A 72089-nucleotide genomic window follows, 5' to 3' on the forward strand; every position below is an offset into this window, starting at 1 on the left:
AGTCCTATTAAACAATAATATAATAATAGCTTAAAAATAAGAAAAGAATAAATCAAAAAGGAATAAAAGCAGTTAATGACAAAGGAGAAAAGAAAAAGTAAGACAATAAAAAATTCTTTGTCCATGAGGTGCTTGAATTAGAGTATTTTTTTCCCAGTATGCATCAAAATATTCAACATCACATAGTCTATATGGCCAGTGTCATGGTCTATGTCTGCTAAGCAGCAAGCACTCATGAGAAGACTTTTGAAGTTTCAAGGCCAGCATGGACTTAAGACCTCCAGACCTCACTATGTTAGCTCCATCCCCTGCATTAACCGAGTGTGTGTGTGTGTGTGTGTGTGTGTGTGTGTGTGTGTGTGTAGCAGTCAAAACTCTGAGATCTGTCCTGGAGTTAGAAGGAATAATGTGAAACTAGCAATTTGCCACCCTTCTGACTCTCACTTCTGCCTCCCGCAAATATTTCATGCAATTCCTACTGTTTCTCTCACCACTGACTGCTGTGTCCCATCAAAGCTGCCATCCTAGCTGTACTTTCTTTTGATAGATTCATATCAGTTACTCCCTCTAGATAGTACTGTAAAGCTATCTCTCCTGAAGTTAAAGTATTGCCATGTCCACCAGATCAAGGATTTGGGACACTTCTTAGATTTCTTCTCCCCACAGAATTTCAGTCCTGAATGATAGGAGCCACTGAAAATGGCTGTTCAGGGGAGTACATGTGGTACATTCTTTATGGTAATCCTCTAGTTTTATCAATCATGTGCTGTCTGTAAGGGTATAGGAGTAATCCTATTTGAGGATCCTAATTGCCATGGTATCTATGAAAGTTCTGTTATTTCTCTCAGCTGCTGTTGGTTGTTGAGGGGTGGTGAATATCTAGGATTTCAGGCCCATCCTAGACATGTTTATATGGACAAGGTCTCTTGTTCTGTAAGTTGTAGCATTGAGTATAACAAGGTTGTGGTTGGTATTTGGTTCCATTTTTCTAAATTTTACTGTGGTTGAAGCTCAACATTGATATGCCATGCAGCTGTGTTTGATGATCTGGCTTGATCTCCAGATCCAGTTAAATAGATGGAAACAAATAGCTGTAAAACTACAATATAACACAAACCAGATATACAAATTCAGTAACAATCCACTAAAAATAATGACATTAACAACACCCATAAGCAAACACAAAAGGGAGCCAATGTATTTATGAATAAACTAAAATGATAAAAATTAATAAATATAAAATTCATAATTTGAAAGGGAATAATGAGACATTAGAAAAGAAGACAGAGAGAAAAATGTCTTATTAAAGTATATCAAAATAATAGTATAAAACAAGAAAAGAGTAAATTAAACATGAATAAAAGTAATTAATGTTAAGTAGACAAAGCACACTATCATAAAATGAAATATTATATGTGTGATTTATACTGAGCAGACCTGAAAGCACACAAAACTTACATAAAGAAATAGGTAACATGTGTACAGTTCCTAATTTTGCCACAATACCTCCTTATGGTCTCATGAGTATTTCTCTACAATCATTGACAGTGAAAGAAAACATTTGGGTTTAAAGAAAGATGGTTCTCCACAGTATTAGGGGATGACCCAGAAATAAACAGAAAGCTACAGCACTACAACCCATTTCTGGAACAAACTTGGAAGATATAGGTAAAGTTTTTCAATCACTCAAAACTGTATGAGGTTGGGCCCTTTTCCCTAAAAGAAAAATATCTAGACATAGGTTTATATGCAGATTCAAGTCTGAAGGATCATAGACATGAAGGCGTATAATTGTAAAGATGATTAGAAAGAACATTGGGGAAATGATCCATTGATATATATGCCTTAATAAGCAAAAAATATGAAGACAGATATAGATCATGAGAATGATTTCCAAAGGGTGACCTTAGGGTGGTAAGATTGTAATAATCAAAGGGATAGACTAACATATGCTACACACAATTAGATGTTCTCAGTAGAAACAGAACTAATATAATATTAAAAACATAGCTATATGAAAGTGATTTATTATGAAAATCTGATCAATAAATACAGAGAGTGAGAAATCTGACCATAATCTGTACATAAACTGAATAACTACATAGGCCAAATAACATGTACACTTAAGAACCCTGAGTAACAAATGAGTGCTTATCCATGTTCCATGAGGTTACCAGGCAAAACGAACTTCCAATCTTTACTTAGGTGTTAGTTGACTCACTATGCTATAAATCTGGGCATGCAGAGCAGCAAACTATCATCAAATGAAATGTTATACATGTCATTTATGCTAAGCAGACCCAGAAAGCACACAAAAATTACATGAACAAATAGATAAGATGTCCATATTTCCTAATCTTGCATCAATGCCTCCTGTGTCATAATCGCCACTTATAGTCTCATGAGGATTTGCCTACAGTCATTGACAGTGAAAGAAAACATTTAGACTTAAAGACAAGTAGTTCTCCACTCTACAGTACTACAAGTCATTTCTGAAACAACTTTTGAAGATATTGGTAAAGATAAGCAAAAGTGAAGTGGTGTATGAGTTTGAACTGTTACTTCAAAAGGAGAAATAGCCAGTTGTATGGTTATATGCAGATTCAAGTCTGGAGGGTCAAAGACATGGAAGGAGCATTAATGCAAAAATTGTCAGAAAGAACATTGAGGGAAATTACACATTGATATGTACGTCTTAATTGGTAAAAATTCTGAAGATATTTGTAGATCATAAGATTGTGTTCCAAGGGGTTCCTTCAAGGGGGAAGAAGTTTAACAAACAATGGGATAGACTAACACATTCTATACACAATTATATGTTATCAAGTGAAACAGAACTAATAGTATATAGAGAAAACATAGCTATATAAAAGTGATTTATTATGAGAACCTGATCAATCAAACACAGAGATCAAGAAATTCCACCATAATCTACCTGCAAGCTGATTAACTAGGGGGCCTGAAGATGGAACTGTCTACCCCTGTTTAATAGCCTGAGGACCGAGGGATCCACTAATGCAAACCCAGAGTACAAAGGCCATTGCACTGATATTCTGATGTCTACGATCAGGAAAAAATAAAATAATGCTGTTGCAGATCTAGAAGAGAGAGAGAATTCATCTTCCCTTGCCTCTTTGTTCTACTTGGGCTTCAACCAATTGAATGGTGCTCGACCATTTTTCAAGAGAGTTACCTCCTTTTGATTTGAATATCTCTGGATTTGAATTATCCACCGATTCAAGTTCTAATCACTGCCATAATTTCCCTTGTAGATTTAGCCAGAAATAATAGTTTACTAGCTTTCTGGGTATCTTTTAATCTAGTTCCAAGTTTTAGCTATGCGTGTTCAATGTTATTTTTTAGTATGTCTGCTAATACTCAACTGAAGATGGATAGCAAAGGTCACACAGTTACATGATAGCCTATAGTTGCATTCTTAGGCTGTACTAAGGCCCAGTAGCAGAAGAGATGTTTCTATAAAGGAAAATATGTCTACAGAGGACTTCAGGGACTTCTTCAAATATTCTAACGGCATAGAGTATGATTCATCTATTGAGCCCACCCAATACCCCAAGTAGTGTCCTTTTCAGCCAGTGCCTTTTCAAGTACCGATGAATCTGCTGAACTACATGGCCCAAACAGCTTGCACAGAAGCCTAATCCTGCTTTAGAGCTTATGCTTTGTTGAGCCTATTCAAAATTATCAGGGCTTTTTTTGTCACTTGGAAAATGGTCTAGAGTAATCTGAAATAATGAGGAAAATGTTGTCTCCGTAATCCAGTGTACACTTAGGGTTTTGCTTGTTCTTGGTTTGGCTGGATGCACCATGTTATCCTTCACTTTTGAAAAGGTAATATGTTCTACACTACTGCATCTATTTTATTAAAGTAGAAGATTGCTGAATTGAAAAGTCTACACTGGAGGCAGAACTTTTCAATCAAAGAGAGAACTCAGTGAATCAGGAAATAGCTACTAAAAATTCAAATGGTTAATTTAAGTCAAAGGTTCTCCATGTTTATTGCTACTTATGCATATCACACTGCTTACTTTATTCTTATGCAGTGTTCACAGTGACTCCTCATTTGCATGTAATTTATCTGTACTTATTTCATTTTTGCTCACAAATTCTACAAATGTAGATTAATTAGTGAGTACCTTAAAATGAGCTCGTTGTGACCATCCTATCTTGCCAGTCATGAGTCACATCAGATTTTATTGTTTTCTTTTAAAAAATTATTGACAGAATATTTGTATATATTTGTGATGCACAATACCTTTTTAGTCAGATATACATCAAGCAGTGATTAACTCATTTTAATTAACATATCATTCACCTTAAATATTATTGTTCCCTTATGATGAGTAAATCAAATTCTTCTCTTCTCATTTAACCCCCATTTCATTACAGTAAATTATAGTCACCCGCTGTTCCATAGAACAAAACCTGTTCTTCCTATCAAACTATAACATTGTACCTCTTGAGAGTCAATAAACATCAACCTTGGTAACATTTCATGATGAATAGCTAGATATTACTCCCTTATGTACATATACATTTTCTTTGTCTATTAATCCACTGATTGGCATATAGGTTTATTCTATATCCAGGATATTTTGAATAGTGCCACCATAAACATGGGCAAGCCACTGTCTTTTTGACATGTTGGATTTCATTTCCTTTTAGTATATACCCAGAAGTGAAACTGTTGGATCATATGCTAGTTCTACTTTTAATTCCTTGACAAACTTCCATACAGTTCTGCATAATGCCTATACTAATTGAAATTGAAACCAACAACATGTAAGGGTTCCACTTTAGCAACATATTCAATGATGTTTGATGAATTTTTATTGTTATTTTTGTTTGAAAAAAGCCAAGTTCACAGGACTGAGGTGATATCAAACTGAGGCTTTTAAATTTCTGTTCTCTAATGATTAGTGATATCAAGAAAATTTTTAGGTATACCAGTTGCCATTTGTAGATGATATTTTAGGAAATGTCTATTCAGAGTTTATCCCATTTTAGTTGGATTATTTGATTTATTAAAGCACAATATTTTAGAAAACTTTATGTTAGCTAAATGCTTTATTAATAGAATATTTTTCATAGTAAAGGGATTTTATTCCATGTTAAAAATAAATATATTTGAACTGAGACATAAATCTGAAAGTAATATATATCAGTAAGAAAACATGTGATGTTTTCAATGCATATATACATCAGAACTGATTAAACAGAATCTGCATCTTAACAAAATCTGTAGGAAATCATAGAATTCTGTGTGCTGGTTGGCCAGCACAGATCTGAGCAATGTCCCTTAAAGCTTCTTTGTCTTGATTTTGCCTTTGCTTTTCCGCAATGACATATGCCTAATAAAAATTTTCATTACATTTCAGCTTAAACTGGGTGAACTAGTTTGTGTCTGAAATTTAGCTGCACTTTGCATGAGAAGGACATTATTTTAGATTATCTCCAGAGGAGAACCTAAGTAGCTGGCTTAATTAAAATCATGTTTTGATTAACAATAAAGAACTCACATCATCAAATTTTATATCTGAATTAAAATTTCATAAACTGACAGAAGCAGATTATTATTATCATGTTAATCATCTATAATGATTTTAAAGTTCTCGTGAGCTGGAATATAAAAGGCTTCAAGCAGTTTTAATATTGGAGTCATAATGATTCCAACAGAAAATATTTATGATGTTCATAATAATAGAGATCTATTCTTTGTGGTTACACTTGCTAATTAAACTTTAATGTCTATCAAGTAAATATTAATTCCTTTAGCACAATTACTCTGCCAATTTCATTTGTTATATCTATATCTTGCATATAGATATCAACTATATAGAATGAAAAATTTTTTTCATAACAACACTATATAGAAAAGTCCATACCAAGTATATGAACTTGAATATTTTTAAACATTAATACATGTAATATGGTATTTTAATACAGTAATACTTATTATATATTTTGTTTTCATCAGGCTTTTCTCATACTTATTCTCTTCTCTTCCTACATTTTTCCATGTGTGTTTCCATTACCATTGTCTATTTCTCTTCTTCCTTCTGATTTTCTTCTCACCCACCAATTTCTTTTTCCAATTTAACTGCCTATTTCTCCATTGATTTTCTTGCTATACTTTCTTCTTATTCATTGCTTTTGGAAAATCTTCTCAAAAGCTTATACATAGAATTAGTTTGCCATAGGTGAATGCAAATGACTTTTTGCATTTCATGGAACATCTTGTATCATTTTACTCTTTCCTGTATTCTTATTTCCAATTCACATTTTGTTCGTCACCAATCCTAATTTCAGTCCATGAAAGAAAGTGCTTTTAAAGAACTCACCCAAATTCTCTTAATTTCCATACCCAGTAAACTCTCTTCATTCTTACTCTACTTGCAACATTTCTTTGTATATGTGATTTCACATTTCGCTTTGCCATTATTAGTATCTTCCCTTCTTGTGTATAGCACTCAGCTTTCAACTTTTCATTTCTCCCAAATATTATCCACACACTATATTAGATGGAATAAAATTAAAAAGCTGTTCTCGTAGGGTTATGGATTATATCCACTCCCCCAATACTCACTTCATAAATCCTATTGAGTGTTCCTTTACATTTACTTCATTTCATTTTAGGGAATGTCCTATAAGGAGATGGAAAAGGAAAATTCCTCATTGCTGACAGAGTTTGTCCTCACAGGACTTATAGAACATTGAGTTCCCACTGTTACTGGTGATTTTGGTGATCTACCTCATCACCATTGTGGAGAACCTGGGTCTGATTACTCACATCTGGAATGACCCTCACCTTCACATCACCATATACTTTTTCCTTTTGAGTTTGGCTTTTGTAGATGATTTGATCTCACTCCACAGGAACTCCCAATATGCTGGTCAACTCTTTAGCAAAGAGTAAGATGATATCTCTTTCTAAATTCATGACACAGTTTTTCGCCTTAGCATTTGGTGGAATCACTGAATGCTTTCTCATAAGAACAATGGTTTATGATTGCTTTGTAGCCATATGTAAACCTTTTCTTTATCCAGTGATTATGACCAATAGACTATTCATGTGACTATTAGTTTTGTCATTTGTAGATGGCTTTCTTCATCCCTTGTTTCCTGAAGAATTTTTATTCACATTAACTTTGTCAAAAGACATCAATTTTATTGTGACATTATTTATTTGTATAATATTTCCTGTATAAAATTAACTTTATTAATTTTATGCTGGTATTTATGTCCAGTACAATTCAATTATTCACCATTATATGTGTTGTTTCTTATACACTAGTGCTCTTCACAATCAAGACAAAATAAAGCCTTTTCCACCTGTGGAGTCCATCTCTTATCTATGTCTTTGTACTACAGTCCCCTTATTTACATGTATGGGTTCCTTGTATCTCAATAAGCAGATGATCACAGTATGATGAATTCCTTTATTTTTTTGTTTATTGTAGTGCTGAGTGGGGGTACATTGTGGCATTTACAAAAGTTCTTACAATATATCAAATATATCACATTGCAATTTTATCTGCTCCCACCCAATCCCCATTCCTGGAACAGTTTCAATAGGTATCAATTTGCATTTACAGATCTATGTTTGCAGTATTTGCACCATATTCACCTTCCAACACCATTTCTCAACACCTCCCTCTCCCACTGATCTCACCCTCCCCACCCAAGCAGAACCTGTTCCACCCTCCTGTTCTCTTATTTTGTAGAAGAAAAGAAGAACAGGAATTAAAGGACATTTTTGGTTGTTAAAGATAGCTACGCAGGGAGTTTCCTTGTGGCACTTCCATATTTATATGTATTGTAGACTAATTAGGTTCTATTCCTCTATTTTTCTTCTTTCTACCTTATGGTAGTTTCAACCAGTTTTAAAACTCTATATTCATTCTTGTATAGACAGCATACCAACTATGTTCATCTTCTTATCTTCCCTTTTTTACCTTCCTCTTCTTGCATGTGACATCCCTTAGCATGACCTATTTTTCAAAGAATTACTGCATTTGTATTAGGTCTATATTCCACATATGAGAGAAAAAAATATAACTTTTGGCCTTCTGCACCTGGTTAACTTCACCAAGGGGATGTTCCACAGTTCCATCCATTTACCTGTAAATGACAAAACTTCATTCTTCATTGTGACTGAACAAAATTCCATTGAATACCAATACCACATTTTCTTGATCCAGTGGGGCATCTTGACTGCATCCATAGCTTAGCTATTGTGTATAATGTTGCAATAAACATAAGTATGCAGGTGCCTTTGTTGTAACCTGACTTACATTCCTTCGGGTACATCCCTAGGAGTGGTATTGCTGGATCACATGACAGTTCTATTTGTAATTTTTTGAGGAGCATTTAAACTGTTTTCCATAGTGGTTGTACTAGCTTACATTCCCACTAGCAGAGTATGAGGGTTCCTTTTCCCCCACATCCTTGCCAAAATTTGTTGTTGTTTATGTTCCTTATGGTAGCCATTCTAAAAGTACTAGGAGGAGTCTTAGTGTGGTTTTGATTTGCATTTCCCTTATGGCCAGAAATGTTGAGCATTACTTTAAGTGTTTTTAGAAATTTGGACTTCTTCCTTTAAAAAAGATCTGTTCAGTTCTTTTGCCCATTTCTTCATTGGGTCATTGATTTTTTTGGAGTTTAGATTGAACTCCTTGTATATTCTGGTTATCAGTCTTTTGTCTGATGTAAAACTGGAAAAGATTTTCTCCCATTCTGTGATCAGCCTCTTCAATTTAGAGACCATTTCTTTTGTTGTGCCGAAGATTTTTAATTTCATGCAGTACTATTTATTAATTCTTTCTCTTAATTGTAGGGCCTTTTGAGTTCTATTGAGTAAGTCATTGCCTATGTCTATTAATTCCAGTGTGTTTCCTGTACTAGCATCAAAGTTGCAGGTTTAATATTAAATATCTTGATCCATTTTGAGTTGATATATGTATAGGGTTACAGACATGGATCTGGATCTAGTTTCAGTTTCCTGAATGCAGACATCCAGTTTTCCTAGCAACATTTGTTGAAGAGACTGTCTTCTCCATTATGTATCTTTGGTGACTTTGTCAACATGTGGGCATAACTGCATGGATTTATATCTGGGTCTTCCATTCTGTTCTACTGGCCTTCATATCTTCTTTTGTGCGAGTAGGATGCTGTTTTTATTGCTATGGCTCTGTTGTATAGATTTAAGTCATGAATTGTAATACCACTAGCATTGCTCTTTTTGGTCAGTATTGCCTTTTGCAGTCTTTTGCATTTCCAAATGAAATTTAAAGTTGATTTTTCAATCTCTGTGAAGATTAGAGATTTTCACATGTAGATTGCTTTTGGTAATTTATTCATCTTCACTATTGATTCTACTGATACATGAGCATGGAAAATTTTTCCATCTTCTGTTCCCCCTTGATTTCTTTCTTCAATGGTTTATAGTTTTCCTTATGGAGGCTTTTCATATTCTTTGTTAGCTTTATTCCTAGAAATATTGGGTTTTATTTGAGGCTATTGTACATGTAATTGTTTTCCTATATTCTTTCTCAATCTGTTCATTGTTGGTGTATAGAAAGGCTATTATTGAATTTTGCAAAACAACTTTATATTGTGATAATTTGCTGAAGTTGTTTATAGTGTCTAGGAGTGTTTTTGGTCTTTTAGGTATAGGATCATGTCATCTGCGAATAGGGATAGTGTTACTACTTGCTTTCCAATTCCTTTTATTTCTTCTTCCTGTCTTATTACTCTGGCTAAGAATTACAAGAGTATGTTGAATAAGAGTGGAGAGAGAGGACACTTTTGTCTTTTTTACTGACTTTAAAGGAAATGGTTTCAGTTTTTCCCCATTATGTATCATGTTGGCTATATGCTTGTCATATATAGCCTTTATTATGTTGAGGTATATTACTTTTATTCCTAGTTCATCAGAGTTTTGTCATAAAGGGATGTTGAATATTATTGAAGGCTTTTTCCCTATCTACTAAGATGACCATGTGGTTCATGTCTTTGCCTCTAATAATAAATTGTATTACATTCAGTGATTTGTGTATGTTGAACCATCTCTGCATTCCTGGCATGAAACTGGCATGCGATCTTTTTGATATGTTATTGAATTCAGTTTGCCAATATTTTATTGAGGATTTTTGTATCCAAGTTCATTAAATAGATTGGCCTGTCATTCTCTTTTTTGTTGTTTCCCTATATGGTTTTGGAGTTAGTATAATACTAGCTTCATAGAATGAATTTGGCATGTGTTCCTTCCATTTCTATTTTGTGGAAAAATTTGAGTTTAGGTATTAGTTTTTCTTTAAAGGTCTAATAGAATTGAATGAAGAATCTGTCAGGTCCTGGACTTTTATTTTTTGGGAGACTCTACTGCTGCATCAATTTCCTTGGGTGTTATAGATGTTTAAGTGATTCATATCCTCTTGGTGCAATTTTGGATGGTCATATATATCTAGAAATTTGTCTATTTCTTCTAGATTTTCCTATTTATTTGAATATTGGTTTTCAAAGTAGTCCTAGATGATTTCCTGTATTTCATTGGTATTTGTTTTTATGTCCCCCTTTTCATTCCTGTTTTTATTAATTTGGGTTTTTTCCTTCCTCATTTTAATCAGATTTACCAGGGCTTGTCAATCTTGTTTATTTTTTCAAAGAACCAGCTTTTTGCTTCATTGAGTCCTAGTATGATATTTTTTGGTCTCTATTTCATTGATTTCAGCTCTTATTTTTATTATTCTCTCTGCCTGTGTTGGGTTAAATTTGATCTTGTTTGAGATGCAGCATTAGGTTTTTTATTTGAGATCTGCCTGAGCTTTTAATATATGCATTCATGGCTATAAACTTTCCTCTTAGGACTACCTTTGCTGTGTCCCATAGGTTCTGATAGGTGTGTTTTCATTTTCATTAATTTCCAGGAACTTTTTGGTTTCCTCCCTTATTTCTACTATGACCCAGTGATCATTGAGCAATGTGTTGGTCAACCTCCAGTTGTTTAAGTATTTTCTATTGCTTCTTTTGTTGTTGAGTTCTAGTTTTATTGTGTTGTTACACAGTATGCAGAGTGTCATTTAATTTTTTTATATTTGTTGATATTTGCATTGTGACCTATCATATGTTCTATTTTTGAAAGAGAAGAATGTACATTGTGTTGTTGCAGAATGGAATACTCTGTAAATGCCTATCAGGTTCATTAAAACTATGCTGTCATTACTTTATTGATTGTTTTGTCTGTATGATCTATCTACTGGTGATAACAGAGTATTAAAGTTGCACACTCCCACTATGTGTGGTCCTATTTATGGTTTGAAGTCCATTCATGTATGTTTAATGAAGTTGGTTGCACCAACAATATGCACCTATAAGTGTATAATTATTTCCTTTTGATTTATTGCTCCTTTTATTACTAAGAAGTGACCTTCTTTGTTTCTTTTGACTAATGTAGTTTTGAAGTCTACTTCAAAACTATTGAATTTTCAGGTATTGAAATTCCTGGCTGTTTTCCAGGGGTCATTACCTTGGTAAATCTTCTTCCACCCTTTCACAGTGAGTGAGGCTTTGTTTCCATCCGTGTTCTGTTTATCATGGTTAACTTTTATTCCTTCATTAATTTTGAATGACAGCTTTGCTGGATAGAGTGTCTTAGGATTGAAATTGTTTTCTTTAGTTGCTCAAAATACCTCACTCCATGCCTTTCTTGCATTTAAGGTTTCTGTTCAGAATTTGCTTTATATAACATATAAAGGTATCTTTATATGTTATTTGATTTTTCTCTCTTGCAGTCCTCAATAGTCTTTCCTTGGTCTCTGTTGTAATTGTTGTAAATATAATATGCCATGGAGGAGTTCTATTTGATCTATTTGGTCATGTCTGTTTGGAGTCCTACAGGCTTCCTGTCCCTGAATGGGCATCTCTTTCTTGAGATTTTGGAAATTTTCTTCCATTATTTTGTCAAATACATTTTGTATACCTTTGGCTCACACCTCTACTCCTTCCTTAAGGCCCATAAGTCACAGGTTTGATGTTTTGTTTGAATTTCTGAGTTATTGCAGATTCTCTTGCAGTTCTTGAGTTTTTTGTCTAAGAATTCTTCTATTTTTTTCTTTAATATCTATTTCATCTTTGAGCCCTGAAATTCTGTCTTCCATCTGTTTGAGTCTGCTGGAGTGGCTTTCAACTATATTTTTTATTAGATTTAAGGAAATTTTTATTTCCAGGATTTCTGTTTGATTCTTTTCTTCTGAGATTTTCTATATCTTTGTTAAACTTTTTCTTTCATATTGTATGCTGTGTTCTTTATTTCATACACCTTTTTTTAAATAATATTCTTAGTTTCGTTTTGGAGTTTGTTGAATTCCTTTCTGAGTTCATTTAATTGTTTCTGTCTCTTCTCAAGGTTTTTTTTATCTGTGTCCTCTTGACATTCTTTGAGGTTTATTTTGTCTGTTCCCTTTAAGCAATTTCTAAGAGGAAATTATGGATTTCCCCTTTGAGTTCTTTTTTTGAGCTCCTCTTTGAGCACCTCTTTTATATTGATATACTTATCATCATTTTACTGAGGTCAGAAACTGGGGATTAATTTCATTCATTTTCCACTAAATCCTCTATTGAATTATTGTTCATCTTTTGAGTGGTTGTATTCCCCTGCCTTCTTCTTCTCTGCATGTTTCTATTTTGTGCATTGTTTCTGTGTTCTTTATTGGCTATTTGGGATTTTTAATCACTTGTATCTTTCCCTTGACTTAGTTACTATGCTGTTACTGGCTTAGTTGTCTGATAGGTTTTTGTGCTATTTCTGTTCTCTGACTTGGAGGTATAATTTAGCAATAACAAATTCACAGACAATGCCAGACCAGTTGTTTATGTACATAACATATAGAGAATGAATTGTTGATATTATCTGTAAAGAATGTGTATTGGGGGGGTAACAGTTGTTTGGATAGAGATACTTAGGTAATTAAATAGGTGGCACTAGACGTGTGGACAGAAAGGGGGAATGGGGGAGAGAAAGAGGGATATGAGGTGTGGGAGCTATGGGTAATAAGTTCCTAATGTGTGTTAATGGATAGTTCAGTTTTTGTTGGGGCACGTGCTTTTTCTGGGATTATAGAGGGATAGGAAGAATGGAGGTTGTATATTTGGTATAGTAGACTATTTGGTGAGTGGTGAATGTAGAGGAGGTAGGGGCAGTGAGGTATAAGGCATTGGGAGTCAATGACAGGAAGGTGGAGAAAGGAGGGGTGAATGGAAGAAAAGGGAAGAAAATATTACTTGGGTAGACAAAGGAAAGTGGGACAAGAGAAGGCTAAGCAGTTGATACTTGTACAGAATGGAAGAGGGAGATACATAGCAATGGTTATAGCACCAAAAAAAAAAGGAGATTAAATGAAGAGCGTGAAAATAAGGAAAATAACAGTAATAAAAATAAAACTACTAAATAAAAAAGGGAAATATCAGCTCACTGAAAGTTTTGTACCTTTTCCTCTGATTTCAAATCCAGGTGCTGGCACTTTTGACAGAGGCTTTTTCAGTGTCTCTGTTTCTCCTCAAGATTGGTATATTGGGCTGTGTGATGATGGATGTTGCATCTCCTTATTGGACAGCTTTGTGGGGAGACAGCTGAGGGTGTTTGAGCCCCATGTTTTCTTGGTGTGATAGGCCACCTGGTACAGGTGGGATCTCTGAAGTGTTCCTGCCACAAGGCTGGTTTGTGAGCAGTTGCTGGTTCCCTTTGCCGACAGAGACAGTTGCAATTGAGCTTTATGTTTGCTCACTTTCAGCTCACTACTAGATTCTCCATGGTGGCCAAATATGCTTCTGATTTTGCCAGAGGCACCTGTTTTGCTCCAGCATAGCTTAGGCTCTGGCAGGTCATCCCTTTCCCTAACAAGGTAGGGTGTCTCAGAATTGTGCTCCACCGCCACTCCTGTGAATTAAGCTCTGAGTTCTGCCCTGTCCCTGCCCCAGGAAGTCAGCTCAGTGTTTCATCCCACCCTCTCCAGGCAGAAGTGAATTATGCTTGCATCACTAGTGACCACTTTTGTTTAGGAGGGATACAATCTGCCCAGCAGCTCTACTGAACTGTGTGGTTCTCTCAAGGGCAGGTGATCTGTGATGCTCATCTGACAGTGTTGCAGATTCGCTCCAGGGGAGTTGGGTCAGGTTCGGTGGGGAGCAGGTAGGCTGTGTCCACATGATACAGGTCCAGGACATCACAGAATCTAGCTCTATTTGTTCCACAGTCGTCTGCTTTTTTCAAAAAGAAGTTGGGGGGGGGGATACTGGCAGGTTTCTTCCAGGCAGACCTACAGCTGTGTTGGTCTCAGCCCTTGCAGGAGGTTGTACCAGTAGATGCTTGGGCTTCCTTGGCTATTATGTGCAATTAAAAGCTGTGTTAAGGATCAATTGTTGAACTTTATGTGCCCTAAGTATTGACAATACTTTAGTTGGATAAAAATTCAGAATTACCCAAGTCTAGCTACCATGACTCTGAAGTATTTTTCTGATTTCATAGAGTTTAGGGTTTTGTGTCCCTCAGCTATCTGCCATCTTGGGTCTGTGACATAATTCCTTTGTAAATCCAGTTATGTACCATCTAAGAAATAAACAAATCATAAATTCACTGGCCAAAATATTAAAGAGAAATTCCTAAATCTCAAAACACTATGTATTTTCCTTTTGATAAGAAACAGTTATAGAATTTTCCAGTTAGATTAGTCTGTTTGGAGAACTTTCAAATTCTTTTGTGATTATAGTTTTCCTATCCTTCTTTAACTCTAAATAAACAAAAATTAAATTATTTTAGTGTTTTAATTTGATATATCCAAATAACATCCTTAAAATATTGGTGTGTTTAATTTCAAAACATCCTAAGAATTTAATCCAAGTATTCGTATTAAAAAGCAGAAAACCTAATAAGAAATGAATTTTCTACCCTGCCTGTTATTTAATGCAATTTAATTAACACACTATGTGTTAATATAGTGTTGTTCTTTTCATAATGTCCTAAGTAGGGTCTGTCAAACAGCTGGCAATGAGTATGGATTGGTGAATCCTCTTATACTTGTGTTGGCAATTTTTTATTTGGGCAGAAGACAATCTGCCAGACCTCTATCCCTTTATTTCCCTTTTTCTCATTTACTTAGATATGGTAAATTTTACCTTTTTGGAATTCAACTCAAATATCTTATGAAGAAGTAAAAATACAGTAGGACTGTAGTCATAAAAATAAACGATGCAGTGAAGACAGGGCCAAACATAAAAGGATGCTGTTAGCTCAGTCTGTTTCTATGGAGAATGAGAAAATGTGAGTTTCTTTTCTTTGTTGATAATGTATTGAAAGACCATGTACAGCATTATTTGTATGATACTAGACAATGTAAAAAACTTCATTAATTCAGAAATACTTGAGAATGGAAAATTAACTTAGGGTGGATGTTTGGATGAAAAGTGTTAGAATAGTATGGAAATGATCTCTATCTTGTGATAGTTATAAAATGAATTGGATATGGAAAGAACATTAGTAATATCTCAATATTGATTGCAATGTTTTACTGAAAACAAGTGTCAATTGATGTATAAACCTCAGATCAAATAATGTTAGGAAGGTATGATGTCACAGTGCCCCAAAATGGTGAGTAATAACATAAAAATCAGCAAGTCTGTGGGAAAAATCTCTGAATTTTTGTTTTCCTCACATCCCTTACTTGTTAAATCCAATTAATGAGCCATTATGATTCCCCTGCCTTTTAAGTCAATACTAACCTTTTATACATATTCTTAATGATAATGAGACTCACTCAAAATTATTCACTTTGAAAAAGTCTACTCCCTTCTCTCCTCCATTTGCCTACACTGTCTTACTTCCCACAGACTGCTTCCAGATATTACTTCACATACAATGCTCTCATGAAATCTTATTCTCATTTGATCACTGTAAATAAATTGCCACTGCTACCAGATTATATGTGTAGTGTATACATAGAGATGTCAGTATATAAATATATATGTGAATGTGTGGATTTATTTATGGCTTCATGTGTACATAGAGTATGCATAACCTATATATATTCTGCTGAGTGCCAGTGGTTGATTTCTGTAATCTAAGTTTTTTAGAAGGCAGAGATCATTCAGACCAGTTTGGGTGCAAATTGGACTAGAGGTTTGGCTTAAGCCGTAGAACACCTGCTTTGCAAGCATGAAGCCATGATTTTAAATTCCGGTCCCACTCACAACAAAAATTAAAAAAAATTTTGATTTAAACCTGGAGTCTCTTTCTTTACAACTCCAGTGGAATCTGTGTTATAGAAACATCTTTGTCTCAGAATTCTCCCTTACTGGAACACAACTCCATTTATATTTTAGTGTTACTCAGTATCAAGGTTTATCTCAACTGTTATGCCTTCCATGTAAATAGGTTAGTTTTCTTAAAATGAAGTAATACATCCAGTTGATAGCAAAAAATCACTTATCAACCTTATCTCAATGAAGGCTGCCATTACTGCTGCTGAACTCTTGAATTTCATAGCCCCCATTATCAGTTCCATTAAGTGTGTGTCACATTTGAGGAGTCTTGATATTTTTGCCTGGGATGCAATTCTCTTTGTTCCCTGCATCTTTGTTTCTCCCTCTTCAAATGTCATATATATGGTTTGTGAGTGCTGTTGAGTTGGGAATTGAATTTCTAGCTCTATAGGATGTAAATCTCTGTTATCATCAAAATGTGTATTAGAACAAGGAGAACAGCTGGAGTCCATCTAATATGTGACTAGAAAAAAACTTTTTGATTTATTTGAAAATTTTTTTAGACAGAATCTCATAAAGTCTAGAATTTCTGAACATTCAGCCTCAACCTCCTGCATTATAGGTTACTATATTTAATATAATTCATTTCTTTTCTCTTCATTCCTCTTTAGTTTTGGCATACTTCAGTGCATATGACATCTATAACAAGCTTTATTAATGGCAGGCCTGTCAGTCAGGTATTAATAGGTACTGATGATAGTACTTACACCTGGACTTTCAGAGAGGTTTCTTCTACATATCTGCTGAAGATCCTGAGTATCAATCTCATTTAAAGTCATGATATCACTTTACTGTCTTTCACTGACCTCTCTTTTCACATCTAGCATGTCATGGATCCCTATTGACATTGTACAGTGAATTGTTTTGAGTTAATTTCTTTGTCCACATCACTATAGGTGTTATACCTTACATATATTTATATAGATTTATCGACATAATTTCCAAAGAAAATTGTACGGATAAAAATGTTTGTAAATAATTTAAATGGATAATTTTTAAAGAGCTCAATGATATCTAAGAGAATACAGATAAGTAATTAAATGAAATTCAAAAGACAAGGCAGTGGATGAATTCACTACTAATCATTACAAATTTAATGACAATTCTTCTCAAACTATTCCAAAGAGTAAAGGGAGGGGACCTTTCCAAAAATCACTCTGAGAAGCCAGCATTACCCTGCTACCAAAGCAATCATTGTTCAATACAGTACTGGATGATTTAGCCAAAACTACTAGAAAAGGAAAAGAAATAAAAGGAATGGAGAGAGGAAATAGCAAGTTCAAATTATTTCTGTTTGTAGATGATATGATTCTATTTGTAGAAAACACTGAAGAGTCTGTCAAAAGAGTGTTACAACTGATAAAAGAATTCAGTAAAGTAGCAAGATATAAAAATTATCATGCATATTTAGGAGCTATTTTAATAAACCAATAATGATTTTGCTGAGAAAGTTTCAGTGAAACATTCATATTCAAAATTTTTACAAATAGATCTACTAACTTTTCATTTTCCCAATTATCCACAAGATAATATGCACAAGATATAAAGTCAGTATACTAAAGAAATCCCTGCATGACCCTGTTTGTTGTGAAATAATGCACAAAAGCTGAGATACAGAATCAACATACACGTCCATAAACAGTAGAATGGCTTAAAATTGTGGTATGTATGCACAGTAGAGAATACAGCTATGAACAGAATGGGATCCTGTCATCAGAAGCAAAATGAATGGAATTGAAGCAAACCATGTTAATTGAAATATGCCAGACAAAGAAATACAAGTGCACCATGTTCTCTCTCATTTGTGGAAGCTAAAATATATTGATCTGAAACAAAGTAGGGATTGCAAGAGATTGGAAAGGATGTGTGGTGAGATGTTGGAAAAAGGGATATAGGATTTGATTACCGATTGTTCTGTGCATGTATAGAAATATCATACTTAACCCATTAATATGTATGATAAATACATGTAAATAAAAAAGAAAAAAATTGTCAATAATAATATTAATAACTTAACTTGAATATTGGCAAAAGATTTCAATGGTCCTTTCACCAAATAAAATATGCAGATTTAAATAATGGTATTAGGTAGGTGAAATAAGGTAGCAGAACAGAATTAAGTGATTTCCCATTGCTTTAGAACAAATTTTCACCATGATAATATTTTCAGAAGAGGTAAGGAATGCTATGAGAGATCATAGTATCTGGTTGTAGCATAATAGTAATCAGAGACACTCTGAAGTGGGTACAAGCCAATTTCAAACACCACATCATGGAAGGAGATAATATCCCCTTGTGAGAAGAAAAGTAATGGAAGCATAGAACTTTGTATTTTATGCCACATTGAAACTGTAGTGGAACAACCCTCATAGTCCCAGACTCTAAGAAAATACCTGTGGCATGAGCTCTAGACACACCCAGGCACTAGACGGGAACCAACAACTCCTGCTGAATGGATTTGGTTCAGAAATATATCACTAAAGATGAAATGTAGTGGCCAAGGTTTCCAAAACACCTCAGTGTCAGGCTGGAATGAGTGATCACCTAATGGCCTCAGTAATCATCACTTTACTTAACACTGAAATTCCATACATATTCTTCCTGCTTCAACTAAGTGACTTGCCATAAAGCCTGCTCATCTGTGTATTTGCAAATCTCTAGATACTTTCATTCTGTATCCTGCTAATTCAGATTGTTATCTATTTATAGAACTCTGATTATTTGTCTCTTCAATACTTTTCCTGGCTGGTCATTAATATCAGATTATATGCAAATCTGGCATATGCATCTAGATATTATGCATACATATGCAAACCCTTACAATAATGTGTGTGTGTGTGTGTGTGTGAGAGAGAGAGAGAGAGAGAGAGAGAGCTCTTCTTCATTCTGCTAATTCACCATAGCATTATTTGAAATCTTTTCTAATAAAACTATGGTTTAACTCTGAGATTATTCCCAGTTATGTGCAGGTAGCTAAATGAGATCTTTCAAGTCTTCTGGGCACACTTTACCCTCTCAAATATGTGATTTTGCTCATTTAGATACCTCCATAGAGAAAAACATTGCTCTGCACCAATTTCACCTTCTTTTATTTACAACATAAATGGTGTTCCTATGCAATGTAAACAGAAATGTTACAGATGTCATATTGCACTTTCAGATTACCCCAATGAAAATGGAAGTTTCACTCATTTGAAGTATATATTTGTGCTTCTTTGAAAACACTTGGCCACGTATACTATTTTTTTGACCTATGAACTCTTACATTACAAATGAAAATTCTGACACTTTTTCATATTGCAAATCATATGGCTTATGTGTATTGGGCCCTAGATAATTATTTAAGAAATACTTATGAATTGAAATGAATGAGATTGCACAGATACATTAAAAGTGCGCCATTCAATTTCAATTTGTAAATGAGAGCAGAGAAATTACTGATCATGGGAAGGCTACCAGTTTTCAATTCATTTTCAATTTCATTCATGATAATCGAAAGGATCACATACCTGTACAGAAGTCTCAGAGCAGGGGATGAACACGTCATAGTCCAGTTGCTGTTAAACTTCCTCTCCAGAAAATTCATGCCATTGCATATGTGTATAAGTGATTTTTTTATATTGCTGAAATTTCCTGTTGCACTGATAGTTTTCTCTCAGTTACTCAGAGTTTTGCTTACTGGCTCATTGTATTCACTCAAAGTCTAGGTGGATAATATAAATGACTCTTATAGAAAAATGATCTGTTTTCCCACTATCAAAGAATGTATTCAGAAAATGTGGTATTTATATGCAGTGGAATTTTATTCAGCCATCAAGAATGACTTTTTGTCATTTGCAGGTAAATGGATGGAACTGGAGAACATCATCTTAAGTGAAATTAGTCAGGTTCAGAAAACCAACGGCCACCTTTCTTCTCATATGTGGAATATAGATTTAATACAAATACAAGCAATGCAATGAAAAATAGGCCATGCTACAGGAAGATCACATATTAGAGAGGTAGAATAAAGGAAGGAAATTAAAAGGTGAATATGGTTGGTGTACTTTCTATATAAGAATGAATATAGAATTTTTAAACCTGTTGAAATCAACATAAGAAGGGAAATAAAGTAGAAAGGAGAAAAATAGAGGATATGAACCAATTCAAGTCATATATATTTATGAAAATGTCACACAAGGATATCAATGTATAGCTAGCTTAAACAAGGAAAAATCTCTGTCTTTTTTCTTTTTTTAAAAAAAAATCAGGGAACATAAGGGCAGAACAGGTCCTGTCTGGGGGTTTGGTACCAATGGGAGGGAGGAAGATGTGGGTATGTGGGAGACTGAATATGATTCAAATGTGTGTACACATGTATGTAAATGGAAAAATAAGACCTGTCGAAACTATCCCAATAATGAGGGGAGAGGGCATAAAGAATGATGGAGGGGTTGAATTCAACTGTGATATAGTGTAAGAACTTTTGTCAATGTCACAATGTACTTCAGCAAAACAACAATAATAATTTTAAGAACATATTTCTTTCCTAACTGGCCTTTTCTCTGAATGAGGAAATGTGTGACAAACTACGAATATAGAGCAAAGTTGTGTAATTTATCAAGACCGTTGATTAAACGGGTATTGAACAAAAATTGGGACCCTTTAACCTTTCATTTGAACTCTTCTTTTGGCTTATGGATATTACATAACTTGCTCCTTTCCCCCCCAGTACTTTATACCTTCCACTAACTAACTAAAGTGTCCATACAATGATATTATCCCAATTTCAATTGTGTTATAAATTCATTTCTTATTTCATATCATCAGTCATTCAGTGGCATATTAGTTTACAGGTAAAACAGATACATGTGTAAAGTTCACAATTTTGATAAGATATTCTGCTTATTCCATTAATAAGAAAATATGAAAATATACATATATTAATTCGTTAGTCAAATTTCCATCACTTTGAAAAACACCTGAGATAGTTCAACATTAACAGATGCAAGGATAATTTTGGCTCAACTTTTAGAGGTTTTATCCTATGAACAAATGGCCTTATTATTTACAGCATGGTGCCTCATGGTGCTAGTAAGGTACAGAGGGAGTCTCTTTAACTGTAGATGGTGTTTAAGAAGAAGAAGAGAAAAAAACACTATGATCCCACAAAGTCCTGTAATGGTATACCTCCAATGACCTAAACCTCCCAGTAGGCCATAAACCTTTGTAAAGCACCGTGGGATGGTGAACAAGATTTTAACATGTGGGCTTTTGATTTCAAATCCAAAGAGTATTATTCCACTCCTAACCCACATAAACTCATGTCTCTCTCTCAAGGCAAAATGCAAATAGCAGAACTCCAAGAGTCCCCAAATATTAACTGCTCTTGCACTTCTCAAAAGTCCAAGTTGAAGTCTTCTTCGAGGTTCAAGACTATGAATTCCTATAAAAATAAAAACATAAATTGTATGCGTTCAGGATACAATGACAATGTACAATTTACAGGGAAACAATGAGGGTTCAGATCAAAAGAAAAAAACCTAGGGTGATAACTATTAAATCCTGTGTCTTCATGTAAAGAGGACAGAGCACACTATGGCAGGATGTAGGTTCTCAGGGTATTGGAAAGTCTATCTCCTATAGCTTTGCTGCTTGTATTGTGCATGATTTTCTTTTCTTGGGCATGTTTTGTATGATGCCTTTACCTTTCTTTAACAAATGTTCCACATTTTAAGCACCCCTAGCATCCCTAAATTTCAAGGTTCTCCACTGTTGCTTTGGTTTCACTTTCACAGTTCCATGTAATGTCCTCTTGAGTGCTGCTTGAGGGACTTCATACCAATTGCAAAATGTCTGGCCTCCCAGACTTTCATTAATGAAAACCTCTATGGACTCACAAATTTTGCATTCTGCATGTCTAAAAAAAACAGCAACACTAGATAATATCAAGGCCTGCTTTTACCAGAACCCACTTGAACCATGACTCCAATGGCCTCTGTGTGAATATCTGGCTGAAGAGGTCTTGGGTAGGCAGAAATCCCCTGTGCTCTCTACTCCAGTCTCTTCCCTGGAATGTCCATGAACCAATTGCTGTTCAACCATAGAATATGTTTGTTTCATGAAGATTTCTACATCTTTGAATTTGTGATGGCTGTCTTTGTCAATCTCTGAGGTGTCCTGCAGACATCTTTCCTATAATCATGGTGAAAATCTCTTAGATTAACTTCTCTTAGTATGCAAAAAAACTGAATATTTTATGTCTCATGTGAATGGTCATGTAAATGTGACTTCAGAAGTGGAATATTTTAATAATCAAGTGGATAGGATGACTCATTTTTTGGCCACCAGCCACCTTCTTTCTTTGCCCAAATCAGTCATGAGACAATGAACTCATGAAATGTATGTCTTGTTGGTAGTGATGTGGTTTAGCCAAAAGCTCAGCAATATAAACTTCCAGTCAACAAGACTTAGATGTATTTTATTATCTGTCCTATCCTCCAGCATTAAAGACCAAACTGGGTTCCCTCTGCATGGTGCTTGAGCATTGAGCTACATCCCAAGCACCACACTAAGTTTTCCTCTATGTCACAATTTTCCAAGTCGATAACTGAGTGCATTGAATACACTGGATTACTTCTGTCATGGAAAGAGAGTGGTTTTGTTTTTAGTGGAGTGCCTAATTACTCCAGATACTCATAAGCCTTCCCTGCTTTCAGTTCCTCTGCTAACACCCATCAATTTAGAGAATTCTTTTTCTGCTCTAATAGTATTCCACACATTATTCTTTCTGATATAAGCACACATTCTATAACAAAAAGCAGTAATGAGGAAATGCTCATGGAATTTACTGGTTTGCCTCAGTTCCCCAAATCCTAAAGTTTGAGAGAAATGTATAATCACATTTTTGGGGTTGTTAATATATCAACTATATGGCCATATTTGCAGGATTTTCACAGGGTTCTCTAGGAAACTGCATATGCTATGAAAGTGCATCTAACATAGGGAGCTGTTTTAGTTAGTCACCTGGATTTATGAATCTAGATATCAAGGAATAGAAATAAAAGTGAAAAATCTCTGACTTTCTTCTAGCTCCCCAATTCTGTGTTCCACTTGAATAAATCTAAAGCTAGTCTTGACAAGCTGCCTAAACTGCCTTAATACTCAGAGCTTTATGTGTACTGTTTCATCCAAGTAAAGACAAATTATAAAAATAGACCCAGTTGATTACATTATTAGTTTTGTCTTTGTGTTATTACAATGAATGCACAAACAAATATCAATGAAATTGGCAAGAAAACAGTACAATGGTAACACTATATTGAATAAAAATTAAAAAAACACACATTGGAATAATATGGGCTTATTGGGGTGAATGAGTAACAGTGGTTGGGTTCTGAACCATTTACTGCATTTCCAGTGGATCCATAGGGATCCACTGAACTAATGTGCACTAATCCATTGAACTGGACCTCCACAAATATAGACTATGATATATGGCCTTAATATAACTTATATGTATTTATACTTTAAGAAAAAAATAACTATGAAGCTTCCCAGTGATATTCTGCCATAGCCTATCCCAGGACTCACTCTTAGGGATGAGAACATATATACTTCATTAACATTGCATTTTTCTTTAAGAAACTTAAAGTGAGTCGATATACAGTAGCTGTTACAGGCCTAGAAATGTCCATGCAATGATTTCAGGATTGAAAAAGGGTTATTCATTCTTTCTGAATTCTATGCATTTGTGATATAAGATTCAATTGAACCTAAAAATAATCTATAATTACTTAGGAAGGACATGAAGTATGTAAGCCACTATACTATGCATTCAAGAGACAGGATGAAAAGGAAGACTTCTTTTTTTTTCTTTTTCTTTTATTATTCATATGTGCATACAAGGCTTGGTTCATTTCTCCCCCCTGCCCCCACCCCCTCCCTTACCACCCACTCCACCCCCTCCCTCTCCCCCCACCCCCTCAATACCCAGCAGAAACTATCTTGCCCTTATCTCTAATTTTGTTGAAGAGAGACTATAAGCAATAATAGGAAGGAACAAGTGTTTTTGCTGGTTGAGATAAGGATAGCCAAACAGGGAGTTGGCTCACATTAATTTCCTGTGCATGTGAGTTATTAACCTGATAACTTTCTGTGATGGATCATCTGGTATAAATGTTTGTAGAGGAAGAGAGTGTCTGCAGAATGGAAGAGAGAAGCAGCTAAAGTTTTGAAACATGCAGATGAATAGAGTACAGAGTCAGAGTCTCAGTGGTATTGGGAAGAAAATATATAGAATACAGTATTATGAAATATATGGCAATGAAAGACATTGAGAGGAATCGCTCATTAAGTTTGAAGTGTATGGAGAGTGATATAATCTAATAGTCCAGGACCTATTCTTTCCCAATCATCAATTAATGGCCATAACATCATATCTTCTTAACAGCGAATTTTTGATAATATTCATTTAAAGTCCCTCATGTAAATAATATATTTCAATAATAATTACATTTAACTTATTTTTGTATCTTTTAGTTTATCTTTCTGTTTTCTATTTGTTCTTTTGATTTTGTTCCATTTCAGAATGATTGAAAAGAACATTTCCCTCTTATTCTGCCACATTTCTTGTTTTTTCCTATATCAATGCATACTCTTTTCTATAATATATTATGAATTAGTAAAACTCTTTAGATTTCCCAAAAGAAATAACCTCACCACTTCTCTTTACTGAAAGAAGTTCATAACTGGGAAAATTTTTCACTCTTCAATCCAGTTTCAGTGTATTAAATTGCTTCTCTTTTGTTTTCCTGATCATGTTTCAATTTTTGTTTATTTTTCTGTTAGATATGTCATTTAAATTACTCCAAGAAGTTAAATTCACTATTCAACAAGGAGGTGGAATGACAGACCATTCAATGGCTATTTTTGTTCCTGGAATTTTCTTCTACTCAGTCAAGTAGAAACCTAACATTACTATGGAGATAATGTGTAATTGTTAGACTGAACAATTTTCTGTGTAAAGTATCAGAGGAACTATGATATTTCAATATGTGGTATGGGGATGATACAATGATACAGAAAAATTTAAGATGCTTCACTTGCTTTCTGTTTTAAATATTTTTGAAATGTATGTTGAAATTCCTTCATGTTAGTAAATAATGGATACAAATTTCTATCAAAACTTAGTCTATTAATGTTCTAGAAAAATTATACCTGCAAAATATCTTACAAATTTTCCAAAATTCCACATTCACTCCTCCAATTTTTAATGAAATGGTACAAATTGTTATAAGAATTAAATATTTCTTTTCAAATTTTTTAAAAAGAATCTATGACTTGCTTATTCCTCAGGCTATAGATCAGTGGATTTAGAAAGGGAATTATGACTGCATAAAAAAGAAAGAAGAACATATCTTGATTATTTTCTTGTGAAGATCTATGATGCACATATATGAAAAGGAGGGGGGCATAGTATAAACACACTGATAAGAGATGGGCCCCACAGGTGGACAAGGCTTTTCTCATCCCTTTTTCAGACTTCTTTGTTAAAATTGTAAAGAGAACAAATGTATAAGAGATAAGAATAGTCACAATGGAGAACACTTGTATTGAACCAGAGAAAATAAAAAGCATTAGATAATTAATGGAAGGATCGTTACAGGAAATTTTTAACAGTGGTATAATATCACAATAAAAGTGATATATTATGTTGGAATTACAGAATTTTAGTCTCAGTAAAAAACTTTCACGAATTACAGCATGAATAATGCCTCCAGTAAATGATAAAACTAATAGCTGAATGCATAGTCTAGTGGTCATAATCACTTGATAAAGTAAAGGTTTGCAGATAGCCACATAACGGTCATAAGCCATTACTGCCAAGATAAAACATTCTGTAGTTATACCAATTGCAAAAAAACCCCACTGTGTCATACATTCAGTGTAAGATATGGTCTTGCCCTTGTCTATTAAGTTGAGCAGCATTTTTGGTGTCACTGTGGATGATGCCCATGTGTCCACAAAAGCTAAATTTCCAGGGAGAAAATACATGGGAATGTGTAGATGAGGGTCATTCCAGACGAGAGCAATCAGACCAAAGTTCCCCACAATGGTGATGAGATATATCCCCCAAAACACCACGAACAGGAGGACTTTCCATTGTGGTTGACATGTAAGTCCTGTGAGAACAAATGCTGTCAGCAAAGTTGTATTTTCTTTCTCATGTCCTCACTGATGTGTTCTGTAATTAAATATAATAAATGTAAAAGGCCATTTGCCATGATTTATAAACTGAAAATGGGAGGAGTAGAGTTGGCACAAAATCATATGCATTTCAGAATACTCTCAATTTCACTAATATTCTAATTGAAGAAAATATATTTGGGGAACAAAGGATGGAAAAACTTTCAAATACTCAACTCAATTAATGTGTGGGAAATAACATATTTAGAAGAAATGAGAGGCCTTCTAAGCTTATGACAAATTTACTTAGAACCTCTGAGTGCGGTTGAGAATTTTGTGTCACAAGCATGGTTCCAGTACTATAGAAGTGCTATTTTCATTCTATGGATATAAACTGAATTGAATGCCATGTTAATTAATGTTCACTTCAATCTTTAGAGAATAGGTTAATACTAAGGTGTTTCAAGATCCATAATTATGCAATAAATCCTTTAAACATTGGATGTCTTACAAAATGATTTTGGGGAGAGCACAGTGGTGTCAGGATGTTGCTATTATATAGGGATCGCCAAAGCGGATTACATTTAACCATGATCTAGTAGAGTTTTGCACACAACATGAGATATTCATATAGGTTTTCAGTGAATAGTTCAGAAGTGAATTAGGAATCTGGACATTAAACACCCTCCTCTGAATGTGCAAACATAAGATCAGTCCATATATCATATGACATTTGTAGCAAGGAGAAGAAAGAAGGGATAAATTCAAAATAATTTAATGTGTAGAGATACTAGGAATGAGCTACATATTAAGCATTTCAGAATGGTCTAGGAAGGAGAGAAAAATAAGTTGGTGACTTGATAGGCACTCACCAAAAATAAAAGTTAAAACTTCAGATCATTGTACAATTTGTAGAAAGACAAGCTCTCAACACCCATGTGAATGGGAGTTAGGAGTTAGTAGTATGGGTCTACTAGACTCTAGAATAAGTAGAAAAATGGATGCCATAGATGAGTTGGAGTCATAGATATGCATAACTTACACAAAAGAGAGTATAAGGACAGAAGAAAATATTTTCGAAGTTATATTAAAGAAACTATAATATTGATAGAAAATTCTTATTTGATGTCTACACTTGAACCCTTTTCTAAATCATGAGGATTTTTCCTGCCTAGAGAGTATCATAAACTCAAGAAGCCCAAAGGGCTAGAACCTCACTTCCCCCTGTCATTTGCACCTAGATTGAGTGTGAGGCAACTTAATCTAGGTTTCCCCACTCAAGCTGACATATGAGTACTTGAAATATGGAGAGAGGGAAAATGGAGTACAGGGACAGTAGATATTTGGGGTGTAAGAGAAACCAAGGAAACAATATCAAAACTACAGCAAGTGTATCTTGTCTGTGTGAGTTGTAACATTTAGGACAACAATGGGAATAGTAGCTCTTACTGAGATAGTGTTGTGACATGTTTCTTGCTGTTGGTTCATTGCCTGGCCTCCTTCTGTTCACAAGCATTTCTAGCTGACTTCTCTAAACTCACTAGCATTTCTTGCACTGAGCCTATTATATTCAGAAAGAACAGATTTCATAGAGTAACTCAAGAGTATGAGTTTGAACAAATGTGAGACAAAAAGAGATACTAGAAAAAAATACTGAGCAGAGTGATCCTATAAGGAAAGGAGAAACTAGAGAGAGAGATTGTGGATCTAAAAAGAGGAAAGTTACTTGATAAGAACAAAGGAAACAATAGTGCCAAGTACCCAAGTAATTATCTAGTAGGACAAGGAATTAATGGAGATATTTGATTGTAGATACTAAGAAAATTTCAATGACTTTAGTGAGAGCAGTTTATGTCTTGTAATGGAATTAAGAGCAGAAAATAATTCTCAGTACAGGAAAAACACAAAGCATATTATTAAAGAGAAAAAAGTTTATTCTAAGTAACAGAGAATGATTGGTATTTGCATATGGCACTTTCATACTGTGTGAAGTCAATCTGATATATTTTTTGCTGTAGGTAATTTTAATAAAAGTCACAAAAATAAAAATAATGGAGGAAGGAAAAGAGATAACCTGGGATGAAAGAAGTTGAAAGGGAAGGTGGGGGTATATGAAATCAACAGAAGAGGAGGGAGGAAAACTAGACAGAGAATAGCAATATATGTGGATAATTGCAGAAAAGTCAGTGCAGAGAAGAAGAAACAAAAATGCCGAACAGGAAATAAAAGGAATGCCTCAGACATTTAAATGCACTTGTTTGTGTTTTTAGTAAATGTACTAGAATTTCCTAAATGATCTTATCATATTTACAAGTTGTTTTATCTGTAAATATATGGAAAACATGAGAACTTTATCTTTAATAATGAATAACAACATATTGTATACTGGTAATTTACAAAAGAATAGATTTTAAGTACTCCCAGCTCACCAAGGGAAATTTGATTATATGAAAAAATGAATGTTAATTTGATTGACTGTATGAATCATTCTTCTATTCACAAGTATTTTAAAATATCATTTGACAAATCCCAAATTTATACAGTAAGCTACAATTATTGAAGCAGACTTTCTTTAAAAATGTCCTTGTTTTGCTAGACAGCACTTTCTTCCCACCAAAATGGTTAGCAAAGTACCATGCCACCAATGTTAGGAACTGGTAAAGACAATGTCAATAACCAATAATTCCAGTTTGAATATTTTTTATTCGCAGTGGGATTTCATTCATATAATTACAGATTAGTTCATAAATAAAAATGACCAAATTAAATATATGTAGGTACTTATTAAATTACAAATATTAGAAAGACCATTGGAAGACTGCTTTCATCCTATTTCCTGATTATAGATCCTTAGATGATAAAAAGAAAGATATATATTATTCAACAAAATATTGTCAAGAGTGGGTGAAAGTGTAGAGCAATATTTAATTAACATGATAAAAATTGGAATGTATAGTTAATTAAATAAAACGTGTCATTTTATCAGAGTCATCAGCAATGTTTTTTGTGTAAGAATCATGACTCAAATATATAAACTAGTTTTAAATTGTTTAAAGTTCTGTATCACCAGAATAAAAAGCCATTATAGTAAGATTACAAAGATCATACACACATCACTAAAGGGACTACATCTGTTTTAGAGGACTTTCATTGATTGTGATTATAGCCCAAAAGAAAAATATAAAGATAATGCAGTTTTTCATCTTGACATTTCGATATGTTAAATCTAAATTGCTACAACTTGCATAATAATTTTTACATTTCACATAAAGAATTCAAAACATTGCAATAATTTCTATGTTACCCATACATTGAAAGAGATTGTGGAGAACCTTTAGAAGTGTAATGCTTTTTAAAAAAATAGAGTAGCACAGGGTCTATGGTAAGAAAAGAATCAATCCTTTGCACACTGTCTCATTTTGGAGGTTTTAATCCCCAGTCTCAGTAAAATGTTGCTTATATAAGGTTTGGTTTGAACATAGGAGTTAACCAGAAGTGAAAGCAGTGGAGATACAAAATTCCTTGAAGAGTACCAGAGTGTTCCCTGCAGGACAAAATGAAGCTTTTCTACCGGGCACTGTGAATTTGGACATGTATGAGAAGTGAGATGGTCCCATAAGCATCACAGACGTCTGAAATAAAGTCATTACAGACATTTCTATGTTTGACAACTAAATTTGTACTTTAATTTAATGTTTAATTCAATATTTCCCATCATAGATGACACTTCTAACATGTTTATGCACACTTCAGTTCATATATAAAATGTCCTATTCTAACTTCTTTGTCTAGTATATTTCTGTCTCAGCTCATTATAATTTTAGAATCCAAGGAAATCTAGATTTCCTTGAAGACCAAACTCCAGTATACTTTCCTCTCAAGAAAACTGTAACACAATTCAAAACTTATACATAGGTCTTCCACTTTAAGCTGAAGAAATTGCGTGAGAAATCCCATTAGGAAAACGTGAGGGAGTAGCTAAATTCCAAGGACAAATTCTTCATTAGGAAGTGACCCATATTAGTGCTTCCAAAACAGTAATGTCTATAAATTTCCCAAATATCTTGTGAAAATGCAAATTTGTTTCAGTGGTTGTGGGTTGTGGCTCTGGAGTCTTTATTTCTAGTAAGGTGATGTCTATGGAAACTTGCTACCCATAGAGTGTTCATAATTACAGTATTTAAATTATGAAAGAGCCATGATGATCTTGATCATAGAGAACCAAAAATTACACATGTGAGTGGCCTGCAAAGGAGAAATTCAGGAGCCAGAATGGGCCAAGAATGTGTGGATTCACAAACAGCCTGGGAGAGTAGGCCAGGGAATTTGTTGGTTAGCTCAGCTTATTGGAAAATAATTCATGGATTGTGAACATGTGGCAACATGTTCAAATTCCAAGCACACACGAAGCATCTTGTCAATGAACATTCATTTCAAAAATAAAATTATACTCATGTACTACATTTATACCTAATTATTTATTTTTTATTTTTTACCTTTTTGTTTTTTTAAGCAGCACTGGGCTTTGAACTCAGGGACTCATGCTTGCTCATCAGGTGCTCTATAACTTAAGCCTGTCTGCCAGCCTTTTATACTTATTTTATAATTACTGGTATCTAAATATCTGCAGAGTAAAAAGATTTTTTATTTATTTATTTTAATTTTATTTTATTCATATGTGCATACAATGTTTGGGTCATTTCTCCTCCCTTCCCCTGACCCCTCCCTTACCCCCCCAACCCCTTGCTACCAGGCAGAAACTATTTTGCCCTTATCTCTAATTTTGTTGAAGAGAGAGTATAAGCAGTAATAGGAAGGACCAAGGGTTTTTGCTAGTTGAGATAAGGATAGCTATACAGGGAGTTGACTCGCATTGCTTTCCTGTACATGTGTGTTACCTTCTAGGTTAATTCTTCTCAAACTAACCTTTTCTTTAGTGCCTGGTCCCCTTCTCCTATTGGCTTCTGTTGCTTTAAAGTATCTGCATTAGTTTCTCTGCATTGAGGGCAACAAATGCTATCTAGTTTTTTGGGTGTCTTACCTATCCTCATACTTCCCCTGTGTGCTCTTGCTTTATCATGTGATCAAAGTCCAATCCCTTTGTTGTGTTTGCCCGTGATCTAAAGTCCGCATATGAGAGAGAACATATGATTTTTGGTCTTTTGGGCCAGGCTAACCTACTCAGAATAATGTTCTCCAGTTCCATCCATTTACCTGCGAATGATAACATTTCAGTCTTCTTTATGGCTCCATAAAATTCCATTGTGTATAAATACCACATTTTCTTAATCCATTCATTGGTAGTGGGGCATCTTGGTTGTTTCCATAACTTGGCTATTGTGAATAGTGCTACAATAAACATGGGTGTGCAGGTGTAAAAGGATTTTTTAAATAAAAAGTTGAGAGACTTGTGACTGGAAAAATAGGAACAAACCAAAGTGTATATTTTTTGAAAGACTCGTTAATCAATCATTCTGCTTGGTTAGAATGTTGCTATAGAAAAATAAATAAGCAAAGAAAAAATAATAGAGTTAAAAAAGGAGTCACTTTGTAAAGACAGCAAAAGAGTAGAATAAACAGACTGTATAGACATAGCTATTAATAAAAGCCAAATGTGACTCATAGACTCCTTACTTTTTCTGTATTTTTTTCTTCCCTCATTTTTAACCTGTCTTTAATTACTCAAAGTCCATTAGGAGGCTTCCAGGAAGAATAGTGTTTTCAATGTTCATCATTTTGATGACTAAGTTGTGATATTTTCTGTTGATTTTATTTGTATTTTACTGATAATTAATTTAGTTCAATATATCTTTGTATACTTATGTGATTTGGGCATATCTTTAGTTTTCTCATTTTCTAATAGCAGTTTTAATTTTAATATTTCTTCAGAAAATCTTTGTATATGCCATTTGCCAGATATATGATTTCAAATGAATGTTGATCACGGTTCCTTTTCATAGGATATCGCACTGTTCTATACTAATGTTCTGACAGAACCTAGTGAGCAGGAAATAATTTCTCCACATTTATGATTAACACAATTTTTTGTGCTGAAAGATGTGAGATACATCAGGCAATAGTCAGAGACCTTCTACTTCACTGAAATTTCTAATACAGTAATGAGCTCTCTATTAAGGTAGCCTTAGAAAGGTAAGCATTATTTGTTGTGTCTAGTCACTCATACAATCAAAGAAAAGGTACAATGATAAATATACATTATTGTTTTGAAATATATATTACTTTGTCTAATTTTCCAAGTGTCCAGAAAAACTGCTAACTTCAGTGGTATTCAAGCAGGAGAAGGCGATGAATACAGTATTTTCTGCAGCTTGTTCACAAGATGTATCAGCTAGTGTTGATTTTGTGGAAATGGAAATGTTCCACAGGTAAATTATAAAATAGATTCTTAAAGTTCTTTAGCAAAGCCTTGCAATCTTCACTAAAAACATTACTGTTTAATAAACAGTTATTAGCATATGAGTGTGTTTTAGTAGAGTATAGATTCTTAATTGTGAGCTGCCGACCTCTCATGAGACTGGAGCTTACCATTGTAAAAACAGATGCTATCTGACCCAATAAGACATAAAGTTGGGCATGTACAATTGTGGTGCCTCATCAAATGGAAGTGGTATATACATGATTAGGCCCAAGTAGGTTCAGAAAGGATAGTAAGTTTCATGTAGTAGCCTGAGAACCCATGGTTCCCACTGTTTTAGTGCTCTCTTTTTTCTCCCAGCCTGCACTTATGACTACAAGGAAAATGATAAAAGAAGAGAAGAAACAGATCTTCTTTATAGGAACTTCTTTCTGATATATGAACATAACCATTAAATGGAATGTCATACCAATTCTATATCTTTTTGTTCCTTGAAAGATATAGTAAACTTTTGAGGCAATCAAATTTAAACAGTGCACTTAGTTGTTCACTTTTACCGAAAGGAGACATGTTGCAAAGTAAAATTACATATCAATTTGTGGGTTATGGGAAATTACTTGGCTTAAGATCATGGATTGAAGGAACATGATTGGAATATCCATGACAAGGAATTTTGACAGGAGTGTTTGGGAATAAGTCTATATAATTTGGCCAAAAATGTGAAGATATTTGTGTTCCATGTGAAATCTTGCTAAAGGCTGACATCACCAGAAGAGATGTATTACTTCACTTTCTTTTAATATAATAAAATACCAGATGCTTGATACATATAAAGAAAACATTTATTAATCTAATAGTTTTGGAAGCTGAAAGTACAAACAGAATAGTGTCAATTCTGTTGAATGTTCCTGTCTGCATTACCTCAAGGTGGATGAAATCATAGAGCAGATGTAGTAGGAGAGGCAGAAATTACATTGCCTAACAAAAATTCACAGTGAGCAACAGAGTAGCTGGCAATACCTTCCTTTTAGGCCTCACTTACTAAAGTTGTTACTACCTCTTAACATCACTCTGTGGAACAGGCTACCAATTAACTTACATCTTCACCATAGAATCTTTTCTTGGTCCTCATGGTTCATATCATTTTTACAATGAAAACACATTCTATCCCAAATTCTTAACTTGTTCTATCATCATTTAATTGTCCATAGCAAAAGTTTCATTTGAGACTAATTAATAATCTTTCTATATTTGAGCCCTCATAAAGTGTAAAACAAGTCACACATTTTCAAGATACATTGGTGACAGAGATAAACATTTCTATTCAAAAAGTGAGTGATATGCAAGTATAAAGTAGTATTTGGTTCAAAAGTGCAATGAAATGTGCCAGGGAAAACATTAAATCTTTAAACTCAAAATATGATATTCTATGCACACTCCAGTGTTGTGTGAGTCTCCAAGTCTTTGAACAACTCTACTCTCATGGATCTGTTGGTTACAAACCTCAGAGCCAGTCTGTAGTATTTGCCTAGAAAACACCACTATTGGCTCTTCACTTCTGAATTCCTCACTGTGACTTCTGTTCCATTGTTCCAACAGACATCACCCCATCAGGAGCCATGTGAAGGATCTTCACCCTCTGGAAAATTTCTACCTGACCTCCCATGTTTTCCTCTAAAATCTTGTTGGAATTCTGCATGCTTACAGAAGCAGCACCGTATGCACACCAACTGGACCTGCCAGTTGCATGACATCTAGCTACTTCTGCCTGAATCATGGCTTCAGTGGCTGTGGACTGCTTCACTGGAAAGACAATTCCAAGATTGTTTTGAGCATAGAGCACATTCAAAGTTCCACAAACCTCTGTCCCAATGTCATTCTCCTCTGGAATGCCTCTGGGCCTGTGATGGGTAGGGAAATCTCTGAGATATCATATGACCAGAAGCTCTCTTTCCAACTTTCAAAACAAAAACCAACCTTTTCCCTTAACTTCCATGTTAATGTCTTTTGTAAATAGTCACTTGACCACAACCTTAGAATCTTTGTCTTTACTCCTTCTCTGGCAAGGGGGAGAATTTTAAAAATCTTTCCATTCCATTTTCCTTTGCTCTTGAATTGTGATGAAAGCAGTCAAAAACACATAAACTCCTATATGTTTTTCTTTCATGGCATCAAGTTTTCCATCACTTTTAAATTTAGATTTTCACAAAATCTTTAATTATGCAATCCCATCATGTTCTTTGCAATGACTCTGCTCTCTGGGAATATTTTTTGTTCCTCAATGTAATATGATAGTGATTCCATTGGCAGGGTGGTAGTTAGGGATATGGTGGGGGGGTGGAATCCTCTTGGTTGTAAGCACTTTAGGTTTCGAATAAAATAAAGATTTGAAGAAAATGCACAGCAATATCAACCAAAGTATGGACTGAATGTATGTGGAATACTCTTCCAGAGATAGGAAGAAAACCTGAGTGAAGAATCTCAAATTCCCAATTTTTTGCCCAGGTGAAGCAATGGATAGGAGAGGGGCTGAAAGGGTCTGAGAGGGATGTTCTTATGATTGATAGCTTTGATTGACAGGAGAATGCTACATAACTTATTTTTCATTGTGCATGTCTCTCCACTTAATGCATTTTGTTAAAATTACATGCATGATATGCAGCCCATATGTATGAAGTTTTAAATATGGGAGTGTCTCAAAGAGTCATCTGAGCATAGCTTCCCCAGCTCTCAGTGCATGTACTAAGTCCTAGTCTTTCCCTTCTGTACAAAAACCCTCTTGTCATGATGTATCAGCTACTGCATTAACCAGAAAAAAATGGTTTCAAGAACGTTCCCAATCAGATGTCTCCTAAGCAAGTCCTATGTGGGACGTGGGGCATATCCTAGGTGGGATTTTTATGATATTTCATCTTTTCAGTTTCTACCCCTTCTCTGCCAAATTTTACTTCCCTATTCTCCTGTCCCTGTAACCTTATTCTGATTTTTAATTAGATATATAATTTCATATGTGATTTTTCTCCTTAGTCTCTTAACACTCTGAGCACTCACCAGATTAACTATATAAAATCATTTAAAGCATACTAATCATTGACGGCCTGTTGTTTCAGTTATCAAACTCTATTTCCAGTTCCAAGCCAGCTTCCACATTTCTGTGCATACTTAGAGTAATCTCCCTGTTCACAATGCCAATTTTCTACATTAGTATTGTTTTCTGCTACTGAAATGAAATACATAAATTTGGGTGCTCACATTGAACACAAGTTTATTCAGATATAGTTTTGGAAGTTGAAAGTCCAAAGAGCAGGATGCTAGATCTGACAATCTGTTCACCCCTCTCTGCATCCCTCATTGCAGCTGGCATCATAATGATGACAGCACATTTGAGAGGGAGATATTATAATACCATACAGGAAGCCTAATAGAGATAAGGAGTGGCCAGTAGTACTTTCCATCTAAACCAACCATGTAATGATGTTACCCGTCCCTTAATACTACCACATTGTGGACCAGCCTACACATACATGAATCCACTGGGGACAAATTTCAATCCATATAAAAGCATAGTAGGAGGATTATATATGTTAAGATTATTTCCTATTTGGACAGTAATGGGTCTCTTGGTCCATCAATCCTTATTATCATCAAATCAGATCAAGAAAAAGGAAAATCAATGTTATGGATGAAGGCTAAGCATGAACCCAACAACATGGATTTCCACTCATGCAAGTCACTTTTGTTATGACCACAGTTGCATGCTCAATCTGCCAGCATCTGATGCCAAAACTATGTCAAGACATGGCACATCTCCCTAAAGGGAGATGGCACACTGATAACTGTTTTCAACTTCCATAATGAAATGATTACTGTCTTTTAAAAATATTTTTCTGGAATTGTCACTCTGTGCTATGATCTAAATGTGTCTTCTAAAATTCTTTGTTGGAAATAAATTATAATGCATAAGTATTGAAAACTGGGGATATTTGGTAATTGTTTAATTGGATTAAAGTGTTTAATGGATTAATCCCATGATGGATTCATATTGTGGTAGCATTATTGGAAGATGGTGAAAAGCAGGAGCTGTATACTATATGAAGGAAGTAAGTCACTAGCAGTGTGTCTCTGGTGGTAAACCATCACTGACCACTAATAGTATCCTCTAATTCCTTCCCACCATGGTACAAGCAGTCTGTTTAAAGTGCTTAATGTTTCACTTTCAACGACCATAATATTTCACCTCATCAGATGGACAGTATCAATAGTCAAAGACTATGGAGTGAAGTTACTGAAAATACAAATTAAATAATTTTTCCTCTTGAAATTGTTTTCTTATGTTTTGTCCCATGGACAGGAGAAGTAAATAACACAATGAAAAGCTTGGAATTATTGCTATTATTTTTCTACACCAATCAAATTTGATTTTCCAAACGTAATTGCTCTTATCCAAAAATTCAAATCACTCCAGAAAATAAGAATGGAATTCATTCTCATGGAATTCTTCAGCTTTAATATATTCTCCAGCATCTTGAAGAAGTTAGTTAGTAAAATGGGAGGCCTCATGAACACTCATCAGCAAAAGCAATGTTTCTGGCCTGGAAACAGATGCCCCAGGAGGTCACATATCTTATGAGTCAGTATCCAGTGTATGTTGCTATTTTTTCTTATACCAAGGGTTCAAGGGTCAATGAAGTAAAAATTGGAACTAGGACTGTTGTCATTAACTGCCACTAGTGACCCATTAAATTTTTTTCCTTCTCTTTTTAAGACTTTTTTTTCCTGTTGTCTTACATGTCTTAGTTCTAAAGACAGGAATTTTTTTGTACTAGAATAGACAAAAATTACTGTATTTATCTAGAACATAAAAGAACTTTAACTTTTGGCTCTTCATTTCTCTGAATCAAAAAGCAAAAGAAGAAAAAAAGATTTGACTGTGCCGTCTGGGTAATATTTTTATCCTGATTACCAAGGGGGAATTGAAGTACTGCTCTATAATTGATATATGAAAGAATATTTCTGAAATATTGGTGATTGATAAATGTTATCTCTTTGCATTTCCTAGTCCTCTTGTTAAAGTCAATGGAAAAGTTCCACATTCCAATCCAGACAGGATACTAATGTTTCCAGCCATTCAAGTGAAAGTTTGGTCCTCATACCAAGCAGCAATCTCTTACTACCTTAGGTGTTATCAAAGGCAAAGCGAATGCATTACAGGAAGTGTTAAGAGGTTGTAAATAAAAATAGGATGTAACCAGGTACAGAAAAGAGTACCATAATTGTTATGAATATTTATACTCTATTATGGAAGCAGTTTTATATGTGTTTTTAAAATATTTTTTTTCTGTATTTTCTTATTACCCATTCATGATTAATATAAATGACCTTACAGGTAACATGTAGTGCTTTGTGGTTCTGAATTAAAAAAAAAAAGACTAGGATGTTTAAAATCACTCTCTGTCTCCTTATTACTGCTTCACCTGTTCTCCATGGTTTGATTCCAGGCCTTCATATTCAGACTGAAATCTATACCCTGAGGTCTTAGGCTTTCCAGGTTTTTCTTTCTGAAGTTTACAGTGTGTGGACTACAAATTAGATATTAGTTATGCTCAGCCTATTAATCACCCTGTATCTCTCTTTCTGTCTCTCTCTGTCTCTTCCTCCGTCTCTGTCACTTACTTGCTGTTGTTCTTAATCACTTTTTATCCCTCTTTCTCTCAGAGACAGTTCTAGTTACATGCAAATGTGCATATATATGTATACACATATTATTGCTAATTTGATTGGATTTTTGTGAAGAATCCTGGTTTTTTAAAGTCAATAAGCAATATGAAATATATTACCTTAGTGTTCTTAAAAATTATATTGAAATTTCATTATATTACTGCTTACTGCTGCTCTCAAATAATACTTTCTTTGCATTTTCTTTTTAGGAGATGTAAAGATCTAAATTTTATGTCCTTTGGAATATCTTGTGCAAGAAATTATTGTGAAAAGGGTGCTCCACACTGTGATCATCTTAGGAACTACATTTTTTGAAATATATCGATGTGCCTCTAGTTACTTATTTCTTTACTTTAAATTTTTATTAAGTGTACAAACCTTGGGTTCTATTATGACATTTTTATAATTGCATACTATGTACTTCCATTGTTATTATATCCTTGTAATGGTCTTTTCTCCCCATCCCTCCAGCCACTGATAACTCCCACCCTTTTTTTTCCTCCAACATAGGTTTTAGCACCTATTTAGTCATGTGCTATAGAAATATGGACTTATTTCTGGGTCTACTCTTGGCCTATGTGCCTGTTTTGGTACTATTGGTTATTATGTGCCTGTATTGGTTATTGCGGCTCTGTAGTGTAATTTAAAATCAGGTAATGTGAATCCTCCAACATTGATATGTTTATTAGGGATTGCTATGACTATTTGTGATATTTTATAGTTTCATTTGAATTTTAGTACTTTTTTCTATTTCTGTAAAAAATGCTACCGATTTTTAGGGTGATTACATAGAATCTAAAGATTGTTTTCAGTAATGTACCATTTTCACAGTATATTAATTTTGAAATTGGTGTCATGGGAGTCTTTGCCAACAAAATTCTTTTTTGTCCTTGTGCCTTTGTCCCCCTGACTCCATTTTCCAAATCTACTGAGGTTGCATTTGACTGGACAGAACTATATGAGCTCTCATCACACTATGGTGCAAACAAGATGGCAAAATGACTTATTAGTTCTTTTGCCCTTTAGGATGTATGGTAGTCTCAGTCAGCCACAAAGACTCATGCTAAAATGAGGGCCATTTGTTAACTATCTAATAAATAACATATATCTGTTTCTTACCTTATAATATAATTTCTTCAAGTTCCATTCCTTGCTCTTCTTCTTGCTTCTTTGTTTTCTCACCAGTGTATAGGTTGTTCATTTCTAAGTCTTCCTTTACCTCAACAATCCAAATATATTACTTCTAGTAAGTTTTAGGTAGGAGTTTATCAAACTGCTACATTTATGACACCAAGCATTCAAATTTTCATTCTCAATTTCTATTTTGCAGTATGGGGTTTGAACTCACAGCCTCACACTTGGAGAGGCACGGACTCTACAACTTGAGCCACTCCACCAGCTCTGTCTTAATTTTTTGTTGCAATTTTACCAACAACAAAGTAGATTCTCTTTTCTTCCAGGTCCACTTACTATTTTCAGCTTCCAAATACTTTATTGTAAAAAAATTAAATAAAAATTATCAATCCATGTTTATTTCATGTGAATGAAATTTAGCGTACTGTGAATGGCTTTCAATTTATTTTAAAATCCAAACTTTTCCATGAGCTTTTTGCTGGATCCAGAATTCATGTCACAATGCAGTAAATTCATTCTCATACTCAATAGCACCCTCACAAATTTAGCACATGTGTAAAGTGCTTCTATTTTTTCTAAAATTAATAAACTATTCAATTGAAATAATTACAGATTATTGTTTCTTCAATTTCCCAAATAAAGCTCTCATCCATTATTGTAGAAATAAAAATATCAGAGCTCTCTGCTCAGAGTTTTATTTCAGTGTACTTCCTACAGTTTCAATTCATAATTCCTTAGTAAAAGTTCTTTTAAGATTAAGTTCATTTCATGGAACACCATATGAGGATATGGAAAAGACAATTGCAGCATTTCTGACAGAGTTTTTCTCATGGAACTTATGTATCAGCCATAGTGGTAAATCTAACCACTTCAGTTTTCTTGGAGTTACACCTCATCTTTATTGTAGGGAAGCTTTGTCTGACAGCTCTCACCTGCAATAACCCTCACATTCTCATTCTCATGTATTTATTCTTTGGGAATTGAGTCTTAGTGTATTTACTGTGACACAAAAGGTACTGATCAACTTCTTGGATTTTAGCGACCATATATCTCTAAAAATGCATGATGTAATATTTTGGTCGACATATACATTTCCCCTGTCTCCATTCCTGGAATTCTGCACCCTGGCTATGAATGAAGCAACATAATGTATTGGATAATGCAGAGCAACTACAGCCTTCTGAAGAATCGAGCCGCAATCTTGCAATCTTGGCACTCAGTTCATGATATATATGTGCCCTCATGTAGCCATTCCACTCTGCATATATACCATATTCTTTAGACGCTTAGACTGGCTCTGTAACTTGGCTAATGTAAATAATGCTTCAGTAAACACAGGTATTCAAGTATCAGTTTTGTATTCTGACTTCATTTCCTTTGGGTATATAGCCAGGAGTATTATGTCTGGATGATATGGTGGTTAAAATTTAGACTTTTATGAATCCTCCACAATTTTTCATAGTGGCTATAAGTTTACCTTTCCCACAACCCATGTATGAATAACTTTTTCTCCACATTCTCATAGCATTTATTATTTCTTCCTCTTTTTTTTGAGAATAATCTTTTTTACATGGCAGGGTAGAATTTTAATGTAAATTTGATTTTCATTCAGTTGATGACTAATGATATTGAACTATTTTTTATGTTTATCAGCCATTTGTCTTTCTTCCTTTGAGAAGGAACTGTACAGAGAATTTGCCCATCCATTCAGTAGATTATTATTCTTTTGTTAACAACTTTATGACCAGTGAATGTATTCTGAGTACTAATGCTCTCCCAGATGAATTACTATCAAAGATTTCATCTCATTCTGTGGGTTGTGTCTTTACTCTGTTGTTTTCTTTGCTGTGAAGGAGCTTTTTATTGAATATAATCCTATTTGTCAATTTTGTTTTATTTTGTGACATGTTAGAGTCCTATTCAGGAAATTATTGCTCATACTTATATCTTGAACTGTTCTTCCTGTGTTTCCTGTACTAATTTCAAATATTGCATTCTAAATTAAGGTTGATGAATCATTTTGCTTTTATTATTTTGTACAGGATAGTGATCTAGTTTAAGACTTCTACATGTAAATTCACCATGATTTGAAGAGTCTTATCTTTTCTCCAACAAATATTTTTGGCACCTATTTGGATAATGTGATGCTGTAGCTGTATGGGTGTATTTCTGGGTCCTCTGCTGTATTGTATTGGTTAATGTGTCTGTTTTCTTGTCAATACCATGTTGCTTTTGCTATAATGTTTTTGTAATACATTTTGAAATCTAATATAGGTATAGTTCCAGTATTGATCTTTTGCTTGGGAATGTTTTCATATTATGAGATGTTATGTATTTTCATATGAATTTTAGGACTGCTTTTTCTAATTCTGCGAGCAATGTTATCAGGTTAGGGTTTTTTTTTAAATTTGGATTGCAATGTCTTTGTATTTTGCTTTTGGTTATATGCTCATTTTAACAATATTGATTCTGATGATTAGTGAACATGGGAGGTGATTCCATCTTCTGATGTCTTCTTCAATATTTTCTGCCCTGTTTGTAGTGTTTATTTCAGAGGCTTTTACCTCCTTGTTTAATTTTTATTCTTAGAATCAATTGTAAGGTCTTTGGAATAGAATATTTTTCATAAGTTTGTAATTTATGTAAAGCAAAGGAACTCCTTTTTTATGTTGCTTTTTATCCTGATACTTTGCTTAAAGTGTTTATCAGGCTGAAGAATTTCCCTCTGAAGTCTTTGTGAAGTTCTAAGTGCAGGATTAAATCATCTGCAAATAGGGATAATATGACATCTCTTGATCTTTGTATCCCTTTCGTTTCTTTCTTTTCTTTTATTGGTGTGGCTAAAATCTTAATGTGATAGTGTATAAGAATGTAATAGTGTATACCTTTGCTTTGTTCCTGATTTTAAAATTAATGATTTTAGTTTTTTCCCCATTCATTGTAAGGTTGAATGTGGGTTTATTGAACATTTCCTTAATTCTGTTGGGTAACAATCTTTATGTACCAAATTTCTTCATGATTTTAACCATTAAGGGATATTTAATTCATCAAGGGATTTTTCTACATCTGTTGAGATTATCCTGTGCTTATTTATCTGGATTCTATTTACAGCCTCCATTCATTTTTTGGATTTCATACATCAAATCATCCTGGCATCCCTGGAATTAACCCAACTTGATTGTGCTATATGATATTTGTTATATGTTACTGTACTACATTTGCAAGTATTTTATGGATGAACTTAGCATCTATCTTCATTAAGGAAGACAGCTCTTAGAGTTCTCTCCAGAGCAATTCTGTCCTTAACAATAGTACCAACTGAAAATGGCATATGGTATAAGTCTCAGAGTTACCTTGGGGACATATTGACTTTCTTCTCTAGAGATAGATTGCAGTGTAGGAGGAATTATTCTCAGTTGAAGTCCCATGACTGGACTTGAAGATGGTATAAACTGAATTTATCCTAAGCCTTGCACTATTGGTCTCTAGTTGTTGTCCTGTTGAATGCGGTCTTTGGTGTCTTCCTTTGTGCTTGTAGGTCTAGGTCCATTCCTCTCAACTGGGAATTGCCTGGACTTACTGAATCCTTTACTCCACATTTTGTTTATCATTCTCCATGTTGATTAGATTTCCCTTCTTCATTGGTTCTTAGTTTTTCCCTCATTTTCTCTTAATGGAATATAATCTCTAGTTTATTACATTGCATCCTTTCATTACTTTTATTTTGCCATCTTTCCCCTCATTCATATTTTCTTTATGATCTCCAATACATGAACTTGTTAATGAACATTCATTTAGAAAATAAAACTCAGTTACTTATTTGTGTCATTTAGACTTAGATTTTTTTTGTATATGAATATTGCTTTAATTTTTACAACACAAAAATGTTCTAATCAACCAAAGTTGAACCTTCACTGGGGACATGGTTGGGAAAATAAGGAGAATTCAAATGACATATTTTTGTAAGATGCCTTACTTTTTGTTTTTGAAATGAGAAATGCAGAGAAAAAAATAACATACATAAAACACATGTTACTGAAATTCAGCTATAGAATGAAGTAATCAGTATGACTTGTTAACATAGCTAAAACTTACCCTAAGTTTAAATCCCCATTAAAGTTTTTCATTATGCTTTAACTGTTTTTTTTTTTTTTGCTTTCTTTAGTTAGAAAACATCTAGATTTCTGTGACAACTATGGGTAATCTATTGAATTTTGATCATTTTAATAGCTGTCTCTTATTTTAATTTGCATTTTCTGAATGACTAAGGGATTTCAAATTTTTTTAGGTCTCTTCATTAGACAACTGCGTACTTTCATTGTTGAAGCTTCTCTTCAAATCTTCCCTATAGATATGCTATTCATAAGTGGGGCTCAAAAGAGGAAATGGTTCTATAACAGATCTGGCCACTGCAGCCTTTGTCAATTGGACTATATGACTCAGCAGATTCAATGATGCTTCGAGTTGCAGTGATATGTATTGATCTTGGATAGAGACTTTGAAAGGAATCTATAAACGAACTACAGAAAAAGGCTCATTGAATTTTTGGAGCAAATCTCTGCACTCTTCCATATCACTTACCCTAATATTGAGAATTAACATGTGCACTCAAGAGCCCTTAGTAGCAATTCAGTGCTTATATATGTTCCATCAGGAGACCATGCAAACTGAACTGAAAATTATAATCTGGGTGTTAGTTGACCCACAACACTATAAACTTGGGCTTGCAAAGCAGCACACTATAATCAAATGAAATGTCATATATGTGACTTGTACTGAGCAGGCCCTGGAAGCAAACAAAAAAACACATGAAGAAATAGGCAAAATGTCCACAATTCCTAATCTTGCAACAATGCCTACTTTGTCATAACTGTCACTTATGGTCTCATGAAGTGTTCCCTACAATCATGGACAGGGAAAGAAAACATTTAGAGTTGAAGGAAGATGGTATTCCGACATGATCCACAAGCAGAAATCTAAAGCACTACAATCCATTTCTGGAACAATCTTAGAGGATATTGGTAAAATTTTTCAATCACTCAAGTCTGTATGTGGTGTATGAGGTTGAATCCTTTTCCCCAAAGGAGAAATAGCCTGATATTGTTGTCACTGGGGGACTTAGGAGGGGGCTCACACAACTACCCAGTTTCCACACAAAATCACACATCCTTAAGATCCACAAACATTGAATAGCACTTCAAAGTGTATCACAACAAGGAGACTCACAAGATGAAAGTTTTAGCAGGGATTTACTTTAGTAAAATATGGACAGGAGTGGGGAGAAGAGAGAGAAAAAGAGAGAGAAACATTTCTTGTTCCTCACACAGGAAATGGGAGCAAAGACTCAAAATGGTGGTCCCCAACTCTTAATTTTATAGTAGAGAGCTGGGAGAATACATGTAGTCAGTGATAATGGGTCTGGGTGGCTGAAATGGCTGACAGGGAGAGGTCACCATTCCAAATCACATCCTAAATCAGTGACAATAGGGTGCGTTAGAACTTCCCTTTCCTAGACATAATTATTTCTCCACCCATCCAAAGAGCTCCTTAACATCTCAGAGAAATAAGCAAAAGCAAGTAGCTCCTCTTTATCTCCCAGTTTCTGTAACTTAACATCTAAAAGGAGATGGGAGGGGGCCTGCTGCTCTGGCTCTCTTTGTTCAAATGTCAGAATGGCTCTTTAAATATTAATTAAAATATGATTTCCCTGTCTCCTTATCTATCATTCCTACCTCAATAGGGTTATATGCAGATTCAACTCTGGAGGATCAAAGATGTGGAAGGTCTATAGTTGTAAAGACGGTCAGAAGGAAAATTGGGGAAATAATACATTGATAGATATGTCTTAAAAAGCAAAAGTTATAAAGACATTGGTAGATCCTGAGAATGCTTTCCAAAGAGTGACCTCAGTGGGGAAGGATTTTTACAACCAAAGGATAGGCTAACATATTATATACACATTTAGATTTTCTCAACAGAAACAGAACTAAGAGTGTATTAAAGGAAACATAATTCTATGAGAGTAATTTATTATGAGAATCTAGTCAAGCAAATATGGAGAATGAGAAATTCTGCCACAATCTATATATAAACTAAATAGCTAGGTTGGCTGAATATGTTACTGTCTGTCCATGTTTGATGGCCTGAGGGCTTAGGGATCCACTGGTGGAAACCCAGAGTCCAAAGACCATCACACTTGGAGTTCTGATGTCTAATGTCAGGAAAATGAAATAATGGTGTTCCAGATATAGAAAAGACAGTGAATTTACCTTTTCTTTGCCTCTTTGTTCTATCTGGTATTATGCTAATTGGAAGGTACTCAGCCATTTTGTGTGAGAGTGTATCCTCTTTAATTTAAATCTCTCTTGATTTGAATCATCAACTAATTAAAATTCCAATTGCTTCCATAAATGCCCACACAGGTTTAGCCATAAATAACTTTACTAGGTATCTGGGTGTCAATTAATCTAGTTCCAAGTCTCAGCTATACATGTTCAACATTATGTCTTGTTTTATCTGCTAACACCAAATTCAAGATGGATCGCAAAGACCTCATGGTAACCTACTAGCCTATGCTTGCAAATTCAGGCTGTACTAAGGCCCAGTAGCAGAGGAGATGTTTTGAAAAGGAAAACATTTCTACAGAGGACTTCAGGGCTTTCTTCAAGTATTCTAAAGACATAGAGTGTGATTCATGTATACAGGTCTGCCTAGCATCCCAGGCAGCTGACCTTTCAGCCAGTGCCTTTTCTAGTACCTATGGATCTGCTGAATCACATGACCTAACCGCTTGCACAAAAGCCTAACCCTGCTTAAGAACTTCTGCTTTGTTGAGCCTACTCAACCAAGGGCTTCTTTTTTTTTTGGTTTGTAAAATAGGTAGGGTAATATGAACTAATGAGGAAAAGATATTCACAATACAGAGTACTCTTAAGGTTTTGCTAGTTCTTGATTATAGAATAGGCTGGATGCACCAGGTTATTTTTCACTTTAGGAAAGGTAATGTGTTCCACACTGTAAATCCTTTGAAATTTCAGTAAAGTATAAGAATGCCAAATTGATCAGACTACAATGGAGTCAGAACTTTTGCAATCCAAGAGGCAACTCACTGAATTAGGAAATAGTTCTGAAAATTTAAATTACCAATTTTAGTCAAATTTTGGTCATGTTTATAACTACCTGTGCATATCACCCTGCTTAATTTATTCTCATGTAGTGTTCACTCCTCTTTTATGTGTTATTTCTCTGTACTTATTTCAGTTTTTACTCTTAATTCTACAAATATTGATTGACAAATTAGTGAGTACCTTAAAACAAGCCCATTGCTATCACTGTATCTTGCTAATCATGCCTCACTTCAGATTTTGTTGCTCTTTTAGAAAATCATTGACTGAATATTTGTATGTATTTCTGAGGCACAATATCTTTTTATTCACATATATATTGAGTAATGATTAACTCATGTTAATTAACATATCATACACCTTAAAATACTATTATTTCCTTATGATGAGTATATAAAATTCCTCTTCTCTATGTGGACCCCTATATAACTACTGCAAATTGTAGTCACTCTGTTGTTCCATAGAATTTTGCTTGCTGTCTAGCAGTAACATTGTACCTCTTGATGGTCAAGAAATATTATCCTTGATATCATTTCACACTGTCTTGAATAGCTTGATATTATTCCCTGGTGTACATATACATTTTCTTTATCTGTTCATCTACTGAAGGGCATGTAGATTTATTCTATATCTATTCAGTATATTCTATATCTATATCTAATACTATTCAGGATATTCTGAATAGTGCTACCATAAACATGGGCATGCAGATGACATTTTGGCATATTGGATTTCATTTCCTCTGGTCTCTGCCCAATAATGTAATTGTTGGCTTATATGCAAGTCTGGTTTTAATGTCATGACAAACTTCCATACAATTCTGTGTAATGACTACACTAATTTTAATTGTAACCAACAACATATAATTTTTTCTTTAGCAACATCCTCATCAATATTTGATGAATTTTTATTGCTACTTTTGTTTGGTAAGAGCCATGCTCCCTGAGCTATGGTGATATCACACTGATGTTCCTATATTTCTGTCCCCTAATGATTAATGATAGCAAGCAGTTTTATATATACACCATTGGTCATTTGTAGATCATCTTTTAAGAAATGTCTATGCAGAATTACATCCCTTTTTAATTCTTTTGGCTAATGCATAATATTTTAGAAATGTTATGATTCAGTTAGTTAAACACTAAATTTGTAGAAAGAATTGGTAGCTTTCATGGTAAAGGCATTTTTACTCTATTTTAAAAATAAATATACTTTTAACTGATACACAGATCTGAAAGTAGAACACACCAATGAGGTAACATGTGTTGTTTCAATGTATATGTACATTATACAATATTAAACTGCATAAAACACATATATCTTCTCAGATATTTACCTTTTTGGTAAAACCTCTTTTATACTGTGGTGTATGTTAGTGTTATTCAGAGAACACATTTAACAGCCACAAATTAAGGTTTATTTTACTAATTGATCATTCATTGAAAGAATTCTCTTTATTCTCAAAATGTCCAATTTTGATTGATCCATTTTCTTTAAGTTGAGGTAAACAACAAAGTTCTTGCTCTATCCTACAAGGCTTCTTATATCCCACCCATGCTGGCTTCCCCAACATGACTTTACATGACCTACCTTCTGCTTCCTCCATGTGACTTCTTTTTTTTTTTTATCTCTTCAGGTTGTCATAAACTGACTTTTAATTACAGAAGACTTTTAATTACAGAGTTTGAGGAATTTTTTTTTACATTCTCACCAGCATTTCTTTTCTTTTTTTTCTTTATTCATTTATTCATATGTGCATACATTGTTTGGGCCATTTCTCCCCCTTGCCTCCTGCCCCTTGTACTCCCCACACCCCTCTCGCAGAACATGTTCTGCCTTTTTCTCCAATTTTGTTGAAGAGTAGACATAAGAAATAATAAGAAAGACACAGTGGTTTTGCTAGTTGAGATAAGGAGAGCTATACAGAGAGATTCCTAGTATTGCTTCCATGCACAAGTGTATTGCAACCCAAATTGATTCATCTGTACCAGAACTCTTCATTACTTCCCGGTCACCTTCCCATGTTGACCTCTGTCACTTTAACATTACTGTATTAGCTCCTTTGCAGTGGGCACAAAAAAACATTTTCAACTTTTGGGTTTCCTACCTTTTCTTATTCCTCCAGTAGGTGTCCTCCAGTTAGTGTGTGAACCAAGCCTGATAATAGTACTGCATTAGTTTTATATCTAAAGTCCACATATGATTTTTGGCTTTCTGAGCTTGGCTAATTTCACTTAAGATAATGTTCTGCGTTCCATCCAATTTCTTGCGAATGATAAGATTTCATTCTTCTTCATGGCTGAGTAAAGCTCCATTGTTTATAAATAACACATTTTCTTAATCCATTTGTCAGTAGTGGGGCATCTTGGCTGTTTTCATAACTTGGCTATTGTGCATAGCCCTGCAATAAACATGGGTGTACAGGTGCCTCTGGAGTAACCTGAGTCACATTCCTTTTGGAATACCCTAGGAGTGGGATCGCTGGATCATATGCCAGATCTATGCTTAGTTTTTTAAGAAGCTTCCGTATTGTTTTCCAGAGTGGTTGTACTAGCTTGCATTCCCACCAACAGTGTATGAGGGTTCCTTTTTCCACACATCTTGCCAACATTTGTTGTTGGTGGTGTTTTTGATAATAGCTATTCTAATAGGGGTGAAGTGGAATCTTAGTGTGGTTTTGATTTGCATTTCCTTATGGCCAGAAATGGTGAACATTTTTTCGTGTGCTTTTTTGGCCATTTGAATTTCTTCTTTTGAGAAAGTTCTGTTAGTTCAGTTGCCCATTTCTTTATTGGTTCATTGATTTTGGGGGAGTTTAGTTTTTTGAGTTCTCTGTATATTCTTGTTATCAGTCCTTTGTCTGACATATAGCTGGCAAATGTTTTCTCCCACTCTGTGGGTGGTCTCTTCAGTTTAGAGACCATTTCTTTTGTTGTGCAGAAGCTTTTTAATTTCATGTAGTCTCATTTGTCCATCCTTTCTCTTAGTTGCTGAGCTGCTGGGTTCTATTGAGGAAGTCTTTGCCTATACCTGTTGCTTCCAGAGTATTATTTGCTCTTTTCTGTATCAGCTTCAGAGTTTTCTGTCTGATATTAAGGTCCTTGATCCATTTTGAGTTGATACTAGTACAGGGTGATAAACAAGGATTCAGTTTCAGCTTTCCACAGGCAATTAACCACTTTTCTCAACAACATTTGTTGAAGAGCCTGTCTTTTCTCCATCATATGTTTTTGGTACTTTTTTCAAAAATAAGGTGTGTATAGCTGTGTGGATTCATGTCCAGGTCCTCTATTCTGTTCCACTGCTCTTCATATCTGTTTTTGTGCCAGTACCATGCTGCTTTTATTGTATTGCTTTGTAATATAGTTTGAAGTCGAGTACTATGATACCTCCAGCATTGCTCTTTTTGCTGTGTATTGCCTTGGCTAGTCGTGGTCTCTTCTGTTTCCAAATGAACTATAGGGTAGATTTTTCAATCTGTGTGATGAATATCATTGGGATATTGATTGGAATTGCATTGAATGCATGTGACTTCTCATAGGTCTGTCACAAGGTAAGTTTTTCTTTCCTCAACAATAATTCTCTCCTGCCATCTTGGTTTTTCAATCATGAATACTGTGTGTGGCAATTGCCCACAGGTAGTACCTTACTAGAAATGAAGACTCTTGAATGCCACCCTAGAACTTATTACATACTATGTCTTAACAAAATTCTAGGAAATCCACAGACATTGGTGGTTGGGCAAACCACTTCTTAGCAATGTCCCTTAAACCATCTTTCCCTTCATTTTTCCTTTGTTTTTCCCTAATGACCTATGCCTAATAAAATTTCTCATCACATTTCAGCTTAAACTGGGAGAACTAGTTTGTGTTTGAGATTTAGCTGCAGTTTGCATGTGAAGGACAGCTTTATTTTAGATTGTCTGCAGAAGAGAACCTAAATAGTTGGCTTTTTAAAAATCATATTTTGATTACCAAAGACAGACTATACCAAGCATATCATCAAATTTTATATCTGAACTGAAGTTTTATAAACCTGTCATAGGTGGATTATTATCATGTTAATCTATCTATAATGACTTTTAAGGTTCTGCTGAACTGGAATATAAAAGGCTTCAGACAGCATTTTAATATTGGAGACATAATGATTCTTAGAAAATATTTATGATGATCATAATATAAAGATGTATTCTTTGTGATGCAACATTACTGGCTATTGAAATTAAGAGATTTTTAGTGAAATCCTTGAAAGCACTTTCCTTCATGGAATGGAATTAGAATGAGTGAATAATAAGATGTGAAATGAAAACAAATATATAGGAAGGAGTGAAATGATATAAGGTATTCCATGAAATGCAAAGTGCCCTTTGTATCCATCCATAACAAACTCATTCTATTTATAAACTTTACAGAAACATTTGCAAAAGAGAATAATGAGAGGAATGCACAGCAAGACAATCAGTGGAGAAATGGACAGGTAAAATGGAAAGAGAAGTTTTGGCAGGTGAGAAGAAAATCAGAAGAAAGAAGAAAAATAGGCAATAATAATGGAATCATAGATGGAAAATGTAGGAAAGGCAACCCAGAGAAGAGCATAAATAAGAGGGATGTCTGTTAAAAGAGTAATACATAATTAATGTAACTTTATTAAAATAGTATAATACATTAGTGAATGTTTACAAAATATTCAAAGTCGTATATTTCTATATGGACATTTCTATATAGTGTTATAATGAAATAAATATTCCATTCTATATAATTTCTACCTATACTGTATACTACATACAGATATTATATCAAATGAAATTGTCAGCACAATGGTGTTAAGGAATTAATATTCAATTGATAGAGCTAAAGTTTAATGCAAAAATGTAATTTGAAGACTAGGTCTTTGTATCATGATATATAATATACTGTTGCTCCTTCCAAATGTCTTCAGCAGAGAATGTCATTCAGCTGACAATTAGTATGGGATGGGAACTTGTATCACAAATGTATTGACAAGCTCTTTGTTTGAGCAAAGGCAAGCCAACAGTCTTCTCGTCTTTTATTTTTACTTTTATCTACTTTACTTAGAAATGTTCAACTTTACCTCTTGTAGGAATTCAATTCAAGTGTCTTGTGAAGAAGTAAACAGACATGGGAATGCAGTCATAAAAATAAGTGATACACAACGCTTGACTTCAAAGTATACTACAGAGGGATAACAATAAAAACAACATGGTATTGGCACAAAAACAACAGGAAGACCAATGGACCAGAATAGAGGACCCAGACATAAACCCACACAGCTATAGCCAGCTGATCTTTGGTAAAGGTGCACAAAACACATGATGGAGAAAAGACTGCCTCTTAAACAAATGTTGCTGATAAAACTGGATACCCACATGTAGAAGACTCAAAATAGATCTCTGTCTTTCACTCTGTATCAAAATCAACTCAGAGTCGATCACATACCTTAATACATGCCCTGAAATTTTGAAACAACTACAAAAAGTCAGAGGAAATACACCAGAACATATAGGTATAGAGGATGACTTCCTATGTAGAACTCAAAAGGCTCAGAATTTAAGAGAAAGAATGAACAATTGAGACTGCATCAAACTAATCTTCTTCCATTTTATGAAGCCAGTATTACACACATCCTAAAACCAGGCAAAGATACCTCCAAAAAGGAGAACTATAGGCCAATCTCCTTAATGAACATTGATGCAAAAATACTCAATAAAGTAATGGCAAACCAAATTCAACAACACATCAAAAAGATCATTCACCATGACCAAGTCAGCTTCATCTCAGGAATGCAGGGGTGGTTCAACCTATGCAAATCAATAAATATAATACGGCACATTAACAGAAGCAAAGACAAAAACAACTTGATCATCTTAATTGATGTAAAAAAAAGCTTTCTATAAGATCCAACACCATTTCATGTTAAAAGCTCTAGGAAAACTAGGAATGGAAGGAAAGTGCCTCAACATTTGAAGCCTTTTCCCTCTAAAATTAGGAATGAGACAAGGGTGCCCACTATCCCTACTCCTATTCAACATAGTACTGGAATTCCTAGCCAGAGCAATTAGGCAAGAAGAAGGAATAAAAGGAATACAAATAGCTAAATAAACTGTCAAAATATGCCTGTTTGCAGACGATATGATCCTATACCTTAAAGACCCAAAAAACATACCAAAAAATTCCTAGACAGCATCAACAACTATAGGAAGGTAGCAGGATATAAAATCAACATAGGAAAACCATTAGCTTTACTATATACTGATAATGAACAAACTGAGAAAGTATGAAAACAATTCCATTTACAATAGCCTCAAAAAAAATCAAATACCTAGGAGTAAACTTAACAAAAGAAGTGAATGACCTCTACAAGGGAAATTATAAACTCCTAAAGAGATTGAGGAAGATTATAGAAGGTGGAGAGATCTCTCATGCTCATGGATTGGTAGAATCAACACAATAAAAATGGCTATACTACCAAAAACAATCTACAAGTTTAATGCAATTCCCATTAAAATCCCAATGACATTTATCAAAGAGACTGAAAAATCTACCCTAAAATTCATTTGGAAGCACAAGAGACCACGAATAGCCAAGGCAATACTCAGCAAAAGAGCAATGTTGGAGATATCACAATACCTGACTCAAACTATATTACAGAGCAATAGCAACAAAAACAGCTTGGACCTGGCACCAAAAGAGACATGAAGCCCAGTGGAACAGAATAGCAGACCTGGATATAAATCCACACAACTGTACCTAACTGATTTTTGACAAAGGTACTAAAAATATGTGATGGAGAAAAGACAGCCTATTCAACAAAAACTGTTGGGAAAACTGATTAGCAGTCTGCCAAAAACTGAAACTAGATCCATGTGTATCACCCTGTACTATTATTAAATCAAAATGGATTAAGGACCTTAATATCAGACCCTAAACTCTAAAGTTGGTACAGGAAAGAGTAGGAAATACTTTGGAAGAAAAAGGTATAGGCAAAGAATTCCTCAATCGAACCCCAGCAGCTCAGCAACTAAGAGAAGGGATAGGCAAATGGGACTACGTTAAATTAAAAAGCTTCTGCACAACAAAAGAAATGTCTCTAAACTGAAGAGACCACCCATTGAGTGGGAAAAAATATTTGCCAGCTACACAACAGACAAAGGACTGATAACCAGAATATACAGGGAACGCAAAAAACTAAACTCTCCTAAAATTAATGAACCAATAAAGAAATGGGCAATTGAACTAAGCAGAACTTTTTCAAAAGAAGAAATTCAAATGGCCAAAAAGCACATGAAAAAATGTTCACCATTTCTGGCCATAAGGAAATGCAAGTCAAAACCACACTAAGATTCTACCTCACCCCTGTTAGAATAGCTATCATCAAAAACACAACCAACAGCAGGTGTTGGCAAAGATGTGGGGAAAAAGGAACCCTTATACACTGCTGGTGGAAATGCAAACTAATACAACCACTGTGGAAAAAAATTTGGAGGCTTCTTAAAAATCTAAACATAGATCTGTCATGTGATCCAGCAATCCCACTCCTGGGGATATACCCAAAGGAATGTGACACAGGTTACTCCAGAGGCACTTGCACACCCATGTTTATTGCAGGGCTATGCACAATAGCCAAGTTATGGGAACAGCCAAGATGCCCCACTACTGATGAATGAATTGAGAAAATGTATCTATACACAATGGAGGTTTACTCATCCACAAATAAGAATGAAATCTTATCATTCATAAGTAAATGGATGGAACTGGAGAACATCATCCTAAGCAAGGTTAGCCAAGGCCCAGAAGACCAAAAATTGTATGTTCTCCTTCATATGTGGACTTTAGATCGAGGGCAAACACAACAAGAGGATTGGAATTTGATCACATAATAAGGCGAGAGCACACAAGGGAGGTATGAGGATAGGTAAGAAACCCAAGAAAACAAGATAGCATTTGATGTCCTCAATGCAAAGGAACTAATACAGAAACTTTAAAGTGACAGAGGCCAATAGGAGAAGGGGACCAGGAACTAGAGAAAATGTTAGTTCAAGAAGAATCAATTTAGAATGGAACACATATGTACAGGAAACAATGCGAGGAATCTCCCTGTACAGCTATCCTCATTTCAAGTAGCAAAAACCCTTGGTCCTCCTTATTAATGTTTATACTCTCTCTCAAAAAAATTAGAGATAAGTGCAAAATAGTTTCTGCTTGGAAGCGAGGGGATGTGGGGGAGAGGGAAGAGATGAGGGGGAAAGGGAGGGGGCCGGGGAAAGGGGGGAGAAATTACCCAAACATTGTATGCATATATGAATAAAAGAAATAAAAAATAAGAAACTGCAAAAAAAAAAAAAACTAATGTGCTTCTGTACAGCAAAAGAAATAGTCACTAGACTTAAGAGATAGCCAAAGAATGAGAAAAAATCTTTGCCAGCTGTTCATCTGATAAGGGACTAATATCTTGAATCTACAGAGAACGCAAAAAACTGAAACTCCAAAGTATCAACATCTAACCAAAGAAATGGGCACATGAATTAAACAGGGAGTTCTCAGAAGAGGTACAAGTGCCCAGAAAATGTGTGAAGAAATATTCACATTTTCCTTGTTATAAAAGAAATACAAATCAAAACTACCGGAAGATTTCATCTCACCCCAGTTAGAATGGCCATAACAACAACAAATGCTGGTAAGGATGTTGCTAAACAGGAACCTTTATACACTGCTGGTTGGAATGCAAATGGGAAACAGTATGGAAATTCCTCAAAGAGCTAAATTCAGAACTGCCATATGATCCAGGGATACTGCTCTTGGGTATCTACCCAAAGGACTGTAAGTCAGGATACAACAGAAATACCTGTACATCAATGTTCCTCACAGCATTATTCATGATATCCAAGCTATGGAAACAATCCAGATGCCCTACAACTGATGAATGGGTTAAGAAGTTGTGGTATATATACACAATGGAGTTTTACTCAGCCATAAGGAATTGGTTTGAAGGTAAATGGATGTAACTGAAGGACATCCTATTAAGTGAAGTAAGCCAGACTCAGAAAGACCAAGGCTGCATGTTTCTCTCATATTTGGAAGATAAATCCAAAAGATAAACATTTATACTAAAACAAGCATATGCAAACTCATATGTAGACCATGTTAGTAATAGTGGAACTGCTCTATGGAACTCAGGGAAAGAAGGAAAGGAAAAGAGAATGATAGAGCATTAATAATATTGTAAAACATAACATCTGTGAAGGTAGAAGATATAAGGACGTGTATTAAAAGCTGTTCAAAATGGGATGGGGGATAAAGGAGTAAAAGAGAATAATAGAAAAGGTTGAATTGATGAAAATAAAGTATACCCACAATGGGGATACATACATATAGAAACCCCTTTGAACATCAACTTAAATATTAATAATGAAGGAAAAGACTGTAAAATAGATATAGTGTGCATACAGAGGGGATACTAGTGGGAGGAGGAGGGTGAATAAAGGAAATTAAGGTGAGGGCATATGGTTGATGGACTTCACATTCTTATATGAAATAGAACAAACAAAGAAACCTCTTTCAATTGCTTTTAGGGGGCAAGGAGATGGTTGAGGATGAGAGAAGATGGGGGTGATCTAAACAATGTATAATATAAGACTAATCAGAATTGTCACTGTGAATCCCCCTGTATAAAAAATATATCCTAAAAATGATTTCATAAAAAAGTAAGTGATACAGTGAAGGCAGGTCCAAACTCTAAGAGGATGGTTTTAGCACAGTCTCTTTCTAGGAAGAATGAGAACATTTGAGTTGTTTTCCTTCCTTTGTTTATAATGTCTTGAAAGGTCACTAGCAACTTTATTTGTATGATACTAGGTTATGTGAAAAACTTCGTTAGTTCCAAAACCTAATAGATTAGAATAAAAATTCATGTTAGGGTGGATGTAAAGAAGAATATGATGGAAATTATCTCAATCTTGTGGCAGTTAAAAAATGAATCAAGTATGGGAAAAATATTGGTAATATCTCGATATTGATTGCAATATGTCACTGAAACAAGTAGTAATAAATGTATATATCTCATGTCAATCAATGTTAAGAAGATATGATATTACAGTGCCCAAAGTGGTGGGTAAAGGCATGAAAATGAGCAAATCCAAATTTTTGTTGTAAGATAAATCTCTAAATGTTAGTTTTACTCATACCCCTTACTCTAAATCTAATCAACGAGCCATCGTTATACCTCTGTCCCTTTCCTCTCAAAATTAAACTTTCATGCACATTCCTACTGAAGTTAATAAGAATCTCAGTCAAAATTACTTACCTGTGTGCTTTGAAAAAGTTTAGTACCTTCACTTCTTCCTCCATTTTGCCTGTACTGTCTTAATTCCAACATTGCTTCCAGATGTTTTTCAGAAACAAAACTCTGATGAAAAGGTGTCTGTATTTAATAACTGTAAATAAATTGCCATTGCTACCAGATTATATATATATATATATACATGTACATATACATATATGTGTGTGTAATATAGTGTAATATATGTATCTAGCTATGAGTATATAAATATATATGTGAGTTTATGAATATATTTTTGTTCTCATATATATGTAGTATGCATAACATATACATATTCTCTGGAACCAATGTCTCATCTATAATCCTAGATTCTGGGAAGGCAGAGATTGGAAGGGTCCTGGTTCTAGACTAGCTGGGCAAATAGATTGCGAGACACCACCTTAAAAATTACCAGAGCAAAATCGACTAAAAATGTGGCACAAGTTATAGAACACATAAGTGAGAAGCCTTGAACTTAAACCTTTGTACACTGCTGGTGGGAATGCAAGCTAATGCAACCACTCTGGAATAAAATATGGAGGCTTTTTGAAAATGTAAACATATATCTGCCATATGATCCAGCAATATCACTCCTGGGGGTATACCCAAAGGAATGTGACACAGATTACTCCAGAGGCACCTGCACAAGCATGTTTATTGCAGTGCTATTCACAATGGCCAAGTTATGGAAACAACCAAGATGCCCCACTACTGATGAATGGATCAAAAAAATGTAGTATTTATACACAATGGAGTTTATTCAGCCATGAAGAAGAATGAAATCTTGTCATTCACAAGTAAGTGGATGGAACTGAAGAACATCATTTTAAGTGAAATTAGCCAAGCTCAGAAAGCCAAAAATCATATGTTCTCCCTCATATGTGGACTTTAGATCTAAAACAAATGCAGTAATATTACCAGACTTGGTTCATGTGCTAACTGAAGGACACATACTGGAGGAACAGGGAAAGGTAGGAAACCCAAAACTTGAAAGCGTTTGATGTCCCCACTGTAGAGAAGCTAATACAGAAGCTTAAAGTGACAGAGGTCAATGTGGGAAGGGGATCAGGAGCTAGTGGAAAGGTCAAGTAGAGATGAATCAATTTAGTTTGTAACACACTTGTGCATAGAAGCAATGCTAGGAATCTCTCTGTATAGCTCTCCTTATCTCAACTAGAAAAAGCCCTTTGTCTTTCTTGTTATTGTCTATGTCTTCTCTTCAACAAAATTGGAGAAAAGGGCAGAACAGGTTCTGCCTGGAAGTGAGGGGGAGTAGGGGGGAGAGGTAGGGGGTCGGGGGCTGGGGGGAGAAATGGCCCAAACAATGTATGCACATATGATTAAATGAATTTAAAAATAAAGAAAGAAAGAAAGGAAGAAAGAAAGAAACTTGATTTACCTCTGGAATGTCTTCTTTTACAACAACAGTGGATCTGAGTTAGCTGGTATGTATAAGGAAAAGTTTTCTGGACTCACCTTATGTACTCAGAAATATCTTTCTCTCATAATTCCTTGTTACTGGAACACCACCCAAATTCTTTTACATTTTAATGATTCTCTTTCTCAAGGTCTATCTCACCTATTCCCCCTTCCATGAAATGAGTGTAATTTTCTCAACTTAATTAGAAATGGATATATAATGCTTCTGAGTGACAATATTGTCTCTGAAGATTTTCTAGAATGCCTGGGAGAAGAGTAGTTGATATTTGCTCAATCAGGACAAGTCACCATAAATGCAGCAAGTTAATGTCCAGTGTGATATCTTATTGAAGGAACAGTTAATCAAGGTGCAATATATGAGAAATTTACATATCTGTTTAAAGATTTTTATGTAGATTTGTGTGTATTTAGAATGTATGATGACCTCTGAAAATATTCACTAAAAAATGTAATTGGACTAAGACTTGAATAGGCAATTCATATATGTATATGTGTGTGGGGTTGTATGCAATAACATCATAAAAATATGCTGGACAGAGATTCTCAACAAAATACTGGCAAACAGAATTCAACAACACATCAAAAAGTTCATTCATGATGACCAATTCCATTTCATTCCAGTGATACAGGAATAGATCAACATACATAAATCTAAAAATGTAATGTAGCATTTCAACAGAAGCAAGGAAAAAGCCACATGAACTTCTCAATAGATGTGGAAAAAGCCTTTGACAAAAATCAGCACCCTTTTGTGATAAAACCTCTGAAGAAACAAGAAATAGAAGGAATGTTCATCAATTAATAAAGGCTATATATGACCAACATACACCCAACATTATGCTAAGTTAATTCCCACTAAAGTCAGGAATGAGACAGGGATGCTGATTTCCCCACTCCTATTCAATACAGTTTTGGAATTCCTAACCAGAGCAATGTGACAAGAAATAAAAGGGAGTCAAATAGGAAAGGAAGTCAAACTATCCCTGTTTGCAGATTACATGATCCTATTCCTAAGAGACACTGAAACTGCCCCCCAAAACACTTACAAATCATAAACTCTTTTGACAAAATAGCAGGATACACACTTAATATACAGAAATCAGTAACCTTCCTAAATAGTAAAAATGAACAGACTGAGAAAGAAACTATCCCATTTATAATAGCCTAAAAAAGTATATTGGAATAAACTTAATGAAGGAAACCAAAGACATTTTTAATGAAAATTATAAACCACTGATGGGAGAAATTGAAGAAGACATTAGAAGATGGAAAGATCTCCCATGCTCATGGATTGGTAGAATCAACATTGTGAAAATAGCCATACTACCAAAAGCAATCTACATGTTCAAGGCAATCCCCACCAAAATTCCAATGACATTCTTCACAGAAATAGAAAAATCAATCCTAAAAAATACATATTGAAACACAAATGATCTCATATAGCCAAAGTAATTCTGAATATTTTATCCAATGCTGGAGGTATCAAAATTCACAGCATCAAACTCTACTACAGAGCTGTAAACTCAAAAAAGCTCAAACCCCAAAGAATCAACATCCCACTGATTAAATGGGCACATTAATTAAACAGGGAATTCTCAAAAGAAGAGACATAAATTGCCAATAAATACATGAGGAAGTGCTCGACTTCTGTGGCTATAAAAGAGACAGAAGTCAAAACTACAGTAAGATTTCATCTCACCCTGTTAGAATGGTCATATTCAAGGGCAAATACAACAACAAAGGCTGGGAAGGATGTGAAACCTTTATACACTGCTGGTGGGAATGCAAATAACTACAACCATTATGGAAAGCCATATGGAAATTCCTCAAAAAGCTAAAGCTAAACTGCCATGTGATCCACTGATACTGCTCCTGGACATCAACTCAAAGGAACTTAAGTCAGGATACAATAGAGACACCTGTACACCAATGGTCATCATAGCACTATTCACAATAGTGACCTACAACTATTAATAGATCAAGAAAATGTGGTATATATACACAGTGGAGTTTTACTCAGCCACAAGGAATAATGACAACATATGGTTTGAAGGTGAATGAATGAGGTATATGTTAAGTTATGTTAAGTTATGCAAACCAGGATCAGAAAAACAAAGGACACATGTTTTCTCTTATAAGTGGAAAACATAAGTTTTCTCTTATAAGTGGAAAAGATAAGCATATACACAAAAACAAACATGATGTTATGCACACTCTTACATAGAACATGTTTGTAGTAATGAAACAACTTTGTGGTGCTTGGGAAAGGAGGGAAAGGAAAGAAGAATGATAGAACATTAACAATATTATAAAACATAAAACCTATGAAGGTACAAGATATAAGGAGATGTATTAAAAACTATTGAAATATGTGTGATGGGAAGTGTAGAGATAAGGGAGAGTAATGGAAGTGACTGGATGGCCCAAAGTAAAGTACACTCACACCAGGGATACAGTGAGAAGCCCCTTTGAACCTGACTTAGATATTAATAATCAAAGACCATACTGTAGATAGGTAGAATGTTTGGGTAGGGGATACTTGTGGGTTTGGGAAGGGTGAACAAAGGAGAATAAGATGAAGGAATATAGTTGATGTGCTTTATATGCTTATACGAAATGGAACAAAAAACCTTCTAACAATAGTTTTAAGTGGGGTGGGGAGGGGCTGAGGGGGAGACACATTGGGGACAATCTAACCAATGTACAACATAAGCCTATTTGGAATTGTCACAATGAAACTCCACTGTACAATGAATATATCCTAATAAAATTAATGGAAAATATATGCAGAACACCATTAGTTTTCAGATAAATGCAAATTAAAACATCAATTTGTTGTCATAACTCACTTGTTAAAATAAGTACATTTGAAATGATTATCCGTATTGGAAGTAGTTATGTAGAACTTTTGTGGTCTAAAATTGTTAACAAAGTGGGTATATAGATCATTATATAAAATTGAGAGGTGGAGTCAGTTTAAATTATATTTGGTTAGGTTAATAGTTGTAGCTATTAACTGAGTAGTCACAGTGACTCCATTTTTGTATGTGCTATTGTCTCCTATGCATAATTATTTGACTCTAGATAAATTCTAAATAAGACAGATAATTTATTAATAAGTCTTCCAAAAATATGCCCTTTGTTTTTCCCCATTCTTGTCAGTGGAGATTATATTTAAAAGTTAAAATAAAAGCTTTCACTCTAGAAGTAGTTACCATTATTCAGATATCAATTCTAAATGCCTCAATAAGGAAAGTATTACATTTTTAAGTGAATGTTCCTTGACTAGTCTTAGTAATACTAAAATTCTATGCCAAATCTTAACGTGTTACTATAATATTAAAAATTTCTATTTGTTTTCTTCTAAGTTGTGAGAAAGAAAAAAAGCCTCACACCTATCCTTGAAGCCCTGTGTAATCTTTCTTATGTAGCCTCCCTGATTATATCTGATTCCTCCCTGTTTTTTTCTTGGCAGGCAAATAGCAGTACTAATAGCAGTACTGATATTTGGTTCCTCCAATGATGGGGACTCTCTATCACTTGGTTTTGGCAAGTTTCCAAAGACATCATCTTTTCAGAAATAAAGTCCCCTGAGCCACAACCCAAACTTTTTTTTGTGGTATTAGGGCTTGAACTCAGGGCTTCACCAGCCCTTTTTTGTGATTGGTATTTTTGAGATAGGGTCTTGCAAACTATTTGCCTAGCTGGCTTCAAACAGCGATCCTTCTGATCCTTCTGATTTCTGCCTCCTGAGTAGCTAGGATTACAGGCATGAGCCACCAGTGCCTGGCTCCCAACCCATACTTAATGAAACAGAATCTGCATTTTAACAAGACCTCCAGGAAATTTATAGACATTGATGTTTGGGAAATTGAGTTCTAGGGTACCACCTATGGAAGCTCTTTGTCTTTGTTCTTCCTATGCTCCATCAACCTGACATTTGCCTTATGAAATTTCTCATGAGATTTCACCTTCAATTGGGAGAGCAAGGTACTTGTCTGAAATTTGAGTTATACATTCATGATGACTTTAGTTGGTTTGACTGCCTAAAAGAATGAAGACCTTATTGAAATCGTTTTATTTACCTCAGACAGAGCCATAAAAGTAAAAACATTCAGAATATTACATAGTCTATATAAACTAAGGTTTGCCATGCATGTCAGAGGTGTCACTTCTGGTGGACAATAGATATGTACAGTGTAATATCAGTTGTAAAAATAGAACTGACTATGGTAACTTGATGTTTACAGTTCCAAATTCTGCACAACCCTGTGAAACAATCTGAAGTTCTCTATATTTTGTCCCAAATATACAATGCCCAATAGAACTGTTTTATTTTGTTCTAAAGTTAAACCTTAGTCTTTCTTGGGGAATTTAGTTCCCATTCCTTTGTCTTTTGACAAGAGTGTTACAATTGGTTGTTTTGGAAGTTTTATATGCACAATGTTTCTTCAGCTTGGGAAATGTATCTGAGGAATCAGTGTGCAAGAAGTGCTACCTATTTTTTTGTCATTCCTCTCCTATAATTATAATTTTTCTACTTTATAAAGCCTAACAATTTTAGATTTGTCTAAAGTTTCTTTTAAAATATGGGTAAGAGAGAAGTGATTTCTTTGCTTTTCATTATCCTTTACATAAAAGTTAAAATTTTGTATAATTTATAACAATTTCAGATTGAGTTTATAAGATGTCTATTATTGGAAATTGAAAATAATTACTGAATTATGTTTTACTTCATTTTCATGACAAATATTGGTAAATTGGAGATTAATTTGTTCTTTTAAATTAAGTTTTATTACCTTATTTAACTAACTACAATGACCTTATAAGATAAATTGTGAAGAAACTGAATGTTCATTTAAAACTCCATTGAAAAATTTAATCATAAGTTTTAAATGATTCTTCTTTGTTGATTCTGAAGGGATTCAGTCTATTTAATTAAGTACATATTATGATTAATATTTTAAAGTGACAACCAAATATCACCTCCCCTATTCTATCACTCACATACAGTAATTATTACATCATACACACATGCATACATACCTAAATATATACACATAACAATAAATATGTAGAAAGTACCCCAACATGGACCTTTCAAGCATTTATGAGTTATAAAGTATGCATTGACAAAGCAGAATTTGAAATTTCTCAATTATCTTGTGATGTGAGATTGCATCACAATTGTGGAAATGAAGCCCATTCAAAATTAAAATTCATTTAATTACAAAAATTATTGCTTATGTTGGTTTAACATTAGTACACTAAAAGAAGATCATTGGAGAGAACCTGGTCTCAAGTGAAGCTTTAAATCAAAAAAGAAAAAATTAATGCTAGGTTAAAATACATGTAAAGACAGCTTTTTCAGGCACATCAGATTTGCAAATCTGAAGATGTAGGCTCATTTGAAAAGCCTTGTGTCCCATAGAGAAGAAATGGAGAAAGTCTTTTATAACATTGAAATGGAAAGGTGAATGTGCAACGGTAACATTCTTGAACATTACCAAGATGATCCAAGAAGTACAGACTGGCACTATGAAATCTCTTCACCTTTCAGGGTATTGGGAAATTGTTCCATCTGGCAGTTTCAGTTCCTCACATGTGTCTCTGAGGAAAAGTCTCTACGGATAATAAAGGACTTTTTATCTCACTTTGAACCCATTACAGTAAATGGATTTATTTAATGCATCTTGGCTCTAACATAGAAAGTCTGGGGATATTGAAGGAATTCAATGTAAAATAGGGTAGGAAAAAAATGAAGTACCAGTTGATAGCAAAATCACTTCTCAAACCCATCTAAGTGCAGTCTGCTATTACTGCTGCCGAATTCTTGGATTTCACAGCTCACACGATCAATTCCATTGTTGAATGTGGTTCACATTGGAGGAGTCTTGACATTCTTGCCTGGGATGCAATTCTCTTTGCTTCCATGTTCTTTGTTTCTCCCGCTCCAAATGCCAAATACATGGTTTGTTGATTTGATAGACCAAAACTAGATTAAGTCCCTTTACTGCAAGTGCTGTAGGATTGGGAAATAAGTTTTTGGCTCTGGAAGGTGTCACTGTCTGCTGATCACCAAGAAGTGTGTTAGAAAAAGGGGGACAACTGGTATCCATCTAATGCATGACTGGAAAACACTTTATAATAATCTGTTTGAAAATGTTTTTTGAGAAAGATTCTCATTATGTATAGTAGAATTGTGATCCTTCAGCCTCAGCCTCCTGAAGTGCTAGCATTACAGGCATGTGGCACCATGTTCACTTTATAATACATTTAATAAAACTTTCTCAAATTCTCTCTTCTTCATTCCTCTTTACTTTTGGCACACTTCAGTGCATAGGAATCTGTAACATACCTTTATCACAATGGCTACCATATCATAAGATTTATTAATGACAGGCCTATCACCTAAGAATTATAAGGCACTAATGACGGTACCCACACCTGGATGTTCAGAGGATGTTTCTTCCACATACCAAGAAAAGATCCTGAGTCTCAATCCCATTTTAATTCATGATGTCACTCTTCTTTCACTACCCACTCTCTTCATATTTAATATATCATGGAATTCTATTGATATTACATGGCAAATATTTTTGAATTAATTTCTTTGTCTTCATCACTGTAAATGTCTTATCACACACCCATGAAATAGGCATTATGCATGCATGTGAATCACCTGGACAGTATTTTAAAAATATGTATTCATAGAACTCTTTCTTGACACTCTGAGTCTATTTCTATAATAATCTCTCACACTCTATATTTTTGGTAGCAAACTCTCCAGAAAATCTGTCTTGGATTTCTAGAACAATAGAATCAATTTCTGAGTAGTTCTTCTGAGTCCAGTTTCCCTTCCTTGCAGTCTATTTGCTATAAGAGCAGTTATTTAAAAAATAGATTACATGCCATTATCTTTTTCAAATTTTTCAGTGAATTAGAAGTGCTGATAAATAATGTGTAAAGTCCTTAGTTTTCAACTTTCAATTTAAAAACTTTCAATTTTATACTCCTGGAATTACAAAGATCTTCTTTTTGACTTTGCATCCATGTACCAGATGCTGGAGTTATCTAGCATATTCAGTAGTATTTGCCTAAATTAAGCAAATTATTAATTAGGTTTCCTTTTCCCTGAAATCTCTGTATTTATTTTTTAAAACTTATTACTATATATTAATTGTACTTTCAGCCAACAGAAATAATTTTACTACTGTATATTAATTGTACTTTCAGCCAACAGAAATACTTTTACTATCTTTTCATCTAGTTCTTCCCAATTAGTTTATATCAACTATAGTATAACAAATATAGAAATAGAGACAGCATTCTTTTTTGTTTTTCTGATGGGCCTGGGATTTAAACTCAGGAATTTCCACTTACAAAGCCAGCATTCTACCTCTTGAATCATACCTTCAATTCCTGAGCCACACCTTCAGTCCTTATTTTATTTATTTATTTATTGGCAGTCCTAAGGTTTGAACTCATGACCTCATGCTTGCTAGTGAGGCACTCTACTACTAGAATCCCTCTGCCAGTGAAAGCACTCATATAAGTACATGGTTTTATTTAACTTCCCCTGTAATAATTTAATATTTTATAAATACTTAAAGATTCTTTATTTTACCTTTAGTGCTTTTTAAATCTGAGGATATGGAAAAGGAAAATACAACATTTTTGAAAGGGTTTGCTTTTCTCAGGACTTACACACCAACAACATTGGTACCCAGCTGGAACTATTGTGACAATGCAAACAACTGACACCCAAAGTCACCTCTTCTGGATAAAGTTGCTTACCAAGGCCAGTCATGCTGCCCTTCTTCATTTAGGTAGAGGGGATAACTGACTTACCAGATGAATAAATCTCAACATGAAAAGGCAAATATATATTTTGTATAGATTTTTATATATTAATTCCAAAGAAAACATTATGGATGAAAAAGTTGGCAAATAATTGAAAGAGATGATTGTTAAAAGAGCTCAATGATATCTGAAAGGATACAGACAAACAGTTAAATAGAATTAGAAAACCAATGCAGTATATGAATAAGAAATTTGGCAATAAGATGGATATTTTGAGAAATTTTAGGAATAAACCAAATTTAAAAATACAGTTGGAAGCTTTCACAACAGAATGAAGGAAAAGAAAGAAGGCTGAACTTAAAGCTAGGCCTTTTGAATGATCACTGTCAGACATAAAATATCTCAAAAAAATAGTGAAATAACTCAAGCCTTTTGAACAACATTAAACAAACCTACTTTCACATTTTCATAATAAATGAAGGTAAGGATTATAACATTATGGACATAGAAAACTCAGTCAATAAAATCATGGTAGAAAGCATCTGAATCTTAAGAAAATTAAGGGAAGCTATAGAAAACTAGGATCACAAAAAGACATAACGAGAAAAGATCTTCATAAGGGTATAATATAAACTATAAGAAATAATTCCAAAATTTATAAGAGAAAATAATCAATTTACATTAAAAGGAATCTTTATCAGATTCACAGCTAATTTCCCAGTAGAAATAAGATGGAGAAAGACAAATATCACATATTCTCTCCCATATGTGAAATCTAGATCTCAAAAAAAAAAAAAAAAGACAGTTGTGTAGAATAGGGATTCGTTTAGGGTGAGACCAACCAAGAGTGGAAAGGGAAAAGGAGAGTTGGGCTTGGAGTTGAATATGATCAAAATACTTTATATGTGTGTATGAAAATACAATAATGAAACCTGTCAAAATTGCTTAAAAGGAGGGAATATATTGGAAAGAGTAACAACAAAGGTAAGTTTGATCAATGTATACTATATATATATATATATATATATATATATATATGTATGAAAATTTCACATTGAAATTCCTTTTTAAAATTAATGTATATTAGCTTAAAAAGAAGATATAACAATTGGAAATCTAAATACACCTTACATTTAAGCACCAATTTTATTTTAAAACATTACTATTAGTTCAAAAGGGAGAGATGGGCTCTAATACAGTTATATTTGAGGACTTCAATATTCCACTTATATCAACAGACACCTATCCAGAAAAAAATCAGCAAAGAAGCATCAGACTTAAAGGGGAATTAAAGGAAATTTACAAAACATTCCATACAACTGCTTGCAGAATACATATTTTTTTGCTACTGAACAGAATTTTCTGTACAATAGATACTGTAGGTCACAAAACAAGTTTTATCATACTCAAAAACAGAAATCATGTCTTCTATCTTACAATGTAATAAAACAAAACTCAGCAACAAAATAAAATTTAGAAATTATACTAATACAAGGAGACACACAATAGTTTTGAATGAACAAGTGTCATTGAAGAAATTAAAATGGAAATTAAAAATTTTGTCAAATGAAAATGGAAGCAGAACATAATAAAACTTGTGGGACATAGCAAAATTAGCAATAAGATGAAAGTTTATAGGAATAAATACTTGCATCAAAAAAAGAAGAAAAAGAGGAAACAATGCTTCAAATAAACAAGCTAATGATTCATCTCAAAATCTTTAAAAAGACAAAATCAAACATAAAATTTGTAAAACAGAAGACTAGCAGAGCAGAAAAATAAGAAAAAAATTTCAAAAGAAATGAAATAGAGATAAAAATTTTAAAAATTGTTGAAAAGGTAAACATAAAGAAACCTTCAGCTAGATAAACAAAAAGGAAGTACATTACTAATAAAACAAATCAATGAATACACACATTAATTAATTAAAATTGCCAATGAAAAAGGAGACAGTACAACAGATACCACACTACAACTACAGATTGTGACAGCATATTTTGACAAACTATATGCTACCAAATTGGAAAACATAGAATAAATGGATGACTTAGGGATATGTCTGACCTAAAGAACTGGACCAAGAAGACAGAACAAACTTGAGTAGATCAATACAAGCAATAATATTGAATCAGTAATTATAATTCTTCCAAAAAAGAAAAGCTCAGGATGAGAGGAATTCACTACTAAGTGTTAAAAGTTTAAACAAGAACTAATTGCAATTCTTCTCAAACTATTCCAAAGAATAAAGGAAGGAAACCTTTACAAAACCATTCTGTGAAACCAGCATTACTTTACTACCACAGCTATCATTATTCAATAGAGTACTGGATGATGTAGTCAGAGCTATTAGGAAGGAGAAAGTAATAAAAGGCATGGAGATAGGAAATGGAAAGCTCAAATTATTCCTGTTTGCAGATTATATGATTCTATTTATAGGAAACATTGAAGTCTCCATCAAAAGAGAATTACAACTAACAAAGGAATTTAATGAAGTAGCAGGTTGTAAACATTATCATGCAAAATTAGTAGATATTTTAACATATCAATAAGAATTTTGCTGAGAAAGTTGCAATGAAAGAAATCCTATTCACAATAGCTGCAAAAAGACCTATTAACTTTTCATATTTCCCTATTATCCACAGGTTAATATCCACAATATATGAAAGAAAATATGCCAAAGGAATCCTTGGATGACCATGTTCATTGTGACATAATTCACAATAGCTAAAATATGGAATCAGCATACATGCCCATCAACAGAAGAATGGATAAAAAGTGTGGTATGTGTTCACAATAAAGGACAAAATTCAGCCATAACAAAGAATGGGATCCTCTCATTAACAGCAAAATGAATGGAATTGAAGGAATCCAAGTTCACTTAAGTATGATAAGCAAAGAAATACTAGTATACCATGTTCTCTCAAATATGTGAAAGCTGAAATATATTGACATGGAACTAGAGTAGTGATGACAAGAGATTGGGAAGGATGTGTGTGGGGTGAGTAATAAATTTGACTATGATATATAGTAAGAACTTTTGTAAATGTCACAATGTATCCCCAGCATAACAGCAATTATAAAAAAAATGTGTGATAGGATGTTGTAAAAAGAGATGTAGGGTTTCATTAGTGAATTCTGCAGATGTGTATGGAAATTTCACATTTAACACTATTAATATAAAAAAGAAAAATCATTCCTAAAATATTGAATTTTAATACTTACAACAGATGTAAATGGATACATCACCAAAAAAGATATGCAGGTGTCAAAAAAGATCCGAGAAGCCTTGAAATAGGTGAAACAATGTGGCAGAACAGAATTAAATGATTATCCATTCCTGTAAAACATTAATTAAACAATTTTTCACCTTGATAATATCTTCAGAAGAGCTAAGGAAAGAAAGGGAGAGATCACAGCATCTGGTTATAGCATAACAATAATAAGAGACACTCTGAAATGGGTACAATGAGTTTTCACATTATTTATATCATATATCCCCTAATTTCCAACACTGCATCATGGAAGGAGATAATGACCCCTTGGGAGAAGAAAAGTAATGTAAACATAGAACTTTACATTATACCCAAATAATAGGCCCACCACATTGAAACTCTGCATCTCAGTGGTAGGCAGGTATTAGAGTCACCTGATGGCCTCAATAGTCGCCCCTCTTCTTAAAACCAAAATTTCCATATATATATTGCTACAGTTTAACTTAAGTGACTTGCCATAAAGCATTCTCACCTTTGTGTTCACAAATCTCTAGATACTTATCTCCTCCATACTGCTACTCTGTTACTTCTCACACATTGCCATTAGATTATTGTTTCTTTATAGAGCTCTGATTAAATCATTTGCCTCTTCAATACTTTTCATGGCTGATCATTACTACAAAATTACATGCAAATGTGGCATATGCATCTAGATATTATGTATACCTATGCAAATCTTTATAACAATGTATACTACCCATGTACTTATATATACACATATATGTATGTGTATACATATATATATATATGCATATACAGTATTTTCCTTTCTGCTAACTCACCATATTTGAGATTATTGCTAATATAACCATAGTTTAACTCTGAGATTATTCCCAGGCATGTATGTTGTAACAAACTGAGTATCTGAAAGCCTTCTGGGCACACCTTACTCTCTCAGATACATGCTTTTGTTCATACAGACAAAGATGACTCCCCACACCTTCCTTTATTCACAATAGAAATGGCATTCCCATTCAAGATACATAGAAATGTTACAGATCCTGTATCATATTTCCAGGTTACCCCAATGAAAATAAAAGGCTCACTCATTTGAAGTATTTATTCATGCTTCCTTAGACACAATTAGGCATGTAATTTTTATTTATAAAAAATAGTTATTTTAAACTATGAGCTCTTACATTGCAAATGAAAATTCTGCCACTCTTTATATTGCATACCATATGGCTTATGTGCATTGGGCTCTATGTAATTATTTATGAAATATTTATTAATTGCAATGAATGAGATTACACATATATATAAAGCAATAAGAATGCATCCTTCTTTTTCAATTTGTAATGAAAGCAGAGAAGTTAGTGGGCCTGGGATGGCTACTGTGTCAACTCACCTTAAATTTCTTTCATGATAATCAAAAGAATCATGTACTTAGATAGAAGCCTCAGAGAGGGGAATGACACATCATGGCCCAAGAGCTGTTGTTCTTCCTCTTCAGAGAACTCATGTCATTGCATATGTTCATAGTTTATTGGTTTTTATTGCTACAATATTCCTGCTGTACTGTCAGTTTCCTGTAAATTATTTAGATTTTTGCTTGTCTGTTCATTGTTTTCACTCAAAGTCTAGGTAGATAAGTGACCCTATTTTCTTGTCATCAAAAAGATCTGTTTCCCTGATTGGTTTTTTCTCTGAACGAAAAAATAGATGGCAAAATATGAGTGTAGGAAAAGGTTCTAAAACCTATCAAGATCTTAGATTAAATGAGTATTGAGCAGGAATTGGGACCCTTTCAGATTTTAACATTTCCTGTGAGATCTTCTTTTGGTTTATGTAGATTACATAATTTGCTGTCTTTTTCAACCACTACTCTATGCCTTCCAAAATGTAAATAATGTTTCTATACTAAGATATTATCTCAATTTCAATTACATTGTAAATTTGTTATTTCATATTATTGATCATTCAGTGATATATCAGCATACAAGTAAAATATACACATGTGTAAAGCCCACAATTTTAAGAAGATATTCTGCTTATTCATTTAATAAGAAAATATTAAAATATATGTGTAATTTGTATTAGTCATATTTCTATTACTGTGACAAACACCTGAGATATTTCAAAATTAACAGATACAAGGATTATTTTGGCATAGGTTTTGGAAGTTTCATTCCATAAGTGAATGGCCCTATTCTTTAGAGCATGTAGAGAGGGGTTCTCTTTGGCTGGGATTAATCCCCAGTTCTACTCGGAAGGAAATGAACAACGGTAATAATTACAATAACAAAAACAAAAAATTCAGTAAAATCTATTAAAACCAACAAAAATCAAAAAGAAAGAGGGCCATAATATTGTTGAATAAACTAAAATGTTAACAATTAATAAATGTATAATGAATAATTCAAAAGGGAAAGTGAGCCATTAGAAGAA

General features: G+C 34.1%; 1 protein-coding gene across 1 annotated transcript; it reads right to left on the reverse strand.

Moving 5' to 3' along the window:
* Nucleotides 1-25635: 25635 nt before the first annotated feature.
* Nucleotides 25636-26367, reverse strand: LOC141423049 (olfactory receptor 5H17-like). Its single transcript, XM_074072365.1, has one exon. It carries the CDS (start codon nt 26365-26367, stop codon nt 25636-25638), a length of 732 nt encoding a protein of 243 aa, XP_073928466.1.
* Nucleotides 26368-72089: the final 45722 nt, after the last annotated feature.

Source organism: Castor canadensis, chromosome 5 (assembly GCF_047511655.1).
Source record: "Castor canadensis chromosome 5, mCasCan1.hap1v2, whole genome shotgun sequence".
Taxonomy (NCBI): domain Eukaryota; kingdom Metazoa; phylum Chordata; class Mammalia; order Rodentia; family Castoridae; genus Castor; species Castor canadensis.

What these genes read in the sequence shown, in the direction of transcription:
- LOC141423049 (XM_074072365.1), bottom strand. Translation starts at nt 26,367, where the DNA reads ATGTATTTTCTCCCTGGAAATTTAGCTTTTGTGGACACATGGGCATCA.